This window comes from Ranitomeya variabilis, chromosome 4 (assembly GCF_051348905.1).
Source record: "Ranitomeya variabilis isolate aRanVar5 chromosome 4, aRanVar5.hap1, whole genome shotgun sequence".
NCBI classification, from domain to species: domain Eukaryota; kingdom Metazoa; phylum Chordata; class Amphibia; order Anura; family Dendrobatidae; genus Ranitomeya; species Ranitomeya variabilis.
The window spans coordinates 287,356,982-287,429,070 of NC_135235.1; the positions used below are offsets into that span (position 1 = coordinate 287,356,982).

Here is a 72,089-nt window from a genome sequence, read left to right on the forward strand (position 1 = left end):
AGAAAGAGGGTATAGTCAAAGATACATCAAGCACGGCTATCACCGTGCTAAACATACCCCACGTCAGCAATTGCTCTGCGGTTCGGGCGTTCAGACTGGCAAAGGTGATACCCAAGTTAGATTTATATCAACATTTAACTGTCAGTGGGACACCATGCGTCAGATTCTGAATAGACATTGGCCTGTTCTTCAGACCGACCCCATATTAAACAAAGAAATCTCTATAAGACCTCTTATCACTGCGAGAAGGAGCAAAAATCTGTAGGACCAATTGGTGAGAAGTCACTACGTGGCTCCACACAAGAGTTTTTTTGGAAATTCCAAACAGAGATGGGGCTGCTTCCCATGTGGGAACTGCATGGCATGTAATCTATCCAACATTGTGAGGGCTAAGACCTTTAAAAATGCTGCTGGGACACATGAATACAATATTGTCCATTATATATCCTGCACCACCTCATATGTTGTATACTTTGCACAGTGTCCCTGTTCCAAAATATACATTGGTCTAACAACTAGGGAACTGCGCATTAGAGTAAGAGAACACGTGAGGGACATCTTGGCTGCGAAAGAGGTGGAGGATGTGTCTATGCTAAAAACGTTGCCCAAACATTTTTTATCATATCATAATTCTGACCCCCGAGGCCTTAAGGTGAAAGGCATTGATAGGATTCATGGGGGGATTAGAGGGGGCAACTTGAAACAGTTACTGGCACAAACGGAAACGAGGTGGACTGTGGAACTCGGCACTATGTCCCCTGTAGGGCTTAATGAGAAACTGAGTTTTGCTCCATTTTTATAGATCTCTGCTTTTTAAATTTCTGTGTTTATGTCTTTAATTTATTTTTTCTCCCTTATGTTTTTTTTGTTTTAGTAATAAGTTTGGAAAATTGCTCAGTAATAAATGCTCTGGCTTAAAGCATCTGCCACTTCACAATACTATGATATCCGTATTGATTTAATGCTCTGCATTGGGAGAGAACACCACTGCATCTTTCGGTAATCTGGAGAAATACGCACAAATCATGATTTGGGGACATGGAGAGTTGGAATGAGGACTCTTTTTGAATATCTATATGTTTTGTCTTGTGATGATATGACAACATTGTTCTCCTGTCATGCGTGTTTTCTCATTACTTATGATGTGATTTTTCGATATAGGACGTTTTCCAAAGTATGTATATAATATTATGTCTCTCTTTATGGTGGTGGTGTTACCTCGTTCCTTTCTTTATACGATGCGGTTCTTACCGCTGGGGTCCGGGCTGTTACGCTAGCATGATCGGCTGGTTACTTTACCTGGTTGAAATCTGACTCTAACAAAATGGTGACGCGCATGCGCATCACGCCCGGGAACCACCATTTTGTTGAAGGCCTCTTTACCGTCGGCTGTGCGGATATGACGTCACGGAGGATTTCCTCCCCGCACGCCGATTGTGAGCGCCGGAAACAGCTATGCTTGGGACCCGGGGGCGGCGGTGCCATGCGTGACACAATGGTAGCAGGTGCAGTAATTAATGGACATTATAAATTGGGGGTTGTAATGGAGACAGGACACGCACAATTTCTCTCCCCTTGATAAAGCAAAGAACGCGAAACGCGCGTCGGGGCTCTCTTGTGAGGCTGAGGACAGACAGGCGGATTTTATGGGTATGTGTTTACAACTATGCTAGCTCTTTTTTGCACTGGCACTTTATATTCAGGCTAAGATGGCCAATTTTCATGTATGTTATTACGGAGGTAGTATACTATTGATATCTACCTCATCCCCATAGCCTGCAGCAATACTATCCTTCTACCTCATTCTTCTGGTTTTTGTGCACTTTACTCGGGTATTATCCTTCCTCTTACTGGTTTTTTTGTTGTTTTGTTTATTATTAATTGTTTTAGTATATGTGTATTTTCAATAAAAATTGTTACTCTTTTATACCATCTCCTGAGTGGTGTGTTCTGATACTTTGTATCCCATTGGGTCAATACCATACAGTGCCTAATTATAAGCAGCACAAATGGTGCCTAATATCAGCTCTGGTCAACAAATACTTCGATACAGTGGTCTAAATTGCAATGTTATACAGTGCCGTCACCACAATATAATATAGCGCACACGGTACCTTAGTAGCAGTGCCACACACAGCCTATATAAACACTGCCAGTGCAAGAATAGTATATGGACTCTCCGCAGCCCAAAAAGCTCATCCTAATGCACAAATCCATAAGTTTTGGAGGCGGTAGTGGCCTCCTTACCTCCTGGGCCGCTATGCGGCTGTTGCAATCATCATATATTATAAGATGTCATGGCACTGGAAGACAATCATTGGTAAGAAGAAGGTGGGATTGTGTTATATATACATGGTGGCCCACGATACTCATATGCTGTTTTGCGATAGTGGCCACACCTGCTCATTAACCCCTTAAGCCCCAAAGGTGGTTTGCACGTTAATGACCGGGCCAATTTTTACAATTCTGACCACTGTCCCTTTATGAGGTTATAACTCTGGAAAGCTTCAAAGGATCCTGATGATACTGACACTGTTTTCTCGTGACATATTGTACTTCATGATAGTGGTAAAATTTATTTGATATTACCTGAGTTTATTTATTGAAAAAATGGAAATTTGGCGAAAAGTTTGACAATTTTGCAATTTTCCAAATTTGAATTTTTATGCCCTTAAATCACAGAGATATGTCACACAAAATACTTAATAAGTAACATTTCCCACGTTTACTTTACATCAGCACAATTTTGGAACCAAATTTTTTTTGTTAGGGAATTATAAGGGTTAAAAGTTGACCAGCAATTTCTCATTTTTACAACACCATTTTTTTTTAGGGACCACATCACATTTGAAGTAACTTTGAGGGGTCTGTATGATAGAAAAAAACCAAGTGTGACACCATTCTAAAAACTGCACCCCTCAAGGTGCTCAAAACCACATTCAAGAAGTTTATTAACCCTTCAGATGTTTCACAGGAATTTTTGGAATGTTTAAAAAAAATGAGCATTGAACTTTTTATCACAAAAAATTTACTTCAGCTCCAATTTGTTTTATTTTACCAAGGGTAACAGGAGAAAATAGACCCCAAAAGTTGTTGTACAATTTGTCCTGAGTATGCTGATACCCCATATGTGGGGGTAAAAACACAGTTTGGGCGCATGGCAGAGCTCGGAAGGGAAGGAGCGCCGTTTGACTTTTCAATGCAAAATTGACTGGAATTGAGATGGGACGCCATGTTGCATTTGGAGAGCCCCTAATGTGCCTAAACATTGAAACCCCCACATGTGACACCATTTTGGAAAGTAGACCCGCTAAAGAACTTATCTAGATGTGTTGTGAGAGCTTTGAACCCCCAAGTGTTTCACTAAAGTTTATAACGCAGAGCCATTAAAATAAAAATTATTTTTTTTTCACAAAAATTATTTTTTAGCCCCCAGTTTTGTATTTTTCCAAGGGTAACAGGAGAAATTAGACCCCAAAAGTTGTTGTCCAATTTGTCATGAGTATGCTGATACCCCATATGTGGGGGGAACCACCGTTTGGGCGCATGGCAGAGCTCGGAAGGGAAGGAGTGCCGTTTAGAATGTAGACTTAGATGGAATGGTCTGCAGGCGTCACATTGCATCTGCAGTGCCCCTAATGTACCTAAACAGTAGAAACCCCCACAAGTGACCCCATATTGGAAACTAGACCACCCAAGGAACTTATCTAGATGTGGTGTGAGAACTTTGAACCCCCAAGTGTTTCACTACAGTTTATAACGCAGAGCTGCGAAAATAAAAAATATATTTTTTCCCACAAAAATGTTTTTTTTTTAGCCCCCCAATTTTTATTTTCCCAAGGATAACAAGAGAAATTGGACCCCAAAAGTTGTTGTCCAATTTGTCCTGAGTACGCTGATACCCCATATGTTGGGGTAAACCCCTGTTTGGGCGCACGGGAGAGCTCAGAAGGGAAGGAGCACTGTTTTACTTTTTCAACGCAGAATTGGCTGGAATTGAGATGGGACGCCATGTCGCGTTTGGAGAGCTCTTGATGTGCCTAAACATTGGAAACCCCCAATTCTAACTGAAACCCTAACCTAAACACACTCCTAACCCTAATCCCAACTCTAACCATAGCCCTAACCACACCCCTAACCCGAACATGCCCCTAACCCTAATCCCAACCACAACCCTAATCCCAACCACACCCCTAACCCCAACACACCCCTAACCCCAACACACACCAAGAACACCAAAAGCGGAAGTCAATGTCATGTTATTCTATAAACGGGTAAACTTTATTAAATATTTAAAAAAAACCAAACGATTAAAAATGTATTTCTAACAGTGGAGACAACATATGCAAGTACACCGCAAAATACCTATTAATGTAGCACATGTAATATAAAAGTATACAACAAGTTATTAGGTGCATGGATCATCTATTTAGATAATATCTATCCCTTATAGTATTACTGGAGTTCTAAATATAGGGATAAATTGCTAATTCATATAGAGTTGTCCCAACAGTGGACCGCAATAAATAACCCTATGGGGATGTTGTGGTGGTGCATACAACCTAATAAAGTGCATAGTGCATTGTGCTCAGCTATTACCACCGCATAGCCCCCATACCGACAGCGCAGCTGCCCTTAGTGGAAACCCCTTACTTGCCAGTAATCCTATAGATCCCATACACCTGTACTACATACATAAATATAAGATATAAAGTAAATTGTGCTACATAATCTGTATGTGCGGTCCTGAGCCCCAACGCGCGTTTCGCGTTAGCTTCGTCCGGGGGAATGTACACCCCTAACCCCAACACACCCCTAACCCTAATCCCTACCCTAACCACAGCCCTAACTCCAACACACCCCTAACCCTAATCCCAATTGTAACCCTAACCACACCCCTAACCCTGACACACCCCTAACCCTAATCCCAACCGTAAATGTAATCCAAACCCTAACTTTAGCCCCAACTCTAACCCTAACTTTAGCCCCAACCCTAACTTTAGCCCCAACCCTAACTGTAGCCCTAACCCCAACCCTAACCCTAACCTAAGCCATAGCCTCAACCCTAACCCTAAACCTAGCTCTAACCCTAGCCCTAATCCTAGCCCCAACCCTAACCTTAGCCCCAACCCTAACCCTAGCCCCGACCCTAACCCTAGCCCCAACCCTAACTCTAACCCTAGCCCCAACCCTAACCCTAGCCCCAACCCTAACTCTAACCCTAGCCCCAACCCTAACCCTAGCCCCAACCCTGGCCCTAACCCTAGCCCCAACCCTAACTCTAACCCTAGCCCCAACCTTAACCCTAGCCCCAACCCTGGCCCTAACCCTAGCTCCAACCCGAACCCTAATGGGAAAATGGAAATAAATACATTTTTTTTAATTTTATCATTTTTCCCTAACTAAGGGGGTGATGAAGGGGGTTTGATTTACTTTTATAGCAGGTTTTTTAGCGGATTTTTATGATTGACAGCTGTCACACACTAAAAGACGCATTTTTATTGCAAAAAATACTTTTTGTGTCTCCACATTTTGAGAGCTATACTTTTTCTATATTTTGGTCCAAAGAGTCATGTGAGGTCTTGTTTTTTGTGGGACGAGTTGATGTTTTTATTGGTACCAATTTCGGGCACGTGACATTTTTTGATCGCTTTTTATTCCGAGGCAGAATGACCAAAAACCAGCTATTCATGAATTTCTTTTTTTTTTTTTTTTGGGGGGGGGGCGTTTATACCGTTTCACGTTTGGTAAAATTGATAAAGCAGTTTTATTCTTCGGGTCAGAACGATTACAGCTATACCTCATTTATGTATTTTTTTATGTTTTGGCGCTTTTATACGATAAAAACTATTTTATAGAAAAAATAATTAATTTTGCATTGCTTTATTCTGAGGACTATAACTTTTTTATTTATTCGCTGATTATGCTGTATGGTGGCTCTTTTTTTTGCGGGACAAGATGACGTTTTCAGCGGTACCATGGTTATTTATATCCGTATTTTTGATCGCGTGTTATTCCACTTTTTGTTTAGCAGTATGATAATAAAGCGTTGTTTTTTGCCTCTTTTTTTTTACGGTGTTCACTGAAGGGGTTAACTAGCGGGACAGTTTTACAGGTCGGGTCGTTATGGACGCGGCAATACTAAATATGTGTACTTTTATTGTTTTGTTTTTTTCTTTATTTAGGATTTTTTTTTTTTTACATATGTGAATATTTTTTTTTTTTTACTTTACAACATTGCCCCGGGGGGGGGCATCATGTTATAGGGTCAGATCGCTGATCTGACACTTTGCACTGCTCAGCGATCTGACAGGCACTGCTGGAGGCTTGTAGGCGCCTGCTCTGAGCAGGTGCTTGCAAGCCACCTCCCTGCAGGACCCGGAAGCGGCCCCGCGGCCATATTGGATCCGGGGCCTGCAGGGAGGAGGTAGGAGACCCTCGGAGCAACATGATCACATCGCGTTGCTCTGAGGGTCTCAGGGAAGCACGCAGGGAGCCCCCTACCTGCGCGATGCTTCCCTGTACTGCTTGAACACTGCGATCATCTTTGATCACAGTGTGCCGGGGGTTAATGTGCCAGGAGCGGTCCGTGAGCGCGGCCGATCCACTATGACGTACTATCCCGACACTGGGAATTAAGTCCCAGGTCACCTCGACGGGATAGTACGTTATATGGGATTAAGGGGTTAAAGCCCCTTTCACACATCAGTTTTTTTACATCAGTCACAATCTGTCGAATTTTGAAAAAAACGGATCTGGCGACTGATGCTGCCGGATCCGTTTTTTTCTCATAGACTTGTATTAGCGATGGATTGCCTCATGTCTCTTCCATCGTTTGCCAGATCCGTCGAAAATTGTTTGTCTGGCGCTGGAGACAATGGATAAAGTATATTTTTTTGTGTCCGTCAAAAAAACGGACAGCGACGGATCCAGTGCCATTCGTTGTTTTCTAGAATGGAAAGCCTTTGGACCTGGATCTGTCAAATGATGGAATACGGTGACGGATTCCGTTTCTTTTTAACTGAGCATGCTCCGATCCAATTAGCCAGATCCGCTAGTCGTATCCGTCCAAAAAACGGATCCGTCGCATCAGTTTTTCACAATCTGTGATGGATCCGTCGAGCCAACGGATTGTGACTGACAGCAAAAAACTGATGTGTGTCTGTTGCTCAATTTCCAGGTCCTCTCGCTCCAGCAAAAAGCAGGATACATGGTTGGTGTGGAAATAACGTAACACAAGATCCAAGGCTAATGCAAAAAAAAAACAAATAAAAATGCATTTTCATTGTTATTCTCCAAAGGGTTTTTTTTTTTTATGGCTCACCTTGTATAAAAACATTGAAAAGATTCTGCTGGGATCCAACGTTCTCTTGGAAGCCGTTTCTGTATCATCAGAGTCTGATATTATTATAAAGAAGCGCAATCTCAAGCATCATCGTTGCCCTATTTTACTTTTTTTTTTTTTTTTTGCAGGGTAAATCTGGAAATCTATCTGAAGTGTCCAAGGACAAAAAAATAAAAGGTCCATGTCAAAATAAAATATTCAGGAGCGTCCTAATGCCTGTTCTTATATAGAGCGCTCATCTGCTTATACGTTCTAAGAGATTTCAGGACGATGTTCTAATTATATACATTTCTTACTGGAAAAAAAAGGTAAAAAAATTGTTTCCAGCACCGTAACAGCGGTGTTATCTTTCACTGTAATTCTAGTCCGTGAACAAAAAAAGATGACAATTGTTTAGCCTCCGGGTGCTTACAACAAAGAAAGATTCCGTCCGAGGAAAAATAACAAAATAATTTAAAAAAAATCGCTGTATGCCCAATTTGATCTGATAATCGGATCGCACTCAGCCATGGAACTCAATGCATCAAACTGCACTCAGATAACATCTAAGTGCAGTCCAATTTCCATGCACTGACGGAATGGAGAAGATGGAGAACATTTTTCCACCATCTTCTCCTCATCCTAAAGAACCGGATCACTCTCTGATCAGATGATCATTTGCGTAATCGATCCGATTCTATTGGATGGCAGAAAACATGGTTGTCTGCAGATGCCCTAATCTCACTTGAAAATAGCCCAGCTGCAGTACCAGACACAGTCTATGGACATGAGAGGCGCTGTTTTTTTTTTAAAAAAAAGCAGACTTTTTTTTCTACAATTCCAGACAACCCTTTCCATTTTGAATCCTCATCCACATCAGTGGAACTTTATTACCGTATATATTCCCCCTACACTAGTGGTTAACAATTAAGCTGTCAGACCCACAACATGTTGATAACTGGTCCCTGACCTTGTTTGCGGCACAGTACTTTTCCACTTTGGACTCGTGATTTACATGAGACGTCTTCACATTCTATTTAATTGCTTTCATTACGGGGCATATGTTGCACTTAATGTTGGTCCTGAGGAAACAGATTGTTGTTTTATCTAAATCTCAACACTTAGCAATGTGCAGTTAGTATTTAGCGACTGCCCATAAATGTAAGGAAAAGTACTGAACACTGGAATTGTTCTATAAAAAGGAAGTGGTTTTATATGAAAATAAAATAATAAATATTTGTCCCTGACTAAACGAAGGAATGAACGTGGCGATGAGATTTTCTATAATATTTATAATAAGAATATTGCACTTTAATAAACCTCTGTGTATTGATTTTTATTTTGGACCTGATCTCACATTGTCTTGCAGCCAGGGGCGGGGGATCCCAACAATTTTGCCAAATTTGAAGAAACTAGTCCTCCTTCATACGTCCATGTTTCCGGTACATGTGTCACCCGTATTCCAGATCCCACACATACCTATTGTATCCCGTGGGGCTGCTCAGGTGTCCATAAAAACCACGCAGAAACTCGTCCGTTTTTTTTCCCGCAGCACAGATGGGTCTGTGAAAAACACATACAGCATACGGATGGGATCCATGTACCATCAGTGTGAAATCCATGTACAATCTTTGTGCCATCCAAGTACCACTGTGTGCCATCCATGTATCATCCGTGTACCATCCATGTGCCATTCATGTACCATCATGTCATCCGTATGCCATCCAAGTACCACTGTATGCCATCCATGTACCATCTTCTGCTATTCATGTGCCATTCGTGTGCAATCCATGTACCATTCGTGTACCATGTACTATCCGTGTGCAATCCATGTACCATCCATGTGCCATTCATGTACCAGTGTGCCATCCATGTACCATTATGTGCCATCCATGTACCATCCATGTGCCATCCGTGTACCATCCATGTATCATCTGTGTGTCATCTGTGTACCATCAGTGTGTCATCCATGTAGCATCATGTGCCCTCATGTACCATCTTTATGCCATCCATGTACCATTGTGTGCTATTCATGTACCAGTGTGTGCCATCTATGTACCATAGTGTGCCATCCATGTACCATCCGTGTGCCAACCGTGTACCATCTTTATGCCATCCATGTATCATCTGTGTGCCATCCATGTAGCACCATGTACCCTCATGTACCATCTTTATGCCATCTATGTACCATAGTGTGCCATCCATGTACCATCTGTGTGCCATCCATGTACCATCCGTGTGCCATCCATGTACCAGCTGTGTGCTATCCATGTACCATCCGTGTGCCATCCATGTACCATCTGTGTGCCATCCATGTACCATCTGTGTGCCATCCATGTACCATCCGTGTGCCATCCATGTACCAGCCGTGTGCCATCCATGTACCATTCGTGTGCCATCCATGTACCATCCGTGTGCCATCCATGTACCATCCGTGTGCCATCCATGTACCATCCGTGTGCCATCTGTGTGTTGTCCGTGTTTAACATTGCACAGTATGAGACATGCTTTGTCATTTCTTTCTTTATCCAAACCAGAAAACCCCTGTTGGTAACATTGGACACACGGACCATATACTGATGACTCACTGATGACACCGGTGCCGTGTTTTAGGCGGACATGTAAAGGAGGCCTTAGGAGGAGGCCGCTTGGTATACTCACCATGAATGAGGAGCAACCAAGTTCATGCAGTTGTCCTATGGTGTAAAGAGAACGTTTTTGAGAAAGTGCTCTAAAACTGAAAATCACACACTCAAATTTGACCACTGACCAGTGTTTGGTAGGCAAACAAAGGTGCAAATTAACTTTCCAAAGCAACTTGCCGGTTCTGGCAAGTTTTCAGTCTTGTGTCTCAGAGATTATGGGCCAAGGGGTGTCATCTGGATCCTTGGCCAAAGTAGACTGTAAGGAAACCAATGTGGGATGTGTGGACACATAGTGGATCGGATTTGGCTAAGGTTCACATCACGTTAGGGCATTCCGTTAAACGGATGCGCTAACGATGTGTCCCAAATTGTCTTCCTTTCTGCGATCGCTCTAACGCATGCGTTAACGCAAAGCTGCATTCATTTTACTCACTTATCTAGCACCAGTGTATTCCGCAGCGCTTTACATACCTCATCATCGCTGTCCCCATTGGGGCTCACATTCTAGATTCCCTATCAGTATGTCTTTGGAATGTGGGAGGAAACCGGAGAACCTGGAGAAAACCCACCCAAATACGGAGGAACATACAAACTCCTTGAAATGTTGTCCTTGGTGGGATTTGAACCCAGGTCGCTAGGGCTGCAAAATTATAGTTCTAACCACTGAGTCACCTGCCAAGGTATATGCAACAAATACTTTTTTTTATTTTTTTTTTACTATGGGCCTAAGAACTAATCGCCATAAGCTGTCGCCAGGTTAGCAACTACCTGCCTGGTATTTCTTAGGCCCATAGTGAAAAAATAAATAAACTAGTCCTGGACAACCCCTTTAAGTCTGTTCTTGCATCCTATTAATTTCTATAGGATTCAATTTGATTGCAAAGAGCAAGTCCCATCATTAATTTTATTGGTGCATTATTGTATATTTTCAGTGGTATTTTTGGCTCCTAGTGAGCGTTCCTCCTGCCAACTGTCCCTGAACCTCCTCAAGTGTCACAGCCGTCAGCAGAATATCTTTCGCCCACATGTTATTGGTGTAATGACGGCTCCTATTACTTTTCCTTTGCCAGGATATTAGGACGCCGGCCTGGCTACGGCAGGGTTACATAGAAAAATTATTCCTGTTGCTTGCCACATGCTTGAATAGTTGCAAAATTTTAGGTAGGAGAAGTTGGGAGCCAAACTGCATCAAGTGAAGAAAACCAAGCTATGAAAGAAAAAAAAAGTGACTTAAAAGCCATGGACGTGTCGATGAAGCTTGCAGCTAGAGTAGATGCCATCAGGGCAGTTTTATGACAAGGAAGCTGAGATACAGCGTATACGAACGATCACTACAGATATATGATTTGCGTATAAGGTGGAATAAGTTTGGACGTTCATCTTGATGAGTTCCAACCTGCATTCAGCCTGGAGCGGCATTCCCATTTCTGGGAATTTTGCAGCAAGTCACTGCAAGGATCCGTTTTCCCCACAGATGGGCTAGTTTCCTCTTACTGTAAATTTATTCTGAAAAAAAAAAAAATGTTTTCTCAAAATGGTGCCGGCCACGCCTGCGAAGTAGCATCTATCAGCAATCCAATAGATGCTACTGTACAGGCGCCGCCGACGCCATTTTGCTAGAGGAAAAAAAATAGTCTCCACCAAGTTGGCGCCGGTGCCATTTTGAGAAATATATATATATATTTTTTTTTAATAAATTTATATCACTAAAAAAAATAATTAAATGGATATTATAGATGCAATCATGCAACAGTGCAGGCATCGCCGCCGCCGTCTGCCTGCTGAATGTGATTTTTTTTTCCAAAAAATATATATATTATATTCAGTATGTAAAATATAGGGCAGGTCAGTGACGGATCAGTTTAGGAGAAACACCGTATGCCCTACTGGGGTAGGTGCTCAAGTAGGATCCCACACAATATATAGATAAAGTAAACTTGGCACTCAACTTGTGATCAGCTTTTTGTAGGTTAATGCAGTCAAAAGATAAACAACAGTCAAATGAAGTTTACTTTACTTTATCTGAGGGATCAGTGACCTGTCATGAGGCCATAAACATGCATGTAATCAGAGCACCACATAAAGCCCCACCCACAGGCCCACCCACAGCTCTGCCCCTAAAAATAAAGATTAAACAACAACCACAAGACAGATTTCATCACTAGGTATCATTTTAATCAGTATAACGGTGCCAACCTGACAGTGACTGTAGTTTACACAGCACAATCCTGCTGACAGGTACACTTTAAGCAAGTTGAATATGAAATGATCTCTAAAAGGCCTAACGTTAAAGATGACACATTTAATTTGTATTTCAAGCCAGAAAATATATATTTTTTCATCTTTTACAATTTAAAAATTACAAAAAGGAAAATGAGCTGATGCTAAAGTTTCGCCACCCTGCACGGTTAGTTCCACCTTTTGCAAGTATCACAGCTTTTCTTTGTTTTGTTTTTAGCCACACAAGAGTCTTTCAATTCTTGTTTGAGGGATTTTCATTCATTGTTCCTTGGAAAATTCTCCCAGTTCTGTGAGATTCCTGGGTCGTCTTCCATCCTCTGCTATTTTGAAGTCTAGCCACAGATTTTCAATGATGTTCAGATCAGGGGACTGTGAGGGCCATTGTAAAACCTTCAGCATGCGCCTTTTGAGGTCATCTTTTGTGGATTTGGACGTGTGTTTAGGATCATTATCCATGTCTCTGTTATGCTTGCGGTTCACTTCAAAAGTGGGGGCCATGTCGAGTAACATGTTGAAAAGGACCTAGGAACCAGCTGGCAGCCCATGTCCCTTGCGGCCCAGCACACACATGGTCAAACATCAACCAGGTAATTGATATGAACCATCTGCTTATATCTTTTGTCCTACCACTATTGCATTTGCATATCTGACCATTGTATATGTATGACCATTGTGTATATAGTGTATTGTCTAGTGTGCTCTTAAGACGATTAAATACATAATTTAACCTTGGGCTGCTCTTTTACCTCGATTCACATGTCCCTTTCTCGGCTTAACTTTCCATGCTACCGGGGCTGGTTTTTGGCCCGATATAATCCTGTTACTGGACCAGACTTATATCTAGCAAAGAACTGGTGACAGTCCTACCGGGATGACCAGGCGCTGTTTCACTAGTGCAAGTGAAAGGGCCTCTCAGGGTTGTGAGCGAGTGTGGTGCCACGTCAGTGACTGCGTGGGTTACATCCTCTTGCTCCCCGTGCCTCCCTCCTGGGCTTGTGTGGACAAGGGATGTCTGTGAAAAACTGTACCAAGCTGACCTTACATGCCCCCAGGGGGTGCAGAACGTCACTTTGGTGATAGTGGGGAGACCGCATTACGGGATCCTTTGATGTAGTAGTGATGTCAGGCGAGGTGGCGAGGTGCGGGTTCATCATATGTAGTGACAGCGGTGGGACTCCGGGTGATGTCATTGGTGCCATCCTTCACAAGGCCTTTTAGAGATCATTTCAGCTTCAACTTACTTAACTGTTCACAATAAGGCTGCCGTCACACTAGCAGTATTTGGTCAGTATTTTCCATCAGTATTTGTAAGCCAAAACCAGGAGTGGGTGATAAATGCAGAAGTGGTGCATATGTTTCTATTATACTTTTCCTCTATTTGTTCCACTCCTGGTTTTGGCTTACAAATACTGATGTAAAATACTGACCAAATACTGCTAGTGTGACGGCAGCCTAGCAGTAATTTTGATCAGGGGTGCCCAAACTTTTACATGCCGCTGTATGAGGATTCTAAATGGAGGACACCCGGTATATCTGGAATTCCTTATTAAAGTATTCAGAAAGGAGTTTTCTTAAGCAGTTAACATGTTTAACATTACATGAAGTTTTTCAAAGCAGGGCTTCACTTTAATTGTACACATGGTCCCTGTACGGGACTGTTTTTCACAGAATTTTGGTTTTATCTTTGTAAAAAGTAAAGGTGACAAATACAAGGTAATACATGAGCAATTGCTACTGCACCAGGCATCAAGTCAGAGTCTAATCTCCACTGGCTTCTAATTAACAGAGAAGGGATTGACTGTTGCTGTTTTCCAAAGGAAACTGATCAACTTTGCAAATACCGCACAGGAAATCAATATTGACAGAGTAACAGGCGTTGTAATAAATCCAGTAATTGTTTTTGCTTTTACCATAAATGTGAAATTAATAAATCTAATGCTTTTACCCTACTGTTTTGGGCAGTTTTATGCAACCTCTAACATGATGCCATCTATTACTCTTCGGGTATGTGCACACGGTGCCTCTTAGAGGCGGGGCACCTGATGAGTTTTCCAAACCAAAGACTCTTTTAGTATTTTTCCTAAAGTGTCTTCGTTGGCGTTTTTTCACAGTCGTTTTTGCGGCTCCACGGACGGTAACTTTCTTTGTCATTTATATGAATAGAGAGCAAGAACCGCCCAAAGAGAGAACATGCCATTTCTTTTAACGAGAACCTGTCACGGGATTTTCTCCATATGAAGTACGGACACCACCATTCGGGCCTTTTTTACACCATACTGGAATGCTGTAAAAAAGTTCTCAATCCCCTCTGCAGATCCCAAAAAAGACCTTTGATTATACTCACAGACGGTGCTCTTCGGTTCCATGGGCGTCTCTGGTCTTGATCTGGCGCTTCCTCTCCCATCCTCCTTCTTGCTTCATGTGGATGACGCGTCCTATGTCATCCACACAGTATCCCCAACATGCTCCTGCGCAGGCGCACTTCTCTGTCCTGTCGAAAGTAGAGCAAAGTACTGTAGTGCGCATGTGCCGGGAAAGCCCAAAGAGCACCAAGAGAGGTTGTAGAAGTTAATCGATGCCATGTTTTTAATGAAACCCAATTGCAAAATTATTTTTAGCCCCAATTACAAAAATTTAAGTAAAAAAAAAGAAAAGAAAAAATCTTTTCAAAAGGTGGACAACCACATTAAGGCATTTATGGACCAAGTATGGATCGTGATGTTCGGGACGGCCGTAAATCTCCTAACCCAAACGAAATAGCCTTGTAGGCATATATGAAGCTGTTGAGTTCTGGTCAAGAGATTCACAGCCAGTTGATCTGTCCAAACTAGTCCAAGGTCACCATGGGCATGTTACATATACATGGTGTTTTTCAATGTTTTATCTGCAATGGGTGACAGAAAATTAGGTACTTTCGAGAGTATTCACACGAAATACTTGTTAACATTGGTTAAGAGAAACCTTAGAGAAAGAGTTAAGAAAAATTTTCACAAGTTTTGTAAATCTAAAAATATTTTTTCATTGCAGAGATTTATAAAAAAAAAACTAAAAAAGTTACTAATCTATTAAAAAAATAATCTCTACTACTTAAGATATGCTTTACTGAGGGAAAGGCTACGAGGGTTCAAGTTTTAAGCAACAAAGATGCCTCCAAAGCTCCAAGTAACAAAACAGGTTTGGCCAATACAAACAAGTTTCTTTGTCTTCTAATCTAATTTTCCATTACACATGAGAGTAAAATGTCCACAATTCAAACCGTACACAATAGGTAGGAACCCAACAATGCAGAAACACAGAAGCGGGGCGAGAAGTTTCAGGACAAACTGAGAGGCAGGAGTGTAGAGAAACATCTCATGTCCATACAATTGTGACCTCTTGGTACATTTAAATTCCTTAGAGAGGGTCAACATTGAGCATATTTACACGCCAACAGAAAATCTACAAATCCTTTTAACGCTAAACGCAACTATCAATTTCCCTATAGTGAAGGTTTGTAGATGTGAAGATCTGAACATTCGGACACCAAGGTATTAAGGATCTGGAAGGTTAGGTTCCTACGATGAATTAGGTTAGGTTAGTTTCACACTAGCGTTTATCCGGGCTGCGGAGGGATGCGGACTTCCTCCGTGAAGCCCCGCCCACTGTCGCACCTCTTTGTTCAGCTCCACCTACGGCTGCATGAGGCATGCGCATCCTATCTTTAACATTGGGTACGCAGGCTATGCCGCTGTATGCGGATGCCGCCGCATGTATCGTTTTGACGGTGCGACGACCTGCGCCGAACGCAACATGTTGCATTTTCGTGCATATGCCGCACCGTCAAAACGACCTTGGTGTGGCCAAACATTTAAGTGCACCTTCCCACTTCTTTTACATCTATTTCCACCTTCTCTAGCTCTATAAAGCCAGAGCTGTCAGTCAAAGAAGAAGGTGGGTGGCGATAGAGGGAAAACAAGTAGGTGGGAAGGTGCACTTAAATGTTTGGCTACACCCAGGGTGCACCAAGCGCTTATAATTTGTCGGCACAGAATGACTATTCAAACCGAGTCCCTTTAATTTCCGGATCCAAAAAAATTGGGAAGAGGGCTAAAGTAAGAACTCCACACACAGTCCTCGGTGTGTTAAAGAGCCATTAGACCTGATTAGGCTCCATGGCCCCTCTGCACACAGTTTGCATTAAAGGGGTTGAGCACCTTTTGGGACAATTTTTTTCTTCAAATATATTTATCTTAAGCTAAACATAATTTTTGGCAATCATGTTTCATGAAAAAATTCACACACCGTTTGCCTTCTCTAGTCTCTGTGCTGCACTGACTGTTCCTGGCTGCAGAATTAAGAGTTAACAGAGAGTCCGTCAGTCAGCTTGCTATGACGGTCTGATGGGAAAGTTTGTAACTCTCTAAAAGCATGTTTTCCTTGATTTTTCTTGTGTTTTTTCTCTGCGTTTTTTTATGCATTTTTTGCAGCTGTTTTAGCATGCTAGATTTGCATGCTGATAAAGCTTCGCATTGGAACAAAAAAAGTCCTGTTCCATAGAATGAGGTTTTAGCACAAAAAAACGCTGCAAAAAAAGATACCTGCATTTTTTTCAGTGTTTTTTCACCACCCATTCAAGTCAATCGGTGAAAAACGCTGAAAAAAATGCTGAAAGAAGTGACATGCTCCATGTCAAAACAAAACATGCAAAGCACAAACTACTGATGACAAAAAAATCAAGGTGTGTGCATGAGATTTCTGAAATCTCATAGACTTTGCTGGTACTGTGAAAAAAAAACAACTGAAAATTAGCATTAAAAAACGCATTAAAAATGCAGCAAAAACGCCTAGTGTGAACTTAGCCTTTTCGGTCTTTTTCTGAGCTCCTCTCTGATTTATGACCACGTACCACACGAAGGTTGAATCAGCAGAGAAACTGTCATAATGAGGTCCAGTTGCAGAAAATGTGTGTGTGTGTGTGTGTGTGTGTGTGTGTGTGTGTGTGTGTGTGTGTGTGTGTGTGTGTGTGTGTGTGTGTGTGTGTGTGTGTGTGTGTGTGTAGGGGGGGGTTTAGCACTAAAAAAAGTCCTCAAACTTGGACAGCCCCTAGACCTAGACCCAGGAGCCCACAGTTAAGCCTCGGCATGCAATCTGTGACATTGTGAATCCTATGTATGAAATCATCTGTTTATATCTTTCTTTAGAATGTAAAATATCTCGTCTTACCCAGTGCCGTGCATTCCGGAAGCCGAGCATCCGAAAACACAAAATCCTATAAAAACATACCGTAACAAGAACATTGAAAGGTGAAAATGGCAAAAAAAAAAGACCCAGAATGTATTTTATAGACTACTTAATGCATTAATTAACATAACCTTCCCCACCACAAGACAATGAGGCCAATTATGTCTGTACACTTGTTAAGTCACCTGCTCGACCAGTCCGCACAGTAATACTTGGCGGATATAAGAACCACAGATACTAAATGATTGTAAAGAGGCTCCTGACATTTGTAAATAATTATTAACTCGATGATCACTGTGGGTCCAACCGCAGGGACTCCAGCAATGCTGAGATCTGCCCCATCTTATGTGGCTTCTGCTCCACTCATTGTCTATAGAACTAGACTGTGCTCTGCAGTTCCCTAGGAAAATGAATGGAGTCAATGCCGCGCACATGAACCTGTGCTTCATTCAAGATGGGGCTGTAGTGTCCTGCTCTGGGGGGTTCTAAAGCCCCAAACTATAGATTGCTGGGGGGCCACGTGGTCAGACCCCAGCCATGAGATAGGGGATAACTTGCTCTTTTTGGAATAACTCTTTAAATATATATTTTAGTATCATAAAATGTGACTATAAGATTGTCCCCTAATATTCAGTGGTGACATCACAAAGAAAGGAATTACATTGCATCTTATCGACAGCCAGTATGGAGCCTACAGTTTTGGAAAACCCTGCTCCCTGGCATAGCATGTATGGAACAGACTTGAATTACATATGGTGGTGGGGAGCGCTGCAGTGGAGGAACAAGGTGGACTGAATCTTGGTCCCATTTATTCTTCTGATCAACAGTTGTCTCTAAGGACAGGCTACCGCTGACCTTTCTATTCAGAGAATTAATGGTGCAAATCAGATTAATATCATTTTTTGGTGGAAGAAATCCTGTTAAAGTCACTTTCTAATTATAATAATAACAATCAGGGTAATTAGTGCTTGATGTGTGTTTTAACAAAAATGTGCATTACTCATAAAATACAAACTCTTCTTTTCATAGACAATTGCGCCATTTTTCTTATATTCCCCTCAGAAATGTATGACTAATTTATCATATCAGGAAGACACAAGCCAATTTTCACTATGTTTGTGTCACAGGTTTACCGCAACAGAGAGGATCCAGAAGATCGCAGCATCGGATTTCTCCTACTGCACTGAATAGAAGCATTTCACCTTCATATTAAAGTTTCTTTAAGCAGTGCAAGGTTAATCTGCACAGTTGAGAGCTCCTGGAAGCTTTCCTGCATTAATGTGGGTCCTGGCTAGCACTCATTGTCAGAGCAAGCTTATGCTGCATGGCTGTAGGTTGTTGGTGGTTATTATTGGAGAAAGGCATTTGGTGGATTTAACGGTGACTGTTACTAGGTTTTGTGTGTGTGATAATTCCCCTTCTTCTACTTTCGTTTAACCCTGTCATGAAATACAATGACCCAATGGGGGGTCGGTAAGCGGATGGCACAACAAACACACAACGGGATGGAAAAGGGGAGAGGTAGGCCCTACCGATATGGAATCGAGGGATGGACACCCACTGAGCTCAAACCTGAGCCTGTCCGTGCACTCTCCTAATGCCCTAAGTGGGTCCTTCCCCCCACTGCCATCAGGAACCTCGTCCCTCGCTATCACCTCACACTGCCCTGGCTAGTGCACTGGCCAGCAAAGGTGCTATCCTCACCACTGCAGATGGTACAAACACAGGGGACAGTGACAAACACAAGAGGGACAAGGAATAAACACAGCACTTAGCTTCCAGACTCCGCTGCCAAGCTCCACACCGCAGAAGACACAGAAACAGGACTCCAAACACCAGAAGTAGCTAACACTAGAGAGCTGCAACTGCATGGCTGGTCTCCATAGAGAAACTCTATCACCAACAGTCAGCTGATGCATCAGGTGACCGTTTAAAGAATGGTGGGAGTGGTCATCACCCACATCAGCTGACCTAGCCACTCTGCAGTTGCAGCAGGCTTCCAACATAGGAAACTAACATTATCCCCCGCTGGTCCTGAAAGGAAAAAAAGCTGTATTTAAAACATAGTGGAACCAGAGCTGCCACGCATCCAAAATTGGATCGTGACAAACCCCATCCTCCACTCCCCAATTCATTTCTCTGTTGTTTGTGTGAGTATATTTGTATGATTGGTATTTTTCATTATCCGTGTTTGTATTACCTGGTTAGTCTGGTTGATGTGTTATGGTACACTACTACTCCCCTCTTCCCTGGGTGGGGGAATGGTACAGACTCCGTATATGGCCCTGGCGTCTTCACCATCAGAAGTAATCCGGGGAACAGGGTGAGCTAGGGAGCCCCTAGCGTTAGGGACATTGAAGAAGGAGCCCCTGCCCTAGTCCTGGGACACCCAGTAAGAGAGTCATGACAGTTTGACTTTGAATTAGATTTCATTAGATTTCTCATACATTACTAAATGGATCTATTGGACTTGATATGGATGTTGTACTAACTTTGAAAATCCACATAAGAATGGTCACATAATTCTTTCTGATGAGATTTGTGAAGATTTTCTCTGGGGGGGAGGAGAGGTGGAGGGGGCTATTCGATTTGCATATAATAAATTTGGTGAGAATCAAATATGCTGGGAAGGGGTTAAAAGAAAATACATTTTTATGCTCACGTTTCCTTGACCCTGCCCATACCTGTTCCACAATTCCACTATTGCATGGAGCCTACTCAGCAAAAGCGTCACCCAATGGAGGACACAGAGGAAGAAGAAAAAGCGGGGGACCATCAGAAGACCAGTCAGGGATCAGCAGCTGTAGGACAGGTATGGGAAAGGCTGAGAATTTGTTTTTCAACCCCTTCCTCCCATCAGAATCCAGCAAATTGGCAGCCTTCCTTCATGAATCCACTAGCATGAAATTCTAGAATAATTCAATCCACATACAATCAATTCACTCATAAAGTGGTCCCAATATCAAACGTCAACCACCATCTTCAACCACTTACCCTGATTGACAGCTCCTCAGTGTCCCTCCTCCCTGATGCTGCTGAAATCTCACGCTGCTGCGTACAAGCTGCAGCTGTCAGTCAGACAGGATGGATGGGCGGAAACTAAATTCACTTGGAACCATGAGTTCTCTACATCTGCTCAGCTTAATATCAGGATTATACCGTACATCCATTCTAACATTGATTTTCAAAGCAAGTACACCATCCTCATCAGGTACAAGAGATCAATTTATTTATTTTTTTAATATATAGATTGCATTTTTAAATTTGGGGATAGACCTGTTTTAACACTCTTACAAATATAGGTATTGCATATTTAAGAAATATTAATTTGCTACACTGTACTGCATGACTAATGTGTGACCATGGGACTAATACCAGGCAGTAATCTCATTAGTAACGGTGCAGCGCTTTGTCTGCTGGTGAACTCAGGGTTCTGATCGATTGTATGCAGCCGTGAGCCCTGCAGATAACTGTAGAGATAGGATTTGGCGGAAGGAGGGGGAAGCAGTTCATGATTGTTTGACCTGAATCAAGTGTCACTTTCAAGCACTTGTGTCATCAACAGTGACTGGGATAGGATTGCTAGTCCTGATAGCAGGAGCGCCTTGCTTTGTCAGCACAGAACAGCACTTTAGCTGTCAATACTCATTAAATACTGTAGTTGGCAACTCTGATTCCTATATTAAAATGGATATTTGGCCTAGGGGCCTTTTACATTTAAATTTTCTGTCCAAAATGAGCGTCGATCGATGATATAGCAAGACGATCAGCGCTCGTTTATCTCCATTTCCATGTCCCAATGTCACATGACATATTGATGAGTTTATTCTTGTTGCATTATCAGCATTTTTTTTAGTATTTAAAAAAAATACATGAGAAAATATTTAAAAAATAGTGTAATGCGCGTTACTCACTCACGGGAATAAGAAAGCCTGAAACACAGAGAAGCTGCACCCACACGTCACTGGTCCCTGTGCAGATTAGATAATCCCTAACCGCACAAAAAACACCACCTCCAACCTGGCTCTCTAAAAGGTCATCGAGGGGTTCATTGTACCTACTGAGGAAGCAGAGGGGAGACAGCTGGGCACAGCTAACCAGGAGAGGGAAAGTGTGCAGAGGGATTTGAGGACCCAGTGTGAGGAAACATAAAGCATGTGCACTAAGGGGAAATAAGAAGAAATGAGGAGAATAATAAATGAAACAAGGAAAATATCCGGCGCTAACTGAGGAGAAAGGAAAGGTGCTGGGAAGGCAGACAGATACACAGAACAAATATGCACAGTGTTTGCCTAGCAGGGAAAATCCCTTAGCTGAAGGGCTGGAACTCCTTAGTACTTATCCACTTAGAAGTATAGCCAGCAAGGAAGTGTAGTGAAGGAAGAATATATACACTGCTCAAAAAAATAAAGGGAACACTTAAACAACAGAATATAACTCCAAGTAACTCAAACTTCTGTGAAATCAAACTGTCCACTTAGGAAGCAGCGCTGATTGACAATCAATTTCACATGATGTTGTGCAAATGAATAGACAACAGATGGAAATTATTGGCAATTATCAAGACACACTCAATAAAGGAGTGGTTCTGCAGGTGGGGACCACAGACCACATCTCAGTACCAATGCTTTCTGGCTGTTTGGGTCACTTTTGAATGTTGGTTGTGCTTTCACACTTGTGGTAGCATGAGACGGACTCTACAACCCATTCGCCGCCTCATCAGGAGCATGCCCAGGCATTGTAGGGAGGTCATACAGGCACGTGGAGGCCACACACACTACTCAGCATCATTTCCTTGTCTTGAGGTATTTCCAATGAAGATGGATCAGCCTGTAACTTCATTTTTGCACTTTGATTTTGAGCATCATTCCAACTCCAGATCTCCGTGGGATATTAGTTGTGATTTGCGTTGATGATTTTTAGGTTTTATTGTTCTCAATAAATTCCACTATGTAATGAATAAAGATTTACAACTGAAATATTTCATTCAGTAATATCTAGGATGTGGGATTTTAGTGTTCCCTTTATTTTTTTGATCAGTGTATATAGCCCAACCCAGAATATGATAGGGGAACCAAAACGGGACAATGGGAAACACCCAAAGAGGAGCAAACCCAAAGAGGAAAAGGCAATAGTTCAGAAGATGGGAAATCTGAACATGGAGCTAGAGGTCACCAGATTGAATCTTCAAACTAAGCAATGACAACTAGTTTATTACTTTTCCATAAAAAAACAGTAAAAAAAGGGAACACAGACTTATTACACTTATGCAAGTAAATTAAATGTTTAATCTACAAGACTGACAAAAAAAATGTACATTCTTTCAGAAATCTGGTGAACTTTGTATGTATTTTACACTTTATTTCCTCTCTTCTGTGCTCAATTTTTAATTGTCTCCTCAATGGAACCATTATCACTTCCGACTCTTAATATAACTTACAAAAGGACATTTTTGCCCCAAATTCCCAATTATTTGGTACAATAATAAAAAAAAAAACATAGATATGGGTTGCGACATTAGGGTATGTAGACATTGAGCATTTTTTCTTTTAGGAGTTTTTGGAGCAGAAACTGTACTAATCCTCCTCAAAAGTTTGGCGTTTCTGCTCAGTCTCTTCTCTGAAAAGACTTCATGCGAACATAGGCCATTTGGGGATATGCTCTAAAGGTACCTTCACACGAAACGGCATTATAATAAGATTATGCTTTTGCTTTATTTGCTCCCCAAATCCCTGGTTTACAGGGGAACAAATAATATTTTTTTTAATGGCGACAATTGGGGTGTTTGGTGGACCCATCAGATTTGTAGGGTGCTGGTGGAGTATTAATGGTGATTATGGATCTGAACATATGATGGAAATGTGTGTTCCTCTCTGGGATAGCTACCATCTATGGTAACTTATTTGTCCCTACTCCTTTTTTGACATCCATAAGTCCAGTCATCAGCATTTTTGTTGGTAGTTTAATGTTGTCATTTTTCTGGACAAAATCTTTTAGTTATCATAATTAGCAAAATAATGCAGCAGCAGTCAGTGAGGAAACGTTCACATGAACTTAAGCAATACAAACTTTGTAGTGGAAAAATCTTCTCACTTCCTTGTGTTATATTAATCTCATTCTTGTGAATCAGGGTTGGAATTTTTACACCACAACATTATATAACACATGACTGAGATGACTCATTCCTAAACTTGTACATTTCAGAAGCTTGAACGTATGAACTGCAAAGTCATTTTGCAATAGAAATAAATAGGGAGAGTTTTTTTGTGCATTTTTTTTCTCGCAATTTTGTCAGAGCAGACCCACTTCAAAGGACTCCTCAAAAAACTCTGTGAGCACATAACCTTAGAACAAACAGCTTTAATAACTTCTGTAAGGAGTCATGTACCTGTAGGTCCATGATGTGTCCAGGACAAATTTTTTTTCCCCATTGGTTTAAACTTTAAAATTTCTTATTAAATAACAGCAAGCAGGAATTTTGAAGACCAAAAAGGAATGTAAACAATATTATATTGGAAAATAGAATAACTTTTCAGGAAGATGAGGTTTAATGTTGATAAATGTAGAGTAGTGCACCATGGCCGTAGTAATCATATTGCTGAATATACATTACACGTAAATGTACTCAGGATTTAAGAACATGAGAAGGACTTGGGTATTCTGGTTACAATTACAAATAAGCTGACAGCAGTGCTCAATGTCAGGCAGCAGCCGCAAAAGCAAACAAGATTTTAGGGTGTGTAGTAAGAGATTAAATCCTGTGATCCCAAGGTAATTTTCCCCCACTCTAAAATCATCTGTAAGGCCACATCTAGGAGTATAATTTCCAGTTTTTGCTCCATATTTTAAAAACAGAGGGACCTAGCACAAGAACATAAATCACCTCTGTTTTCTCTTCTCTGAAAACCAATCTGCTCCTGCAGACGCAAAGAATCAGTGGAATCTGTCTGCTGTACATTTATAATGGCGAAGGAGAGGAACCAAAGTCAACGTTCTCCCAAAGAAACATTATGGTCTGGCAGATTGATGGAAACTAATGGCAATAGCATTGGTTGTCGCACTTTCAGAAATATCTGAATAGATTTTTTTTATCAACTAGGGAGAAGTGAAAATGAGCTGCTACTTTTGGTTTACATTGTTTGCATGGTAGTTGGGTGAAGACCTTGGTTTGGAGAGTAGAAGCAGAATTTCTAAGACCTGATTCCTGAGGAGGCCAAAGGCTCTTCTGCCACATAAAGAGAGAAGAATTATAAAGGACATGTGAAGAATTTTGCATAGGAGCCCGAAATTTTCACGTTAGCCATCTGGTATAAAAAATGTTGTTTATGTCATAATAGAAATGGAAAATCTGTGTTTGACCGATTCATTTTTGAGTGTTTGTTTCAGAACTGAGGGTGGATTGGAGAGTCACAAGAGTGTCAGATGGGAAATCACAGAGCTGGATGTGCAGAATGGGCAGGAGTCGGGCATGTAGTTGCAATTTTGTGGCTCGAGATTGAAGAAAGAGCTGACTCAAGAAATGGTTTTGAGGTGGAAGTAGGTCTTAAAAGGTCTTTTATGTCCGGGTTGAAAAACAGGGCAAAATCAATATTTATCAAGTGCCAACAGACTTGAAACCATTACGGTGATTGACAACTCTACTGGGTCGGTGAGTGAAATGGGGAAAGATAAATTTTTTCCATGTTGAGTTTTAGATAGCAGAAGATGGATATGTCTGGTAAAGACTCTAGAATTCTGGAGAGTGGAGAGGTGACATCTACCCAGCCACAGGAGAAATGGAGAATCTCTGCCATACAGCAATTATATGCCAACATATACCTCATGGTTCATTATTACAAAAACTAAAAAATAATAATAATTCCTTATACATTCCAAAAGCAAAACTGTCACTTTCACATTTCCTGTTGCTCAGCTTTGTTGTACAGTTTGGGACAGAATATTCTGAGTCATCATCACTAGTTCATTAGTGGTTGGTTGCCCCCTACTTTATAAAACATTATTAATGTGCCCAGAGTGGTGAAAGAATATAAAAAAAACCCTGATATTCAACCACTGGACCAGCGATGTAGCAGGGGGGAGTCAGATGACCGCTGCAGCCAATCATTGTCCACTGAACAAAGAAATTATTTCTGATCAAAGGACTTAAATGTAGATTATACTAAAATATACTGACAATTTAGTTTTAGGGGAGTGGAAAAAATGTCATCCTACCATATTTTGTGAGTTTGCTAACCATCCACTGTGTTTTCTTACATATTGATTACAGGTCAGACTTTATTCTAGTGAAGGGTTCATCGATTTATGGGGATTCACTACAAGCGCATTGGCTGGTCCCTACTGTCCACATCCGTGTTGTAAGGAGGCTAGTGGCCGCGTAATCAATGGGAGGTATGTGTCACAATGGTGGCTGCTCCCTGTGATGTAACCCAGAGTATTTTTCTTTAGCGCACGTAAGCACTAAGATGTCGTTTAGTGCACCTGGGTCCGTGTTGTGGGTAGCTATCAGAGATGGGCGGGTCTGGCTACCCACACACCTCACCTGTGGGTGTGGTTACAGCCTACATAATGGAGGCTGTTAATAAAAAACCCAGAATAAAATGAGTTAAATCTGTAAAATCACCACTGTTTAAAACAGGCAACAGGTATACTCCAAAATATAGCTATTTACAAAAAAACAGAAGGAGTACAAAACATCCATATAAAATGTCTCAAATATTTTATTAAATTACTCGTATAAACTACCAACTACCATATACACAATATTATTATTATTATTATTAAAAAAAAAAAATTATGGACAAAAATTGTCACAGTGAAGGATACAAATAGAAAAGTTCCGAGACTATTACATATGTATAAGGATCGGTAGTTCAGAGACCATAGAAATCCCCATAATGCAATAATACTATAGAAATGTATTAACATTGCAGCACTGTCACAGTACTAGAAAGTTGATATAACATTGTGGGTGTAACTAGGGTAGGTTGAAACCTATTGCCATCATAGCTGTAACCCCATATACACCCAGAACATGAATAGTCCAAATCTAGTACATAGAAAAACGTTTCACCCAAATAGGTCCTTGTAAACGGTCAGACCACGCAGCCCCAACGCGTGTTTTGCGTGGGCTTCCTCAGGGGGCTGTGTTCACGATGATAATTTTTGTCCATAATTTTTTTTTTTAATAATATTGTGTATATGGTAGTTTATACGAGTAAGTAATAAAATATTTGAGACATTTTATATGGGTATTTTGTACTCCTTCTGTTTTTTTTTGTATATAAATAATGGAGGCTGTTGTTTGGCACATGGTCTGTGTCTGTGGAGGGCTTTTCCCTCCCCAGACACAGACCATGTGCCAAATATCAGCCTCCTGTCATGATAATATCAAAATGCCATATTGTGAGTTTAGTCCTAGAAGGTTCCATGGCAGACACACGCTGTGGGCCATTCAGACCCCCCCTCTTCTCACTCTGCCTGCTGCCTGTGTGTGTAATTCAAAACCTCTCAGTTTCCCTCCTCCCACAAGAATTTATGTAGTTTTACGTTGCAAATACCAGACTCTGTGAACACTACTCATCCCCCCTCCCACCTGGTACTGGTTGAAACTGGTGTAGAAACCATGAGCTTCTATTGTTCTATTAAAGTGATATAAAGGAGCACCGATCCGGGCTAGAGATATAAGAGTTATATATTCCGGATGCCCATCGATAGATCTATAACTTACTGAAACCGCTAGCAGCTAACTGCAACGAGTGCAAAGAGTGGATTTCTCCATAAGCGGGTTATGTAATTACTCCATGTTTACACTTAAAAGAATCCCCATGATGTGGGGCACATCCTGATCATTGTGTATTTAATATATGAGATTCATACAACGAGCTAGGCATAAAAAAGTTTTCATAATTCTAAGTAAAGGGGAGGTTTCAACCTTTAAGTGAGGTCACCACAGGGGGAGTGCTTGGGTTTTGGGTTGTGAGATAACTTAGTGAGACAGCAGTCTTGCAGTGTCTTTTGTCCGGGGTCTAGCTGCTGTACAGATATGTGATGCATCTAGATGTAGCTCCTCCTACTCAGCACACGGCCTGCCATGATGATGCAATGACTTAACGACCTGTAAGAGTTCTTTTCAATTTTAATCCTTTTTTTATTTGCAATTGTATTGTACATATGATTTGTCTCCTTTATAATATCTTTTTATACCTCTGTAAACACTGCCTACCTTTTTTGGAGTAAAATATAAAATTACTAGCTTGTGTCTCCTTGCTCTAAAACGAACTGTCGGGTCCTCTGAAGTGAATTACGCTACTGATTTGGGTTGGCTCCGGACCCATTAATAATTACGAAATCGGAGCTGGTGGCTGCGGATTTGTCCTGTGCGTTGGGAGGCTTTGTTGATAATTATTATTCCCGCCTGAGTGGGAGTAGTTACATCGCCCTCGCTGTAGCGTGCCCAATAGCCAGTACATAGCAGGCAGCCTTTCTGGCGACTAATTACCCTAGGTGCAGTAGCCTAACTGACCTGAGGGTAAGGGGGGTGCCATAGAGCTGCAAATTTCAAACTGAAACTGGGAAGTGGGATATAGATACATCCCCTTCAGAAAGAACCAGGGGCAACCAAGCAACAAATTGATGTGAGTGGTGGGGATGATAAAGGTATCCTCCCCGTGACCCGTGACATATTGATGCGATCCCTGACATACCCAGTGGGATTCCTGACACCTCCATTATGTAGGCTGTAACCACACCCACAGGTGAGGTATGTGGGTAACCAGACCCACTCATCTCTCATAGCTACCCGCAACCTGGACCCAGGTGCACTAAACAACATCTTAGTGCTTACGTGCGCTAAAGAAAAATACATCACAGGGAGCAGCCACCCCTGTGGCACATACCTCCCATTGATTACGCAGCCTTTAGCCTCCTTACAGTGTGTAAAACGCATCAGAGAACATTCCCCAGACATAAATCCTTTCCAGGCCAAGTCATTCGAAGTGCTGTGCACTGCTGCTAAGCCCAGTAAATGCAGCTTTGGCATGTAACTAAACTTGCACTTGACCTAAATTCTGGAAATCCAAGCATATCATGGAAGGGAAAGCTACATGTTGATAAAGGTGTTTTTTTGGTTTTGGCCAATAACTGAGCTCATTTGCTGCAGACCTGTCGATATGATGTCAGCGCTGCGGACAATACCAGACACCAGGATCAGCAGCCGAGGTCAGCGCTGGACACTGGGAAGGTTAGTAAAGCTTGTTCAGTTTTATTTTTTTAAAGCAAACTGCAATCAAGGGACAGGGGTTTTCCAAAGCTGGAGAATCCCTTTAATTCTACCTTATCTATAAGCTGGTTCCTAATATTTCCTTATGTGTGTTTTTGCTGGAAAAAGTAGCTGGCTATTCTGCAGGAATAGTTTTTTTTAACTCCTAATTCCACAGTGGTCCTTGGTCTTTCTTGGGTAATTTTAACTGGAAATGACATTGACCCCTTAAGACTAATTTAGCCTTAATTATCAATATTTTTTATTTAATCGGCTCAGCCTGTTAATATTATATCAACAAACAGCCTATTAGACTCTAATGGGTCGCCACTGACCAAAACCTATTAGCACCCCGCCATTATGCCGTGAGAGCAGGGGCGTACTGAAATAGGTGCAGGGGTTGCAATTGCACCTGGGCCCTGAAGCGTCGAGGGCCCAAAAGGTCCCTGTGGCCCATATGAAAAGACCATTGCTATTAAAGACTTGCAATAATTGATGGATCCATTGGCGCTTTTGCATTGGGGCCCACAAGCTTCAAGTTACGCCGCTGAGTGGGAGGGATGATAGATCGTCTGTTCTTCCTCTGTCAAACTCCTCAAATAATAAAGTAATTATTGATCCCAGCATGTTAAGAGTTAAACTGTTGGGATTTGAAAATAGTGTGGAAAATAGTCCATGAGCACTAGCACATAAGCTAAGTTTCCATAACCCAGCGGGACTGACACATGCAGCTTATACTGAGCAGGGTGAGAACTCAACAGGGAGGAGGAGCAGTGAGGCTAGTTGGGTGTAGATTGAAAGCAATTCTCCTTGTCTTGAGCTTGTTTATAAATGAAAAGCAATTCACTGAAAAGAACATGAAATCCAAAGAAAATCTAGATGGGAAGAAGTTGATCTTGCCTTTTTGAGAAAGGATTATACAGCCATTGTGACATGGATTTTCACAGCATGTATCCCAGTATCATCCGGTCTAAAATTTATTTAATAGTGGATGCTGTTTTTTGTTATAAAATCTAGTGACAGATCCGCTGTAATGATCACACAATTGTTCACGGCTTAATAAATCCAAACCTACCGTGTAAATTCCTGGACACTTCAATTAATTGTTTTCCTACACAAGAAATGACCCCATTACATATCATCATGTTACTCGTTTTATCATAATATTTACAATAATCCCTCTTTATGTTTCATACACATCCATCTTAGTTATTGTTTTGCCTATTAGTTCTGACACTTTTAGGTAATTATTTCTGCCTGCTGAATTTGCCAAACCAAACAGACTACACACAGATAACAATGACATAACTGAAGGTGCGAGGGTGGAACTGGTTTCTTAAAGTAGCACTCCCATTATTATTTATTAGCTAAATCTGTATGTAGTGTAGTGTAACTGCAGTAATATACGCACAGATCGTCGTCTTCCCCAGTTTTCAGCGCAGCTCTGGTCCTCTTCTCACCTAATTTTTATTACGATTTGCCGGATCACATTGGGGTTTATGTGTGACCCAGAAGTCACTTTTACAATTTAAGGACAAGGTTCCTTTGACTTCCGTGGTAAAAGCATCTTTCCACTCACACATAGACCCTAGAGTGATCCAACAAGTTGGAATAGGAGTCACGCGAGTGAGAAGAGGACCGGAATTGCGCTGGAAACTGGAGAAGATGGCAATATGTGCATATATTACCGCATTTACACTATACTACATATTATTTTACACAGGTATGGCTAACAAAAGAAAAAATTAAGGGAGTGCTTCTTTAAAAGACGAGACACGTATGCTTTGAATACCGGTCATAAATAATTTTACAAAAAAAGATGCTTACAGAAACAAAGAAATAGTATTATGGGCACCACATAGTCCTCCATACAGTATTATGGGCACCACATAGTCCTTCATACAGTATTATGAGCACCATATAGTCCTTCATACAGTATTATGAGCACCACATAGTCCTCCATACAGTATTATGGGAACCACATAGTCCTCCATACAGTATTATGGGAACCACATAGTCCTCCATACAGTATTATGAGCACCATATAGTCCTCCATACCGTATTATGGGAACCACATAGTCCTCCATACAGTATTATGGGCACTACATATTGATCCATACAGTATTATGGACACCACAGTCTTCCATACAGTATTATGGGCACCACATAGTCCTCCATACAGTATTATGGGCACCACATAGTCCTCCAATCAGAATTATGAGCACCACATAGTCTTCCAAACAGTATTATAGGCACCACACCGCTTTCCAAACAGTGTTATGGGCACCACATAGTCCTCCATACAGTATTATGGGCACTATACTGTATATTGCTCCAGAGTATAATGCCCCTTATACTGCTCCATAGAGTATAATGCCCGCATATATTGCTCCATACAGTATATAATGGCCCCTTATATTGTTCCATAAAGTATAATGCCCGCATATATTGCTCCATACAGTATGTAATGGCCCCATATATTGCTCCACAGAGTATAATGAGCCTCATATATTGTTTCATACAGTATAATAGGCCTCATATATTACTCCATACAGTGTAATGGGCCCCATATAATGCTCCATACCGTATAATGGCCCCATATATTACTCCATACAGTATAATGTACACTGTGTAGATAGGGCTTCAATGGCTAGAAAAAAAACAGCTGATCGTTGGGTGTGAAAGGTGTCAGACCCCCACTGATCGGATACTGATGACTAATAATACAGATAGGTCATCAATTTCTATGAGAGCGACTCTTACTCATAGCATTATAGGTAATTATATAAAGCTATGAATAAGAGCGGCAAAGCTGATAGCATGTAATCCAGGAGTGATGCCCAGTAAAATTATGATGAGGATGAAATAAAAATGTTTTAATATGTGATGCTAGTCAGTATTTTGTTATAACTATATTAACAGTATGCTTCCATATTACAGTCTAGTTACAACATACACTAAAACTGCAGTACATAAATCACATTTCACATGACACCACATATATAGATAAAACGCATAGTCACATTACGCGATTGTTGTCTTCAGGGACAGTAACAGGGCAAGATAGTCCACACCCTGACACTTCCACGCATGTGCTCTGCTAGGGTACACCGAGATACGTGGAAAAAATAAACTACAGCAAATTATATTCACATGTACACAGTTATACCACATTGTAGAAGGAATAATTAATACCGCCACACCATAACCATCCGCTACCGCTATACGAGTCCCCTTCAGAGAGATTTTACGTAAGGCTGAATTTTTTTGACCAAATTTTGCAACATTTTAGCAGAACGTGTGACTTTTTTGCACAAGAGTGGCAAAACAGACGTAAATAAAGAGAATTTTTTCAAAAAATGTTGGGCAAAATTCATGAACCTCATGCATCATTTTGAATAATTTGGCACAAAAAAACCATCAACAAACAGCACTAGTAAAGGAAAAATAGTCCTTCTTTATTCTCTGGGTTAATTTTTGATTAATGGTTGTGGAAGCTGAGCAACAAGTGGTAAGCCAAAAAAAAAATGTAGACTCGGTATTGTCAGGTCACGTTATTCACAGTGAACATAAACTTGGTTCATTGGCAGAGCATAAAGTCCAAAGGAAGTGAATGATTTTCTCCAGCAAGAAGCAAACGGTACAAGACCTCACCTCAGGCCACGATCACCACGCACCTACCATCCAAAAATCTACGTCCTGATACCTAATCTGAATGCAGGATATTGTAGAGACAGAGACCCCGATTCCAGCAATGTGTCACTTACTGGGCTGCTTGCTGTAGATGTTTATAAAATCCTAGCTTTATCAGCAGGATATGATCACTGGAGGACTAATTGGCCAGCTGCCAAGTAGTCCAGCCACGCCCACACCATTGATTTACATTTTCAACTCCACCCTAGAGATATGTAAGCTGAAATGTGATTGGACACTGATATATATAATCCGTTATATATAATATAGAGCATAGAGAAAGTAGAGCAGTTGCCCCCAGCAACCAATGGCATCAAGCAACCAATCAGATCTCTGTTAACATTGCCCCCATTAACCAATCCGACCTATGTTTACATTGCCCCCAGCAACCAATCAGATCTGTTTACATTTTAGAAGAATGTAAGCTGCGATGTGACTGGCTGAGCCGCGCGCTTCTTTCCCAGAGCTCTGCGCTGCACGCTGGAGTAGTAGAGGCCGGGAGGAGCCGGCGGAGCGGCGGGGCAGGGCTCGGAGGATGGGCGGGTGTGAGGCTATAAACCTCGGTGATGTCAGCGGCTTCTCCAGACTCGGGATTAGCGCGCGTCGTTGTGTGTGAGCGGTTGGAGCTGTGCCGTTAATCCCCCATCTAATAAGTGTTCCAGTGGTGGACGCCATGGCGGTGTGTGGAGGTTACACGTCGGGGAGGCTGCTGCTGCTGCTGCTCGGCTGCCTGCACGTCACGGTAACGTCTCCCCTCTTCTCGGGGCTTCTTTGTTCTCTTGACACGGGGGGCCCAGCACGGTGTGAGCCTCCTCCTCCGGCCGCGGCCCTCTATAGCGAGGGACTGACTAGCAGGGCCTGTCTGCAAGAGGTTCCGCAGCAGCTGCCACTTCGGATTCTCTTTTATCATTTTTTTTTTTACATTTTCTTCAGCCTCTTCCAGGCCGGATCCCATCCCTTGTGACCTCCTCTGTGCTGCATGGCAGATTATCCCCCTGCTCACATTCATGGTCGGGATTACAGGGGTGATGGCTTTATTTAGTTTATTTATTTTGGGCTTTTCTGGTTGGACCCTTCTAGATTAGTTGCATCGCATTATTCTAGATCTGTAATATTTGCCAGATTATCCTGCTGCTTTTTTTTTTTAATTCTCTTACTGTCATAACTCAGTTATTGTTGGGTTTGAGATTAAGGATTATTCCCAAAATATTAAATTGTCTCCTATCTTTTGGGATAGGTGATAACTTGGTGGTCTGACCACTGAGATCACGGCTCCGAAACCTTTGGATCGGACCCTGCAGAGCCCCGCTATGAATGGTGCAGAGGTCCACTCCATTCACTGTCTGTGGGACTGATGGAAAAAGATCAGTGTCGTTTCTGGGTTCCACAGCCTCAATTTTTAGGATCATGGGCCCTTGAGGGAACAGCCCTCCTCATTATGAATTTGTATGGACTGTTCTAGATTCCATATGAATTTGTATGGACTGTTCTAGATTCCATATGAATTTGTATGGACTGTTCTAGATTCCATATGAATTTGTATGGACTGTTCTAGATTCCATATGAATTTGTATGGACTGTTCTAGATTCCATATGAATTTGTATGGACTGTTCTAGATTCCATATGAATTTGTATGGACTGTTCTAGATCTTTATTCCCAAAACATTAAGTCATCCTTAAAATGGGAGATAATTTGCTGATCGCTTGGGGGGAGAAGGGGGGTTCTGACTGCTGGGACCCTCCCGAAATCGTTGTTTTGGAATGGAAATCCACATGCTCAAACTACGCCCCCATTGGTTGACTATCGGAGAAACCAAAACACGGCGCATCATAAACCGGATTCTTAGGTTCCAGAGCCTCAATCTCAAAAGTGGACAGCCCTCCCCCCGAGCAGTCAGTAATTTATACTTTTTAATATATTGGGAATAATCCTTTAACTATGAATTTGTAATGTTTTCTAGATTATCAGTATAAGGCCCAGTTCAGATTATTTTTCTCTTACACAAAAACTGACTTTTTCATGATTTTTTATTTTTTTTAAATTTTCATCCGCGTCTGGTTTCACTATCAGGTTTTTCTTGTATGTGCCCCCCAAAAAAAGTTTACGGTTTTATCAATGAAAAATGTGAGCAAGCATGGATGGCATCCAAATGCTGCTGCTTTTTTTTTTTTAACACTGACTCATAGACTTGCATTGGTGAGTTTGATTCGTGACTCTGATCAGTGTCAGCCGTGTCTCCATGATTTGGTGCAGACCACTTGGTCCATAAAGAAAGATGGACATGTGAACCAGCCTCATAGACTCGGTGTCTCACCTTGTACGTGATAAACGTGTGAATGAGCCCTAAACTGGATATAAATGGATTTTAGTCCAAATTGGTGGTTACTTCTAGATAGTATTTTTTGCCCCAATGGTTACTGTTGATTTATAAAGTGATTTTCTTTATGGATTATTGCTCTAAATCGAGGTCAGCTGGATTATAGGTGATTTTTATGTGTATTTGTTAACTTAATGGGATTTTACGCGTATATGTATAATCTCCAGGGATCTGTAGTCTGGACTAGCCGCTCTGTAGGTGCCTGGGTGAATTATGATTTCCTGGCAGCGCTGCATTATGTCATGGGTCGGCTATGTCTCTAGGTTCACTGTTTATTTTTACAGGATTATGAGAACATCCAGGCGCTACGTGACATTCACCTCCTCTAATAAACTTTTTTTTCTTCTTTTTGCAGATTACTTTGTGTTTGGCAGATGATGATGATGGCCTTGAGAACGGCCACAGCCATGATTGTGTCGGGTGAGTGTTTGTATTTTTATTTACTTATTTTTTGTTTTATGTTTTCTTGAATCATTAATTTATTTGTTTATTTTTAACGTTTGTATATCTTATTTTTCTTTCAGCGATTGTTCTCAAGGCACAAACTGGGTCAACCTCTGGTATGTGTGGTGAGTATCAAGCCTTTTTTATGATTTTTTATTTATTTTTTTTTTCCTTTTTGATGATCCGTTTTATAGTTAATCTAGGACTAACTCTTCTGTACGCTGCCTATAAAAGTGACTCCTGTACAAATTATGTAACACATTGGCATCCCAATGTTTTCTGAACTAAAGTGTGAATGCGGCATGCAGACTTTTTTTTACAGGACTTTGGTGTTTGCCCCTTTTTCTAGTATCAAATGGCTGATAACGGAGCAGTATCTTGAGTTAAACTCGGCATCAAACATGGAAGGTGTAGAATATAGAATTTAGCCTTGCGTTCCTCCCTCCCTTCCCCCTACTTAATGAATGGACTGGCGGTGTTAATTTTATATAAAACCTGCGCTGTTTGCTTAGCAGCTTTTTCCGGGTATTCGTAGTAATTGCACTTTTTGTGCCATCTGTTAGTCGCTGAAAGCGGCTTCTCTTCGCTGCGGTGAAATTGAGGACGACGTTTGTTTTCTGACCCCACTGGCATTGAAAGCTAGTACAAAAATAGACGTCACCATGTGTCCTGAGAGCTTGGGCAGCGGATCATATGAGAATAATGACCCTCGTGTGCATCGTGTGATGGTCCCAGTGATTTTTGACTTGTGATGGTTGCAATGAATCCTTTATTTATTTATTTTTTTAAACTTCACTTGGATTGTATTCAGTCTTTGATGGAGTAGGGTTTCTCTTTATTACCCCCCTCGATCACTGATGGACACAGATGGAAAAGGGCACCTGTGCAAAAACAATATATGGCTCAAGAGGTCATCATTATGCATAATTCCACCTGCTTTGCAATATATGGCTGCACCTATGTCTTCCCCTGCCCTCTGTATTAAGTACCAAAAAGTTCCCCAAAACTCTGCTGCTCCGTGTAAAGGCACAGATTCTATTCCTGGATCTGCTGTCTAATCTGATGACCGGATCTCTTCTGACTACTTTTAGAGGCAAAATGTGCCGAAACCTTGGGTTAGGCTACTTTCACACTAGCGTCGTTCGATGCACGTCGCAATGCGTCGTTTTGGAGAAAAAACATCCTGCAAAGTTGCCCGCAGGGTGCGTTTTTTCTCCATAGACTTTCATTAGCGACGGATTGCCACATGTCGCATCCGTCATGCGACGGATGCATCGTGTTTTGGCGGACCGTCGGCACAAAAAAAGTTACATGTAACGTTTTTTGGTTCATCGTGTCCGCCATTTTCTACCGCGCATGCGTGGCCGAAACTCCGCCCCCTCCCCGCAACTCACAATGGGGCAGCGGATGCGTTGAAAAACTGCATCCGCTGCCCCGTTGTGATTTTATTTCACAGGATGCGTCAGTACGTCGGCCTGACACACTGCGACGGGTCCGTACCGACGCTAGTGTGAAAGTACCGTAAGACGTCGTTTCCACCTGTTCAGCAATCCGTCAGGACGGGAAACTGATGCAAGAACTGGTCCCAAGGATTGGACTCTTCAAAGAGCTGGATCAGGAAACTCTACGCATTACATTTTTTTTTTTTTTTTTTCACCTTGTTCATCAGTTTTGTAGTATAAAAGGGGGAAAAAACAGATGCCAACTGATGGGTTTTTTTTTTTTTTGACCGTTGAGGCCCAAGAAAAGTGGCAGAGATAAATAGTAACCTGGCCGTGTGCTATATTTATCGTGTTTAGTGTTGTAAACTGGGAAAACTCCGCTCTAGACATGAGCCGATGAGGCTAGCAGATACTGTCTTTTTGGCCTCCAGTATAAACAGTGGAATAGTTTAGTAACTATGCTGTACAAGAGTACAGTAAAAAGTAGCAATTATTATTTTTAATTTGGGCAGCACGGTGGCGCAGTGGTTAGCACAGCAGCCTTGCAGCGCTGGAGTCCTGGGTTCAATTCCCACCTTGGACAACATCTGCAAGGAGTTTGTATGTTCTCCCCGTGTTTGCGTGGGTTTCCTCCGGGTACTCTGGTTTCCTCCCACATTCCAAAGACATACTGATAGAGAATTTAGATTGTGAGCTCCAACCGGGACAGCAATGATAGGCTACTTTCACACTAGCGTCGGGCTTGGCCCGTCGCAGTGCGTCGGGCCGAGGTTACCGACGCTAGTGTTGTATACGCCACACAATGGGGGCAGCGGATGCTTTTTTCCAGCGCATCCGCTGCCCCATGGGGAAGTGCGGGGAGGTGGGGGCGGAGTTCCGGCCGCGCATGCGCAGTCGGAAAAAGCGGACCGTCGGTGGCAAACGTTACATGTAGCTTTTTTTGTGCCGACGGTCCGCCACAACACGGCGCAACCGTCGCACGACGGTTGCGACGTGTCAATCCGTCGCAATACGTCGCTTAATGTTAGTCTATGGGGGAAAAACGCATCCTGCAAGCACTTTTGCAGGATGCGTTTTTTCGGCCAAACGACGCATTGCGACGGATTGCAAAAAACGCTAGTGTGAAAGTAGCCATAATGTGTGCAACCTGTAAAGTGCTGCGGAATATGTTAGCGCTATATAAATATAAAGATTATTATTAAAGATTATTATTATTATTATTTGTAAACATTGGTGTCTAGCATGCATATTTTTCTTTTTTTTACACTTCATGAAGGTTTTGAAAACCATTTCTAGAAAAGGGAGTGTGTAAAATCTCAGATTAATGCCAAGTTACTGCCTATTTGCCCCAAAAGTATAAAGCCAGTCAAGAGGAAACGTGTCCGGTAAAATGCACCAAACATCCATTTGTAGCAAATTTTGGCCAAATTATTGGCAGCTATCTCGTGTGTGAATTTAATTAAATAAGTAAATCATGACCAAATATTTCCCATTTTTTTTGGTAAATCTTCTCATACACCAATCTGACCAACCATCATAATCTGTGCTATCTATGGTTGTCTGTGCAACGAGGTATATAATTGCCAAAACCTTTTCAAAATTACCTATTCATTTAAACAACTTTTGTTTTTGACATGTATTTTTATTACTTTAAAAAATTTTTTTTATCACAATCTTTTTTAAAAAAAATTAGTCCTGCAATTTTCACTGTCCACTGGGGCTTTTTAGGTTCAACTTCTTGTCTTTTAAAGGGTTTTCAGCAGTCTTGCTATCAGCAGAGGCAGGATTTATAAGGACATGTAACACCCCTACACAGCTAATAGAATAGGATCCCCCAATTCCAGTACATGTCACAGCTCCCCTGCTCCTCCTCTCTTCAGTGATGTTTTCACATGCTTATTAGATGCTTCAGCACAATAGATTGAGTCACTGGTCATTGCTACTAGTGTATGTGTGCATTTCCTGACACAGTAAGTTGGAGTCATAAAGAAAAGTGTGAAAATGGCAACATTGTATTTATTTGTTGTTAATTGTAACTTTTTTTTCTTTTTTTATTATTGCATAATGAATGATGACTACTGCTTCCTGTTAGGTGCACAGACATTAGCAGCGATGGACTGACTCAGTGTTTAGGGCACAAGCTGTCATCAGGGCAAAGGTTACTTTGCGGGGGGGGGGGAGGAGGTGAGCTGTGACATCTATTATGAATGGTTTGTGTGATCAGCTGTGTAGGTGTGTTGTCTATCATTGTACAGGAGGTGGAGTAGGTGAGCTGTGACATCTCCTATTATGAACTCACCCTGTGTGATCAGCTGTGTAGAGGTCTTGTCCATCATTGTAATCCAGTCTGTAATGGCAATAACTTTGCAATTTATTCCCCTCATTCAGTACAAATTGATGAAGTATCCATTGGGCCTCCCTGACAATATCACTTTGTTGGGGGGCATCTATAAGTAATGATCTGGGAGCCTGTTTTTGGGTTTACACAGCAGCCCCCCAGATTGTGCAGTAGAGGATGATCATTTGTGGGGGGATCTCAGTCATTATGTGGCTTTATATTGAGGTTTTGCTATGTTTGCAGCTGTTGCTGGTAATTGTCCCAGGGAAAACAAAGCTGACTGTAAAGGGCTATTTCAAGTAACTGTAAGATTAAAGCTATGGGGGGTGATGGTGTTCTTGAGTGACCCTAATGAGGAAGTTATCCATCTGGATGCTGAACTCTGACCAAGGCTGACTGCAGTTGTCAGGGGGCTTTGTTCTGTCCCCGCAGATATTGACCATAGGAAATCCCTGCTGCTTAGTTCATGAAACCTCTCATTTATCGCAGCGGCATGTGGAGGAAATGGTGGAAATCGCATTCTGTATTGACTTGTTCTATAGAACTAAATATAGTAGAGGCTTAAAGGCAATTTCTACCATTTTTTTTTTCTTCTTTTAGTGACTCTTAACTTTTTATATTTTTGAGGCACTAAAAAATAAAAAAATAAATAAGCAACTTTGCATATAGTCTTTAAGATGTTCTGCAGGACTTTGATCTATAGACAGCTATCGATATCAGATCGGTGGGTGTCTTAACGCGCTGTGCCCCCACCAATCAGCCGACTGAGTGCAGACATCATGTCCTCATCATTGCTTTCTGGGCACAGCGCTGTACATTTTGAAGTTCCTGGTTCTGCAGCTCCATTCCTTTTACTTGCGTTAAATGGAGCAGCACAGATGTATTTTCGGGGCTGCTGCAAAATGTAAACCATGAAGGGGACATGCCTCTTACTGGAGCGCTGTGGCTTCTTCATCCAGATGCCAAGAGTCGGGCCTCCCATGATCTGATACTGATGGCCTGTCCTAGGACTAATCCCACTGTTGTGGGTTTTTTCCTTTAACATATGTGGACCACAACAGTCCTTTATTAGGAGGTTTGCTAACAATTGGAATCTGAAATCACTACAGGTTAGTTAGTCATATCTCCAATACTATCTACTACCCTAAAGCCTAAAAATAAAGGGAACAGTAATATTATAGCATTCAAGTAAATCCTGGAACTTTTTTATTGGTTTTCTGATGTCCTGTAACTGGAAGTTTGCATTTGTTTATTTTTTTTCCTTTGGTGCCAAGTATGAATTAGGACTGGTCCACTGACTTTTCATTATGCTTTTGTATCTGGTGCCTTTTGCAAAGCCTTTAATTATCAGCCGAGGCGGAGGGAAGCATTTTTTCTGTCTGTGTTTATGTAGACTCAAGCCTCTTTCTTTCTCTCTTCCCCAGGCTGATTCTGGTCACCATATTTCTGCTCTTGCTGTGCGGGACCACTGCCAGCTGCATCAAGTTCTGCTGTAAGAAGAAGAAACCGCCCGTGCAGACCCTGCCAAATCATCCCTACGAAGTGACCGTGATCGCCATAGATAACGACAGCACCATCCACAGCACGGTGACTTGTAAGTAGACAATGAGCACAAGGTCATACGACTGCTGAGTACATAAGAGAATATTCTGCATAAAGCTGCTGACGTCCCTGCAGGTTTTATGCTCTTACAGGCATGATATGTGGCACCATAAGCAAATGCCTCACATGGACAGTTAATGGTGTATGGCTTGACTTGGGTAATTCGTGATCCCTCTTCACAAGCCTCACAAACCCACCCCCTTCCTTTACCATTAAGAGCCTTAAGGTACCTTCACACTCAGCAACTTTGCAAAGAGAACGACAACAATCCGTGACGTTGCAGCGTCCTGGATAGCGATCTCGTTGTGTTTGACACGCAGCAGCGTTCTGGATCCCGCTGTGCCATCGCTGGTCGGAGCTAGAAGTCCAGAACTTTATTTAGTCGCCAGGTCGGCGTGTATCGTCATGTTTGACAGCAAAAGCAACGACGCCAGCAACGAGCATAGGGGGCGTCGCAGCCTCTCCTTCTAGCCAGTCGGTACACTCCGGCTGTTTGACATGGAGCTAACAACCAGCGAGAACGAGAAGTGAGTCGCCGTTACGTCACTGGATCGCTCCTGCATCGTTCTGGAGCTGCTGTGTTTGACGTCTCTACAGCGACCTAAACAGCGACGCTCCAGCGATCTAGTTTAGGTCGGCTCGTTGTCTATATCGCTGCAGCGTCGCTGAGGGTGACTGTACCTTAAATCCAACTTACTAATTAAGTCTGATTGTGCAAAAAGTAGTTGTGATGGGCCCCAGGGGTCGTTTTCACCTGCCAACCACACTAAACTTGTTTGCTCATCAGCAGTAGTTTAATATCCTGTTTCCACAGGCTGAGCATGCTGCAAATTCACTCTGAACTATCTGTAAAAGATAGTGTTAAATACACCCAGGCTGTCCTGTCAATATGCTTCTGAGAATTTTCTTTTTTTTTTTTTTTTTTGTGCAAATGAAAAGATTTCACCCACCGAACAGGCCCGTTCATCAGGTGATCAGCAGCCGGTTTACAATGCCCGATTATCATGACAAGAACGTTCACAATCATGCAGTATAAATGAACCTTTAAAATAACTTGCACTGCCATCCTCTGCAGTTGTTAATTACTGAGACTAGTCTGGCAGGACATCACTTTACACATATTCAGCCTTAGCTGTGATGGTCACGTCCTTCTCACTTGCCAAATCATCTCTGTAGCTTGATTGAGGAGGACCTTGACCATGCCCGGGGGGTGGCTGATTACAGCAACTGGGGGTGAAGCGATGCTCTACTGGACTAGTCTGAGGTCACTAAGAAATGTCAAGGACTGCAATAAAAATGGGGCACATAGGATCTACTATCTGGGCTATCGGATAGTTGATTTTGATTCAGGATTAGGGCTCTGAATTGTAATATTGTCAATTTGGGGGATTTGAGTTTCCTTTTTTACACCTAGCTGGGTGTACCAACCGATTACTGCCAGTCTAAGGTTACCAGTGCCAATCTTTAATATTTAGCACTGTCCAATGCAAGCTGTGTAGCCATACTGTCCTGCCCCCTCGGACTGAACGCTGAACAGTACAATTACTGAAGCGACTGGGTGTACCGCACCCTTGCGTGAGACCCCCTGGACTTGGGGGGGCCCCTTGTAGATTTACTCCATGTTCAATTTCTGGGGAGAAGACTATAACTTTGCAGCAGATATTGCATTTTTCTCACTGTACATAGTGGCGATTACCACGGCTTAGTCCGGTGGCCTGTAACGGTGTTCTCATTTAACACTTGCCTTTCTGTCTCTTCGCAGCATACAGCTCGGTGCAGTACCCTCACATGTTTGCTTTTGGCGACCCTGAGAGAAGTGCCCTGTCGCCCCCAGCTTATAGCCTATATGCTCTGGAGCTCCCACCAGCCTATGAAGAGGCCATCAAGATGGCTAAACCCAGCAATGAGGTTGGCGCCTCTACAACTGGCCCAAAACTAGAGGACATTACCGAGCACGAGGGACCTGAAGAGGAGCCAGATCAGCAACCGGAGCAGCAAGCCGTATCCAATGTCGTGGACTCACCGCCTCAGTATGAAGAGACTGAAGTTACAAGTCCTATCCAGTGACGGCTAACTATAGATCAGGAACCCTCTCTTTACTCTGCTTGGCTTGGAATCTTAAAGGATCGTGTTCTGTTACAGTTGCCAGGGGATAAGATCCACCTCCCTGCCCCTAATCTGTTGGCAGCGCTGTGACCTACATATAAGGCTTGAACTTTCTAGATGAAGCCTTCAGGTCCTTTGCGCTCTCATATCATGTGGACAGGGTATTTATACTCCGTGACTGTCCTGTAAATGCCTGACGTCTCTTCTCTCTGCAAATGGAAGTTGTAACAGACCGTTCTGCAAAAACAGCGTCGGCCTCAGCTTCTATTTGGCTTTTCTTTACAATTTCCCCTTACATTCACAAGGGAATATAGGAAAGCTTATATGGGGTGCAAGCAAATTGCTAAAATTGGAAGTTTCCAAATCGATATAGTATTGCTTGCTTTAAAAACGAAAAAAAAAAAAATAAATTACTTGTAAATAGAAGTTCCTGAGCTCAAGCTATGCAGTAATACTGGATTTGTGAATGTATCCGTACAGATTTGCCTTGAAGATCTCCAGATAAGTCGGGCAGGAATGGAATGGTGGTCGGACAGGTTGTCGCCTGTCGTGCTTTAAAAATGCCACCCAGGAATGGGCATCGCATCCACAACTGCACTGCTTTAATTCTTTCATGTGCCCCTTCCCCTGTATAAATAGGTTTGCAGTCCTTGTAGTGTTGCATTAGCCCTAATCTTGCTGGATGGCCCACATAAAGGAGTGACTATGCACAGTACATGTAGCATGACTTACCTCTTCACCAGTTTGTGCCAACTCTCCTGAACATTCCACATCTCGGGATCGAGGTTCCTATCAATCGTTTGTCCTCCTTCTTGCAGAAGGATCCATTTTATCTAGCAAATTGCTGGCATGAGAACTCGTTGCTACGTAACGGAATTTACTTCTGTAAATATCCAGATCTTTCTGTTATGAAGTACTCAAAGTATGTCCATTTTATTTTTTTCTTTTCCTATTTTGACGTGTATAGCAATATAGATTTACAGTATGTTTTAACGTATAACTCGGAATATGTATGTAACAGTTTATCATTTTTATTTTTTTTTTAACTATTGTTCATTGTAAAATGCCAATAAAACTCTTAAGTGCTCATTCATGTGTATTTATATATTACAATTTATATTTATTTTTAGGATCAATGTGTGGAAAGGTTATCGGTCTGTGTCCTTGTACACTAAAGCACCCATTGACTCAACATTATCACTGAAGATTGGTCCTATAAATGGCTTTGTGCTTATGGTGAGAACACTGGTTCTCTGCCATCTAATTTTGTTCAATCCTCCAGGTTCTATATCTAACCTGGTAACACAAATATTTTTCCTTTTTTTTTATATTGGCAATAACTGCCTGTTACAGTACCTGCAGGTCCTGCATCCCATCACCAATCCTAAAAGGGACGTGCAGCTGTTTATTACTGCTTTGAGAGGTGCTGCTGCTGCATGCGGTGGGGCAGTTGCTCAGGCATCTACCTGTTACATATTTTATTTTATTTTTTTTAACTTCGTTTATTGAAAATATACATAAGAACAAACACATTTCCCATGTCCATAAACAGGAGCACACTATCGGCTATGTGCACACGTTGCGGATTTTGCTGCGGATCTGCAGCTGTCTTCCATGCGTTGTACAGTACAATGTAAACCTATGGAAAACAAAATCTGCAAAGCACATGCTGCGGAAAAAAACATGCGGAAACGCAGCGTTTTTCCGCACCATGTCAATTCCTTGTGCGGATTTCGCAGCGGTTTACACCTGCTCCTCAATAGGAATCTGCAGGTGGAATCCGCACAAAAACCGCGGGTAATCCGCAGTGAGGTTTACCTGCGGATTTTGCAAAAACAGTGCAGAAAAATCCGCACACCAATCCGCAACGTGTGCACATAGCCTTATTATACTGGTTAACAAAATTAAAAGCAACAATGTATGACTTAGTAGTGTTCATTCCCATGTCTGGTCATTAATCGTCCAGCAATGTTAGGGTGGTTATATATTTCACATACACCTAATCACACATTCGAACTTTAAATCTCGGTAAACATTTACTGGATCGCATATAACGTCGACCTCGAAACTTGAAGAGTGATACCCAATAACTATTTACATAATAACTAAAAATTAACATTTCTGCTGGAAAAACAGACGCACCTCTAAGTCTGGTTTGGGCACATCCCACTCCACGTCAATATTCTTAGGCACTTGTTAGTGATGGGTGTCAAGTTCCAGAAGTACCATATTTTATAAAATTTCCCAGGGCACCCTTTATTTTGATAGACTGTGTTTTCGTATGGAATCACTGAATTGTCAAGTTCTACCCAGGATCTCAATGTTGGGTGTAAACTACCCATCCATCTCGGAGCAATTAATTTCCTGGCCAAAAATAACGTCTGAGAAATATTTCAATATAATGGTCCCAATTATCTTCCACGTTTCCAAACAGGCACACCAAGGGATCCAGGGGAAATGGTATTGCTCTTAGGGATGACAAGAAGGTGGTAACCTCCTGCCAGAATGTATGTATTACTGGACACCACCACATCGTGTGTATGAAGTTAGCCTCCAACTCATGACACCTCGGGCATTCCAAGATCTGAGTGACCCATTATTGCTAATTTAGCTGGTGTAAGACATGCTTGATGGATTATATATAATTAGATAATTTTGTTAGCTGAGGGGGAAGCCTTGATTGAGGACTCAAGCATCTCCTCCCAGTCCTCCTCCTGAATGTTAGGAATCAAGAGCTGCCATTTTCCCTTAACCACTAAAGGAGGAGTCTGTTTGCTGATAGTAGATGGGTGGAGAAAAGACCTTTTGGTCCCTGTGATAGAAGTATGCTGATAAGCGGGAGAGACAATATCTGCGTGCCTGTACCTATGTGGAATTGGATCGCTGACCTAAGTTGTAGTAACCTGAAGATTTGGGCTCTTGGAACTGCGTACTGAGTCGGTGTCTGTTTAAAAGACAAGAATATTTTGATAAAAAGTCTTTTACTTTCAATACATTTCTGGAGCTCCAGAAAGCAGCGGAGGGATGTACTTGTAGAGATGGGATGTATGTGTTGTGCCACAATCTGCCACAACCTCCGTGAAATAAACTACTCTTTTAGCTTGTCTCCAGATTGTGCGGGCAAGCTTAAGGAGAGTCCACATCCTAGGAATGTTTGGTTTATCTGTCTCCAGAAATCCCAATAAACAGTTCGTCCCCGCCGCTTGTGCCAAGTGATTCTCTGAGTTAGGCAGGGGAGTATCAGGCATCCACCAGTCAGTTGCCCTAAGCTGTCCCACTAGGTAGTATAAAAAGTAGACTGGAACCGCCGCCCCACCTTGCTTTTTGGGCCTTTGTAGGGTAGACCGTTTAAGTCTAGGCTTAGAGTTTCCCCAGATAAATCCAGTGATTAATGAGCTAAGAGTTGAAAAGAAGGACTTGGGTATGGGTACCCCACTGTGTTGAATCTACCTGTGATCTTGCATGATGCCTGTTGGGCTTATCTGACCCATCTGCTGTTCGGCAGCATCCGCCTGATGCTTAATCAAGAAGTGCTGCAGAACCTCCTTTAATCTGTCAAATGGAGAGATTAATCCTGTGTTCTTAAGGGTACCGTTACACTAAACGACTTACCAACGATCACGACCAGCTATGCGATCGTTGGTAAGTCGTTGTGTGGTCGCTGGGGAGCTGTCACAGACAGCTCTCTCCAGCGACCAACGATCAGGGGAAAGACTTCGGCATCGTTGAAACTGTCTTTAACGATGCTGAAGTCCCCCTGCAGCACCCGGGTAACCAGGGTAAACATCGGGTATCCAGTCTCCTCTTAAATTTAGGTAATGAATCACTCATTACAACATCATGCGGCAGAGAGTTCCATAGTCTCACTGCTGTTACAGTAAAGAACCTGCCTCTGTTATTATGCTTAAACCTTCTTTCCTCCAGACTAGAGGATGCCCCCTTGTCCCTGTCTCAGGTCTATGATTAAAAAGATCATCAGAAAGGTCTTTGTACTGTCCCCTGATATATTTATACATTAAAATAAGATCACCCCTTAGCCTTCGTTTTTCCAAACTAAATAGCCCCAAGTGTAATAACCTATCTTGGTATTGCAGACCCCCCAGTCCTCTAATAACCTTGGTCGCTCTTCTCTGCACCTGCTCCAGTTCAGCTATGTCTTTCTTATACACCGGAGACCAGAACTGTGCACAGTATTCTAAGTGTGGTCGCACTAGTGACTTGTATAGAGGTAAAATTATGTTCTCCTCATGAGCATCTATGCCTCTTTTAATGCATCCCATTATTTTATTTGCCTTTGTAGCAGCTGCTTGACACTGGCCACTAAAGTGAGTTTGTCGTCCACCCATACACCCAGGTCTTTTTCATTGACGGTTTTGCCCAGAGTTTTAGAATTAAGCACATAGTTACTGTATTCACCTTATTACTTCTACCCAAGTGCATGACCTTACATTTATCCCCATTAAAGCTCATTTGCAATTTATCAGCCCAAGCTTCTAGTTTACATAAATCATCCTGTAATATAAAATTGTCCTTCTCTGTATTGATTACCCTGCAGAGTTTAGTGTCATCTGCAAATATTGAAATTCCACTCTGTATGCCCCCTACAAGGTCATTAATAAATATGTTAAAAAGAAGAGGGCCCAATACTGACCCCTGTGGTACCCCACTGCTAACCGCGACCCAGTCAGTGTGCTCCATTAATAACCACCCTTTGTTTCCTATCCCTGAGCCAGTGCTCTTCTGAAGAACAAAAACCTAGTGGCCCAAAATCAAATATCACTAGTTGGCAGACCTCTGCACTCAGCCAATTCCTCCATAAAGGAAAGTTATACTGGATATAGTAGTTTTCATAAACTATGGGTAAAATCCTCTCCTTGTAAAGCCTCATGGCCTGCGAAGCATACGAGAAGTCATCCAAAATAGAATATAAAAACAAATTCACTTTAGATATGTTGTCTTGCCAATATTACTGTTTAAAGGGAATGTCATAAGAAAATCACCTATTGCTTAAATTGACTTTTTTATCTTAAAGAAAACCCGTCCTGTCGTTTCAAGCATCTAAAGTGTCCCCAGTGCGTTGCAAGGCTACTTTCACATTAGTCCGTCGGTACAGGCCGTCGGCCCGACGTACCGACGGACAGTGTGTTAAACGTGGGCAGCAGATGCAGTTTTACGACGCTTCCGCTGCCCATTGTGAGGTCCGGGGAGGAGGGGGCGGAGTTTCGGCCACGCATGCGTGGTCGAAAATGGCGGACTCGACGCACAAAAAAACATTACATGGAACGATTTTTTGTGCCAACGGTCCGCCAAAACACGACGCATCCGTCGCACGACGGATGGGACGTGTGAAAATCCGTTGCAATGCGTCGCTAATGTAAGTCTATGGAGAAAAAAACGACGCATTGCGACGTGCATCGAACGACGCTAGTGTGAAAGTAGCCTTAGTGATGCAATGTGCATCACTAGCACTTTTTGTCTGTTTTTTTTTTTTTCTTCACATCGTGCTGTAATGTCAGAAAATCACTTTATATAGTTCTATCGTGCTCATTTAGTCACAGGGGTGTGCTTAATTTTCTGTTCATTCTAGGGCATCGCCGCACATGCAATTTGATTTGACTGGTTCCGGCGAAGTCACACACTGCGCAAACGCAGCTCCAAGCACCCCTACTGCGCAAGCACGGCTGCAAGCACCCCACTGCGCAAGCGCGGCTCCAAGCACCCCCACTGCGCAAGCGCGGCTCCAAGGATCCCCACTGTGCAAGCGCGGCTCCAAGCACCCCCACTGCGCAAGTGCGGCTCCAAGCACCCCCACTGCGCAAACGCGGCTCCAACCCCCCGCACTGCGCAAGCGCGGCTCCAAGCACCCCCACTGCGCAAGCGTGGCTCCAATGACCCCCACTGCGCAAGTGCGGCTCCAAGCACCACCACTACGCAAGTGCGGCTCCAAGCACCCCCACTGCGCAAGCGCGGCTCCAAGCACCCCCACTGCGCAAGCACGGCTCCAAGCACCCCCACTGCGCAAGCGCGGCTCCAAGCACCCCCACTGCGCAAGCGCGGCTCCAAGCACCCCCACTGCGCAAGCGTGGCTCCAAGCACCCCTACTGCGCAAGCGCAGCTCCAAGCACCCCTACTGCACAAGCGCGGCTCCAAGCACCCCACTGGCAAGCGTGGCTCCAAGCACCCCTACTGCGCAACCGCAGCATTCCAGTGATGTCACCAGAACCAGTGAAATCAAATTGCGTGGGTGGCGATGCCTAAGACTGAATAGAAAATGAAGCACACCCCTGTGACTTAATGAGCAGGTACGTTTGAACTATATAAAGTGCTTTCTTTCACAGGATTACAGCACCGTTTTTAATGATAAAAAGATGTTAGTGATGCACTTTGCACTGGGGACAGTTTAGATGCAATGAGTGGAACAGGCTGACATGAGAGGTGGCGAGGTCTCCTTCAATGGAAGTCTTCAAACAGAGGTTGGACAGACATCTGTCTGAGATGATTTAGTGAATTCTGCTTTGAGCAGGGTGTTGGACATGATGACCTAGGAGGTCCCTTCCAACTCTACCATTCTATGCTTGAAATGACAGGACGGGTTCCCTTTGACTTTATTTTTTTTTAGCTTTACATAACATTACCTATATAAAATTAAAAATCTTGTAACTTTCAGACTTTGACCTATGTCTAGACTTCATAATTCCTGCTCCGTACATAAGACTTTCAGTTTAAGCGGACTCATTATCATCACTGACATGTAACACCTCTATTACAGTAGATAACACAGGATTCACCATTTACAATAAGTGATATCACAGCTCACCTTCTCCTGTACAATGACTAATATCGCAGGATCAACCATTCAGAATAGGTGATTCACAGCTCACCTCCTCTTTCTGTACAATGACTGATAACACCTCTATATACAGTAGATAACACAGGATCCACCATTCACAATAGGTGATGTCACAGCTCACCTCCTCCTCCTCCTGTACAATGACTGATAACACCTCTATATACAGTAAATAACAAAGGATCCACCATTCACAATAGGTGATGTCACAGCTCACCTCCTCCTCCTGTACAATGACTGATAACACCTCTATATACAGTAGATAACACAGGATCCACCATTCACAATAGGTGATGTCACAGCTCACCTCCTCCTCCTGTACAATGACTGATAGCACCTCTATATACAGTAGATAACACAGGATTCACCATTCACAATAGGTGATGTCACAGCTCACCTCCTCCTCCTGTACAATGACTGATAACACCTCTATATACAGTAGATAACACAGGATCCACCATTCACAATAGGTGATGTCACAGCTCACCTCCTCCTCCTGTACAATGACTGATAGCACCTCTATATACAGTAGATAACACAGGATTCACCATTCACAATAGGTGATGTCACAGCTCACCTCCTCCTCCTGTACAATGACTGATAAAACCTCTATATACAGTAGATAACAAAGGATCCACCATTCACAATAGGTGATGTCACAGCTCACCTCCTCCTCCCGTACAATGACTGATAACACCTCTATATACAGTAGATAACACAGGATCCATCATTCACAATAGGTGATGGCACAGCTCACCTCCTCCTGTACAATGACTGATAACACCTCTATATACAGTGGATAACACAGGATCCACCATTCACAATAGGTGATATCACAGCTCACCTCCTCCTCCTGTACAATGACTGATAACACCTCTATATACAGTAGATAACACCGGATCCACCATTCACAATAGGTGATGTCACAGCTCACCTCCTCCTCCTGTACAATGACTGCTAACATCTCTATATACAGTAGATAACACAGGATCTACCATTCACAATAGGTGATGTCACAGCTCACCTCCTCCTCCTGTATAATGACTGATAACACCTCTATATACAGTAGATAACACAGGATCTACCATTCACAATAGGTGATGTCACAGCTCACCTCCTCCTGTACAATGACTGATAACACCTCTGTATACAGTGGATAACACAGGATCCACCATTCACAATAGGTGATGTCACAGCTCACCTCCTCCTCCTGTACAATGACTGATAACACCTCTATATACAGTAGATAACACCGGATCCACCATTCACAATAGGTGATGTCACAGCTCACCTCCTCCTCCTGTACAATGACTGATAATTCCTCTATATACAGTAGATAACACAGGATCTACCATTCACAATAGGTGATATCACAGCTCACCTCCTCCTCCTGTATAATGACTGATAACACCTCTATATACAGTAGATAACACAGGATCCATCATTCACAATAAGTGATGTCACAGCTCACCTCTTCCCCCTCTCTTCACATTACAGCATGCTCAGACCCTTCTATAGAAACATTTATTATTGCTGCCAATTTCCATGTGAAGACCATGATGCAGTAGTCGAGGATTAGGCTTTGTGGCCAATGTGTAAATTGCAAGATTTGTCTTACATTCTTATATGAAAAGGAAAAAAAAATCACAAAGTTTTAAGAATATACTTTACCATAAAAAAACCCAAAATGTCATCTACAAAATAGCTTGTATTTTCGATATTGCGCTGACTTGTAAAGCTGCAGCATTTTTTGCCTGCACTGTCTATAGCAGACTTATCTTAGAAGCGCTTTACATAAAAAGGTTCTTTAGCGCCATCTTGTGAAATACTTTGATATTGTCATTTTTATCACTGTTATTTTTCAGGCAGTAAATAAAGTACATACATGAACATATTAACTGTGATTCTAGTGTTATTAATTCACTCTTCATTTTGCACTACTTGATCACATTTAAAGGGATGTTCTGGGATTTTAAGACGTTGTCTTGAAGACCTGTATAGCGGAGAAATTTATTGCTGAATTGTTGTGCAAATCACATGTAAAGCGCCATGGAATAAATAGCGCTATAAAAATGTATAATAATAATAATAATACATGAGCCACCATTGCAGCGCCCAAGATCTAGTGCACGAGCTGTCATTCTCCGAGGCGTTGCATGCACAGTAAGGTCCTGATAGGTGACCTGCAGGTGGTTGTGTCATTCATACACATGCCGTAATACAGCGTGTGAACGCAGCCTGACGCGAGCAGGATGCAGAAACTACTGACAGATGGAAATCGGGAACAGCTGTGTGACCTGTAGAAATAGGCAAGCTATTATAAGGGTTTTCCAACTTTGGGGATATTTTTACTTTACTGCTTTTGCAGGCTGTTTTCCTGTACATTCATCTTTGATGTGGTCTGTGCTCAAAACTTAGCTGGAAGAATCCCAGAAAATGCCCCGATTCAGATGGCCACATTAAAAGAAAAACCTAGCCAGATGCTTCAACAAATTGCGGACATGACTGGCTCCATGTGCAGCTTGTGTTGTGAACAGGTGCCAGAGCTGCCATTATAATACATGCATTAATCTGATCCATAAAAAGGACCAATCTAGTGCATGTTGTGAGGTTTCTTTTTCCACCCTCGGTCAAGGTGGAAAATCAGCAATGTGCTCTCTTAGGCCGGTTTCACACGTCAGTGGCTCCGGTACGTGAGGTGACAGTTTCCTCACGTACCGGAGACACTGACACACGTAGACCCATAAAAATCAATACATCTGTTCAGATGTCATTGATTTTTTGCGGACCGTGTCTCCGTGTGCCAAACACGGAGACATGTCAGTGTTCGTGGGAGCGCACGTTTTACACGGACCCAATAGAGTCAATGGGTCCGCGTAAAACACGGACCTCACACGGACATTCTCCGTCTGGGGTCCGTGTGCGTGCAGGAGACAGCGCTACAGTAAGCGCTGTCCCCCCCACATGGTGCTGAAGCCGGTATTCATATCTTCCCTGTAGCAGCGTTTGCTGTAGAGAAAATATGAAGAATAGTGTTAAAAATAAAGATCCATGTGTCCGCCGCCCCCCCACCCCCTGTGCGCCCCCCCGCTGGTCAGAAAATACTCACCCGCTCCCTCGCTCCTTCCTGGTCTGGCCGCGCCTCCTACTGTATGCGGTCACGTGGGGCCGATCATTTACAATCATGAATAGTCGGCTCCGCCCCTATGGGAGGTGGAGCCACATATTCATGACTGTAAATGATCGGGCCCACGTGACCGCATGCAGGAGAAGCCGCGGCCAGACCAGGAAGCAGCGAGGGAGCGGGTAAGTATTTTCTGACCAGCGGGGGGGCGCACAGGGGGTGGGGGGGGGGCGGCGGACACATGGATCTTTATTTTAAACACTATTCTTCATATTTTCTCTACAGCAAACGTTGCTGCAGGGAAGATATGAATCGCAGCTTCAGCACCATGCAGAGTGGGTACCACACGCTCCGTGTGGTACCCACTCGCCATACGGGCGGCACACGTTTGCCGCACGTATGGCCTCCGTGAGTTCCCAGGCACACGGACACGGATAACTCCGGTACCGATTTATTCCGGTACCGGAATTATCTGGACGTGTGGGACAGCCCTTAGGGCACATGCACCTCTGCAAGAAAAAGATTAAAAAAAATCAGATTGCACCCGGACCAATGTTAATTTAAGAGTCCCTGCTCATCTGCAATTTTTTTCTGAGCCGATATCGTACTGAGAAAAAAATGGCACCATGCTGCAATTGTCCTCATATATTGGACAAGTTTCATCAATAAAAGTCAATGGGCATGATAAAAAATTACACGACCATGTGAGTGCCGTCCAGTGGGGTCCTCTGACATTTTATTAACCAGCATAGGGAAAGTGGACGGCAGAGGGCAGATGTTTATAGCCTGGGAAGGGGGTAATACCCATGGAGCTTCCCAGGTTATTAATATCAGCTTACAGTTGTATACTTAGCCTTTTTTGGTTATTAAAATGGGGGAACACCCCCAAAAAATGACCTGGGGTCCCCCTATAATTAATAACCAGCAAAGGCCAGGCAGACAGCTACAGGTTGATATTAATAGCTTAGGAAGGGGCCATGGATATTGTCCCCACCTAGACTAAAAACATCAGCTCACCATTGCTAACCCCATAATCAAATTGTTAAATAGAATAACACCAAGGATAAAATTCTCTATTTGAAATAATGGCACGGACTTCTTTACTGATTCTAAATTTTACAAAATACGCATGCTGCCCGCAACACCCGATCCACTGAAGCCAATATCTCCTGTAAAAGAATTAAAATAATAAACAACCATATTCCTCACATGTCCACCAAGAAGATAATCCAATTGTCCAGCGACGCGTCAAGCTCTGCTACATCTAGATGGCAGGCTGCATTGTTGCATCATGTGACTATACAGCCTACTATCCAGCGTGCTTGCTCAGCGCCTCACGGTGAACTCCTTTCACCTCACTTCTGTCACTGCGAGTGTGAGAAAGTTCTCACGCTCACAGTGCCGTCAGAAAGGTTATCGGAGTTCAGGTGAAGTCCTTTCACCTCAATTACGTCAGCGCGAGCGCAATGGAAAAAGTTCTAACGGCGCTCGCGCTGATGTCATTGAATTGATCCGAGTCCATTGGCTCTGAACTCTGATGACCTTTCTGACCTTACATTGAGCGTGAGAACTTTTCCATGCTCGTGGTGCCGTCAGTGAGGTGAAAGGAGTTCATTGGACATGAACCCCGCTCAACTATACCACTTCACTGAGAGGCACTGAGCTGACAAGCACGCGCAGTTCTGTGTCTCTGCTGGATGGCAGGCTGTATAGTCGCATCATGCAAAAATGCAGTCTGGCATCTAGATGCAGCAGAGCTAGACGTGTCGCTGGACAATTGGATTATCTTCTTGGCAGACAGATGAGGAATATGGTTATTTATTAATTTAATTATTTTACAGGGCACATTGGCTTCACTGGATTAGGCATTGCGGTGAGTATACATGTTCTTGGTAAATTTAGGTTCATTAAAGCAGTCTGCGTCATTATTTCAAATAAAGAACTTTATACTGGGTGTTACTTTTTTAAACAATTTTACTATGGGGTTATTAATGGTGGGTCTTATAGACGCCTCAACATTACTAACCACTGCCCCCAGCTGTCCGCTGTCCCTCTGCTGGTTAATAAAATTTTGGGGGATCCCACTCCATTTTTTACAAAAAGAATTTATTTACTAAAAAAAATATACAGTAAACTACATACACAAAGCTCTGATTATATAGCTCACTCACATATTTATATCTAACTTTTTGTATCTCTCTCTCTCTCGCTATATATACAGTACAGACCAAAAGTTTGGACACACCTCATTTAAAGATTTTTCTGTATTTTCATGACTATGATAATTGTACATTCACACTGAAGGCATCAAAACTATGAATTAACACATGTGGAATTATATACTTAACAAAAAAGTGTGAAACAACTGAAATTATGTCTTATATTCTAGATTCTTCAAAGTAGCCACCTTTTGCTTTCATGACTGCTTTGCACACTCTTGGCATTCTCTTGATGAGCTTCAAGAGGTAGTCACCTGGAATGGTCTTCCAACAATCTTGAAGGAGTTCCCAGAGATGCTTAGCACTTGTTGGCCCTTTTGCCTTCACTCTGCGGTCCAGCTCACCCCAAACCATCTCGATTGGGTTCAGGTCTGGTGACTGTGGAGGCCAGGTCATCTGGCGTAGCACCCCATCACTCTCCTTCTTGGTCAAATAGCCCTTACACAGCCTTGAGGTGTGTTTGGGGGCATTGTCCTGTTGAAAAATAAATGATGGTCCAACTAAACGCAAACCGGATGGAATAGCATGCCGCTGCAAGATGCTGTGGTAGCCATGCTGGTTCAGTATGCTTTCAATTTTAAATAAATCCCCAACAGTGTCACCAGCAAAACACCCCCACACCATCACACCTCCTCCTCCATGCTTCACGGTGGGAACCAGGCATGTAGAGTCCATCCGTTCACCTTTTCTGCATCGCACAAAGACACGGTGGTTGGAACCAAAGATACAGTCATATGAAAAAGTTTGGGAACCCCTATTAATCTTAAGCTTAATGTTTTATAAAAATTGGTTTTTTTGCAACAGCTATTTCAGTTTCATATATCTAATAACTGTTGGACACAGTAATGTTTCTGCCTTGAAATGATGTTTATTGTACTAACAGAAAATGTGCAATCTGCATTCAAACAAAATTTGACAGGTGCATAAGTATGGGCACCCTTATCATTTTCTTGTATTAAATACTCCTACCTACTTTTTACTGACTTACTAAAGCACTTTTTTTGGTTTTGTAACCTCATTGAGCTTTGAACTTCATAGCTAGGTGTATGCAATCATGAGAAAAGCTACTTAAAGTGGCCACTTGCAAGTTGTTCTCCTGTTTGAATCTCCTCTGAAGAGTGGCATCATGGGCTCCTCAAAACAACTGTCAAATGATCTGAAAACAAAGATTATTCAACATAGTTGTTCAGGGGAAGGATACAAAAAGCTGTCTCAGAGATTTAACCTGTCAATTTCCACTGTGAGGAACATAGTAAGGAAATGGAAGAACACAGGTACAGTTCTTGTTAAGGCCAGAAGTGGCAGGCCAAGAAAAACATCAGAAAGGCAGAGAAGAAGAATGGTGAGATCAGTCAAGGACAATCCTCAGACCACCTCCAGAGAGCTGCAGCATCAACTTGCTGCAGATGGTGTCACTGTGCATCGGTCAACTATACAACGCACTGTGTTTTTTTGCCGCCATGCATAACGCCTTTTTGTATTACCAAACAACTCAATCTTGGTTTCATGAGTCCACAGGACCTTCTTCTAAAAAGAAATTGGCTTCTCCAAATGTGCTTTTGCATAGCTCAGCCGACTCTGTTTGTGGCGTGCTTGCAGAAATGGCTTCTTTCACATCACTCTCCCATACAGCTTCTCCTTGTGCAAAGTGCGTTGTATAGTTGACCGATGCACAGTGACACCATCTGCAGCAAGTTGATGCTGCAGCTCTCTGGAGGTGGTCTGAGGACTGTCCTTGACTGATCTCACCATTCTTCTTCTCTGCCTTTCTGATGTTTTTCTTGGCCTGCCACTTCTGGCCTTAACAAGAACTGTACCTGTGTTCTTCCATTTCCTTACTATGTTCCTCACAGTGGAAATTGACAGGTTAAACCTCTGAGACAGCTTTTTGTATCATTCCCCTGAACAACTATGTTGAATAATCTTTGTTTTCAGATCATTTGACAGTTGTTTTGAGGAGCCCATGATGCCACTCTTCAGAGGAGATTCAAACAGGAGAACAACTTGCAAGTGGCCACATTAAGTAGCTTTTCTCATGATTGCATACACCTAGCTATGAAGTTCAAAGCTCAATGAGGTTACAAAACCAAAAAAAGTGCTTTAGTAAGTCAGTAAAAAGTAGGTAGGAGTATTTAAAACAAGAAAATGATAAGGGTGCCCATACTTATGCACCTGTCAAATTTTGTTTGAATGCAGATTGCACATTTTCTGTTAGTACAATAAACCTCATTTCAAGGCAGAAACATTACTGTGTCCAACAGTTATTAGATATATGAAACTGAAATAACTGTTGCAAAAAAAAACAATTTTTAGAAAACATTAAGCTTAAGATTAATAGGGGTGCCCAAACTTTTTCATATGACTGTATCAAATTTGGACTCATCAGACCAAAGCACAGATTTCCGCTGGTCTAATATCCATTCCTTGTGTTCTTTAGCCCAAACAAGTCTCTTCTGCTTGTTGCCTGTCCTTAGCAGTGGTTCCTAGCAGCTATTTTACCATGAAGGCCTGCTGCACATAGTCTCCTCTTAACAGTTGTTGTAGAGATGTGTCTGCTGCTAGAACTCTGTGTGGCATTGACCTGGTCTCTAATCTGAGCTGCTGTTAACCTGCGATTTCTGAGGCTGGTGACTCGGATAAACTTATCCTCAGAAGCAGAGGTGACTCTTGGTTTTCCTTTCCTGGGGCGGTCCTCATGTGAGCCAGTTTCTTTGTAGCGCTTGATGGTTTTTGCCACTGCACTTGGGGACACTTTCAAAGTTTTCCCAATTTTTCAGACTGACTGACCTTCATTTCTTAAAGTAATGATGGCCACTCGTTTTTCTTTACTTAGCTGCTTTTTTCTTGCCATAATACAAATTCTAACAGTCTATTCAGTAGGACTATCAGCTGTGTATCCACCAGACTTCTGCACAACGCAACTGATGGTCCCAACCCCATTTATAAGGCAAGAAATCCCACTTATTAAACCTGACAGGGCACACCTGTGAAGTGAAAACCATTCCCGGAGACTACCTCTTGAAGCTCATCAAGAGAATGCCAAGAGTGTGCAAAGCAGTCATCAAAGCAAAAGGTGGGTACTTTGAAGAACCTAGAATATAAGACATATTTTCAGTTGTTTCACACTTTTTTGTTAAGTATGTAATTCCACATGTGTTAATTCATAGTTTTGATGCCTTCAGTGTGAATGTACAATTTTCATAGCCATGAAAATACAGAAAAATCTTTAAATGAGAAGGTGTGTCCAAACTTTTGGTCTGTACTGTATATCTTGAAGAAGATTTTCTTGTAAAACGATGTGTAAATGACATACAGAATTGTTCTATGTAAAAGCTCATATTAAAAATCGGATTGCAATCGGATCGCATTTGCATGGAAATTGGATGTAAATTGAATGCTAGGTGTTAAAAATTGGATTGCACTTGCATGAAAATCGCATGACACTTTTCTGGATCGAAATCAGATTGTTTTTTTTAATGGTGATGGGTATGAGCCATTACACTGATATAATGGGTCTCTGTGCTCTACGTGGTGCACACTGATCGATTATACGCACAGTTGAACAATCTCAAAGACAGATATAAAAAAAGGTACAAACTCTCTGTAAGAACAAGCTCACTGACGGGTTCTCAGTTAACTCATTCTGCAGGTAAAAGAAACATTACAACACAGAGGCTATACAGGTAGATGGCAACATTTTAATGAAATCCAAAAGCAATAAGAGGTGGACTATCGCTTGGAGGAGATAAATGAAAAAAAAAAATATATATGCCTGGGACCGCCCTGAACCCATGTGTTGGTGAGGTTTGTGTAAACCTGCCCCTTTGTGGCATGGGACAAAGCAAATTTGCCAGGACTGTTTTACAAAAATCTAAAAAGTACAGGAAGATTCAGCACAGCTGGTATATATGATAATGATCTTTATACATTTTCCTCTATAAAATCATTGGTTTAGTTCACCACAAATTATATGTTTACTTATAAGTGAATTACTGAGCTCTCGCAATAATCCTGTATATGTTTCTGTATTTTTGGCGCCATCTGCTGGAAATATATGGTTCTGTTGTGTATAAGAAGAAGGCAGAAAAGCCCCTGTAATGTCACCCTGAGGCCACGTGCACACGTTGCGGAAAGTGGTGCCGATTTTTCCGGACTGATTTTGGTAAATCCGCAGGTAAACCGCACTGCGGATTACCTGCGGAATTACTGTGGATTTACCGCAATTTTTTTCCGCAGATTTTGTGCGGATTCCCCATGCGGTTTTGCACCTGTGGATTCCTATTATGGAGCAGGTGTAAACTGCTGCGGAATCCGCACAAAGAATTGACATGCTGCGGAATTAACAACACTATGTTTCCGCGCGTTTTTTTCTGCAGCATGTGCACTGCGGATTTTATTTTCCATAGGTTTTCATGGTACTGTAAACTCAGGGAAAACTGCTGCGAATTCGAAGCGGCCAATCCGCAACGTGTGCACATACCCTGAGGTTTTTGGGCGGGTTATTTCTGTATTGTAAAAAAAAATGATTTTTTTTTTTCTTTTTGCTCCAAAAATAAATATAGACCTTTCTTTTAAAAATGTAATCATTTCATTACATAACCGGATCTCCAAAAATGTCTCCTATGAATTAATTTTTTTTCTCCCCTTCTTCGTTCAGTGCCTAACATAGTCAATAATGCACATAAAGGGGATCGGGGACTAAATATAATAATACTTTCCAACACTTCCAATACTTTCTATAGCATGTTGGCAAATTGGCAAAACGTGACTCAAGTCTGCATGTATGATGTATGGGCCCTTGTAGCTTTCTAAATCCTATAAGAACATACGTATTGACCCCACTCTTCCACTATGTAGTCATGCCCCCCATCCCAGGCCCATTCTGGTATTTATGTCCCCCATCCTGGTATATATGTTCTCCATCATGGGCCCCTTCCTGGTATATAGGTCCCCCATTCTGGTATATATGTCCCCCATCCTGGTATATATGTCCCCCATCATGGGCCCCTTCCTGGTATATATGTCTCTCATCCTAATATATATGTTCCCAGTCCTAGTATATACATTCCCCATCATGGGCCCCTTCCTGGCACATAGGTCCCCCATCCTAATATATATGTTCCCTATCCTACGCCCATCCTGGTATATATGTCCCCCATCCTGGTATATACATTCCCCATCATGGGCCCCTTCCTGGTATATATGTCTCTCATCCTAATATATATGTTCCCAGTCCTAGTATATACATTCCCCATCATGGGCCCCTTCCTGGCACATAGGTCCCCCATCCTAATATATATGTTCCCTATCCTACGCCCATCCTGGTATATATGTCCCCCATCCTGGTATATACCTTCCCCATCATGGGACCCTTCCTGGTACATATGTCCCCCATCCTAATATATATGTTCCCTGTCCTACGCCCATCCTGGTATATATGTCCTGCATCCTAGTATATACGTTCCCCATCATGGTTCCCTTCCTTGTACATATGTCCCCATCCTAATATATATGTTCCCTATCCTACGCCCATCCAGGTATATATGTCCCCCATCCTGGTATATACCTTCCCCATCATGGGCCCCTTCCTTGTACATATGTCCCCCATCCTAATATATATGTTCCCTATCCTACGCCCATCCTGGTATATATGTCCCCCATCCTGGTATATACCTTCCCCATCATGGGCCACTTCCTGATATATATGTCCTCCATCCTGGTATATATGTCCCCCATTCTGGTATGTACCTTCCCCATCATGGGCCCCTTCCTGGTATATATGTTCCCCATCCTGGTATATATGTCCCCCATCCTGATATATACCTTCCCCATCATGGGCCCCTTCCTGGTACATATGTCCCCCATCCTAATATATATGTTCCCTATCCTACGCCCATTCTGATATATATGTCCCCCATCCTGTACCCCTAGGATTTAGGGCTCGTGCACACGACTGTAAAAATCGGACTAGTGCCATCTGTCAATTTGATAGCACTATTCAGTCCATATTATTCTCTGGGGCCCATGCACATGTCTCACTTTTTTCCTCTGACCACAGCATGCATGATTTGCCTCCGAGAATCGGATGACACTAGCCAATTCAACTCTATGGCTACGTGAAAAAAAAAAGGACCACATTCGGATGACATCCTAGCGCAGTCCAATTTTCACAGAATTACAATATAGAAATAAGGGGGGCACAATAGGTACAACATACTTTTCATTGCTTCTTTATGGGTAAAAAAATGCTGCAAAAACACTGACATGCTGCAGATTTTCGTGTACGGTACAGTCATCGCTATAATAAATAGGGGTTATACTGGACTCACACTTCCTGTTCTGTACAGGAGACTTTTCAGCAGTCTCATTATCATTACAGACAACATCTGAATTAAAGGTAACACATCTATTATCTGAAATGAACACAGGATTCATCACTGGAATGGCACCGATGCACGAGGTGCGCAGCTTGTTATTTTTATTTTACACTGGGGAATATATATTTTAAGAAATAATGGTTAATTTCTTCAATTACAACTCTTTGAGGTAATAAACTGGAAAAGAGGGGACATGAGAGAACATAGAGTAGAGTGTGGGGGATATTTGTAGGAACAGCGGACGTATTCATGTCCTTATCAAGTGTCGGAATGTAGAACAGAAATTCCTCTTGTCCACAGCTCTTCCTACAACTTCTAATCTTACAATGAACTTTGTAAACTTTGTATCACAACAGAACATCGTTCAATAATCAATAAGTCTAAACAATCAGAATAGCAAAAAATAAATAAATCACAAATTACCAGTAGATTTTCCACACTATAATATATCTGATACAAATGATTTCGGACGTAGAAAGGGACAAGATCCTCAAAGACTAAAGGAAACCTGAAAATAGGTATTTATAGAAATTCATGATCTTGTCTGGCCTATGGGGGGCGATATTGGGATAATAAAGTGTATTACTATTATTTTCTCAGGTTCCTAAAGGAAATATGAAATAATCAAATAATGACCTAGTGCTTAATGGGGACCTGTCGGGTCCGAAAACGCTATTAACCTGCAGATATAGGGTTAATCTGCAGGTTAATAGTATAGCATAGGTGCCAGATGTACTGAAAGGGCAACACCCAGAAAAAAAATTAACTGTATTCCTTAAGGCCGGTTTCACACGTCAGTGATTCCGGTACATGAGGTGTCAGTTTTCTCACGTACCGGAGACACTGACACACGTAGACACATTAAAATCAATGTGTCTCTGCACATGTCAGCGTGATTTCATGGACCGTGTGTCTGTTTGAAAAACACGGAGACATGTCAGTGTTCGTGGGAGCGCACGGATCACACGGACCCATTAAAGTCAATGGGTCCGTGTAAAACACGTACCGCACACTGATGCTGTCCGTGTGCCGTGCAGGAGACAGCGCTACAGTAAGCGCTGTCCCCCCCAGCGTGGTGCTGAAGCCGCCATTCATTTCTTCTCTCCAGCAGCGTTCGCTGGAGAGAAGAAATGAAAAATCATTGTATTTTGGGTTTTTTTTGCGGTAGAAATAAATATCTTTGTCTCCAACCCCCTCCCACCCCCTGTGCGCCCGACCGCTGGAAAGAAAATACTCACCCGGCTCCCTCGAAGCGTCCCCTCCGCGCCGCAGCTTCTCCTGTATGAGCGGTCACGTGGTGCCGCCCATTACAGTGATGAATATGCGGCTCCACCCCTATGGGAGGCGGAATTATCTGGACGTGTGGGACAGGCCTAAGGGAGCCGCCGGATTTCAGTCATGTAGGTGTGGCTGGAACAATTAAAGTCACCACTAACATAACTGAGAGCGATGGCTGTAAGCACGTCCCGGCACTGACTGACAGCTGGCTATGCAGTGCATCATGACTAACCACACGATCAGGGACATGGAGATAGGAAAAAAATGTCTGCCAGGTGTGGGATGCAATTATAAGAAAAGGATGTAGAGTTATTCTGCAATTTAAACACTTATGGAATTATAATGAAAAGCATGTAGGGTTTTTTTTAAGTTTAGTTAGTTGCTTTAAACAATCCCTACTTGTTAGCATGGGTTCAAACAAGGGTATTAATATTATTTATTATAGCGCCATTTATTCCATGGCGTTTTACATGTGAATATGGGTATACATAATAAAAGACAGGTGCAATAATCTTGAACAATACAAGTCAACCACTGGTACAGGAGGAGAGAGAACCCTGCCCGTGACGGCTCACAATCTACAAGGGATGGGTGAGGATACAGTAGGTGAGGGTAGATTTCACGGGCCAAATAAAAAATAGGAAAATAGCTATGGGTAAATCAACAATTAAGTTACTGGACAAGGTCTTCAAATCGAGAAACATTTCACTGGTGTTGAAGACACGGCTCGTACACAGTTTGGTCTTTTCTATATTAACATATGGATGCGAAACCTGGACAATAAAGAAACAAGATAGATGAAGAATCGATGCCTTTGAAATTTGGTGCCGAGAACGATGTTATCAATACTATGGATGGCAAGAAGAACAAACATATTTTGGAACAAATCAAGACAGACATGTCACTGGAAGCGAGGATCACCAAGCTACGACATGTCTACTTTGGAAACCTCATATGAAGGGAGCAATCACTGGAGAAGGACATCATGGTCGGAAGAGTAGAAGGAATAAGTGGAAGAGGAAGATCAGCAACCCGATGGCTTGATAGGTTCAAGATAACGGCAGAGAAGACCCTGGTGGACCTATCTAGGCTTACACAAGATCGATCTTCCTACAGAACACTCATCTATCAAGTCACCGTGATTCGAGATCAAGCCAAAGGAAGTTAACTAAATAAATACAGATCACAATGCCTTGATGGACCATGGATCTCCTGACCTGAAATTATAGCACCATAGATACATATGAAGTGCTAAAAAAAGCCAAATAGAATTAACATAATGCACAGCAATATAAAAATGATGAATAATAAGGAGAATCAAGAGTTTTTACGTATAAATAGTATATATTTTATTACATATAATATTAATAATTGTTCATCATTACAAATACAAAGACAATCTGTCAATATGGAAAAGTAGATGATCCGACTTGGTGATAGCGCAGCGTGATCGCTGAAAAACAGGGCTGACTCTGTGCTAAGATTCCTAGACAATTATCAACTACCAGGTGGGCGTATGTCAAGTGACCCTAAATAGTCCTGAATTGAATGAGTACGACAACACATAAAGTATAAAGGTACTGACCGCGCTGTTTCAATTAGCAGTGCTAGTCCAGTAAACCATAAATGTCGCACATAACATCCAAAACAAAGGGGAACCGCACATAAAAAGTAACAAAATATCAAGGTTATTTACCCATATTGTAGAAAAGTCAGACCTGGGAGCGATCACTCTCCCCGACGCGCGTTTCGCGAGAAGGATTCTCGCTTCCTCAAGGGATCGCCCCCTTGAGGAAGCGAGAATCCTTCTCGCGAAACGCGCGTTGTCGCCAGCAGAGCAGGGGACAATGGATGAAAGCCAGGGTCAGCACCACACGCAGGAGAACAGCGGCTTACAGTAGCGCTGCTTCCCCCGCGGCCGGCTGTACACACAGAGGACAGTGTACACTGTTCTCCCTGTGGCACGTTTGGCGGTCCGTGTGTCCGGGTAAAAACGGAAATGTCTGCGTGTTTTGCACATGGACACACGGTACGTCAAAACACACTGACATGTGCGTAGACCCATTCATTTGAATGGGTCTACGTGTGTCAGTGTCTCAAGTACGTGAGAAAACTGTCACTACACGTACCGGAGACACTGACATGTGAAACCGGCCTAAGGCAGCGCTCCAGCACACAATGCTTAATTATACTCGGTGAGTAAAGGCACCGTCACATTAAGCGACGCTGCAGCGATATCGACAACGATGCCGATCGCTGCAGCGTCGCTGTGTGGTCGCTGGAGAGCTGTCACACAGACAGCTCTCCAGCGACCAACAATGCCGAAGTCCCCGGGTAACCAGGGTAAACATCGGGTTACTAAGCGCAGGGCCGCGCTTAGTAACCCGATGTTTACCCTGGTTACCAGTGTAAATGTAAAAAAAACCAAACACTACATACTTACATTCCGGTGTCTGTCGGGTCCCCCGGCGTCCGCTTCCCTGCACTGTGTAAGCGCCGGCCCTAAAGCACAGCGGTGACGTCACCGCTGTGCTTTGCTTTACGGCCGGCACTGACACATTCAGTGCAGGAAGCTCTGAGCAGCAGCGCGGACGCCGGGGGACGTGACAGACATCAGAGGGTGAGTATGTAGTGTTTTTTTTTTTTACTTTTACAATGGTAACCAGGGTAAATATCGGGTTAGTAAGCGCGGCCCTGCGCTTAGTAACCCGATATTTACCCTGGTTACCATTGTAAAACATTGCTGGCATCGTTGCTTTTGCTGTCAAACACGACGATACACGCCGATCTGACGACCAAATAAAGTTCTGGACTTTCAGCAACAACCAGCGATATCACAGCGGGATCCAGATCGCTGCTGCGTGTCAAACACAACGATATCGCTATCCAGGACGCTGCAACGTCACGGATCGTTGTCGTTCTCGTTGCAAAGTCGTTTAGTGTGAAGGTACCTTTAAAGAGAGGGGGGTCTGGTCCCAGGCCAGGCCTCCCTCTTTGCTTCTGCTCACCGGGCCACATACAGCAGTAAGGGCAGTAATGCCCTGCTCTCCACTATTGTTAATTGCACACCATCATATTCTACTGCACTTTACACACATTATCATCACCTTCCCCATACTTGCAGATGTTGTCTGGTGGGTTTTAATCCCAGGACCCTAGCGCTGCAAAGCAACAGTGCTAATCACTGAGCCACCATACAGCACTGACCACTGAACCACCCTGCTACCCTATACATAGTACAGCACTAACCACTGAGCTATCATGATGCCCTATTCAAGTTACAGTGCTAACTCCTGAGCCACCCAGCTGTTCTATACATAGTACAGCACTAACCACTGAGCCACCATGCTGCCCTATACATAGTACAGTGCTAATCCCTGAGCCACCCAGCTGTCCTATACATAGTACAGTGCTATGAGCCATCATGATGCCCTATACATAGTACAGTGCTAACCATTCAGCCATCATGCTGCCTTATACATTGTACAGAGCTAACCACTGAGCCACCCAGCTACCCTATACATAGTACAGTGCTAACCACTGAGCCACCCTGCTGCCCTATACATAGTACAGCACTAACCACTGAGCCATCAGGCTGCCCTATACATAGCACCGCGCTAACCACTGAGCCACCCAGCTGTCCTATGCATAGTACAGCACTAACCACTGAGCCATCATAATGCCCTATACATAGTACAGCGCTAACCACTGAGTCATCATGCTGCCCTATACATAGTACAGTGCTAACCACTGAGCCATCATGGTGCCCTATACATAGTACAGCGCTAACCAGAGCCATCATGCTGCCCTATACATAGTACAGCGCTAACCACTGAGCCATCATAATGCCCTATACATAGTACAGCGCTAACCACTGAGCCACCATGCTGCCCTATACATAGTACAGTGCTAATCCCTGAGCCACCCAGCTGTCCTATACATAGTACAGTGCTATGAGCCATCATGATGCCCTATACATAGTACAGCGCTAACCACTGAGCCATCATAATGCCCTATACATAGTACAGCGCTAACCACTGAGCCACCATGCTGCCCTATACATAGTACAGTGCTAATCCCTGAGCCACCCAGCTGTCCTATACATAGTACAGTGCTATGAGCCATCATGATGCCCTATACATAGTACAGCGCTAACCACTGAGCCATCATGGTGCCCTATACATAGTACAGCGCTAACCACTGAGCCATCATTCTGCCCTATACATAGTACAGCGCTAACCACTGAGCCATCATAATGCCCTATACATAGTACAGCGCTAACCACTGAGCCATCATGCTGCCCTATACATAGTACAGCATTAACCGCTGAGCCACCCAGATGTCCTATACATAGTGCAGTACTAACCACTGAACCATCATAATGCCCTTTACATAGCAAAGCGCTAACCACTGAGCCATAATGCTGCCCTAAACATAGTACAGTGCTAACCACTGAGCCATCATGCTGCCCTATACATAGTACAGAGCTAACCACTGAGCCATCATAATGCCCTATACATAGTAGTGCTAACCACTGAGCCATCATGCTGCCCTATACATAGTACAGAGCTAAACACTGAGCCATCATAATGCCCTATACATAGTACAGTGCTAACCACTGAGCCATCATGCTGCCCTATACATAGTACAGAGCTAACCACTGAGCCATCATAATGCCCTATACATAGTACAGTGCTAACCACTGAGTCATCATGCTGCCCTATACATAGTACAGTGCTAACCACTGAGCCATCATGCTGCCCTATACATAGTAGTGCTAACCACTGAGCCATCATGCTGCCCTATACATAGTACAGTGCTAACCCCTGAGCCATCATGTTGCCCTATACATAGTACAGTGCTAACCACTGAGCCATCATGCTGCCCTATACATAGTACAGCGCTAACCACTGAGCCATCATGCTGCCCTACAAATATTATAATATATTGACGGTGCTGTCCTGTTTGTTTTTGTCTGATGATCTTGCAACACTTCCTTCCCAATTCCCCACATAGCTTAAGTGGCTGAAGTGAAGTCACACCACTGCTGGGAAATCAAGATCTCAATAAAATGCCCGGTTAACCATTTCACTGCCACAGCGGCTTTCTCCAATGTGCGCAAAAATCAAATTAACGGCTAGAAAAACATCACTCCCCAAACTGACAGATCGCACACAGGACAAGGTTCCCGTCACCAACCAGGGGCTTAAAATAATAGTTGGTGCTGACACGTAGCAGATAACACCGGATCACGGAGCATTTGCAGCGTTTCACACTCGGCACCCTTCATCATCCAGTGACCAACATACCAGTATATGCTCCACGGTACTAAACCCGCTCCATTATCACGTGCTTAGAAGATTTTCTTTTTGTTTTGCATTAGTAGAAAAACAGATGGCACACGGATGGTAAAAAAGGACAGGCGGAACAAAAATGGCTGAAAATTGTATATATTTCCATTGGTCCGATTGCGATCCATTGTGCTCACGAACTAAGTAAACCAGTGTGAACTGAGCCTAACATTGGTCACTGAACTGTCCTTGTGCAGTCCCTTGCACACACTGTCCGCGCACAGTGGAGCACACACACATTAAAAACGTACCTGATGTTCTAATCATGGACAATCAATTTCTAAATAGCAAAAATAAATCAGAAACATAAGGATTCTAGGTTTTAAATGAGCTGTATATAGAACAAAAGTTTATGTCCACGTGCCAAAACTTAGGATTAGGCTGCAGTTAGATGGCCGTATTACTTACGTGAGGATCGCATCGCAATCCTCGGACTGGCCGGTGGCTCTCCTGACTTGAGCGTGATGGCTACATAAAAATGCATGCTTTCACGCTCAGGTCAGGATAGCCGGCGGCCAGTCCGAGGATTGCTATGCGATCCTCGTGGGCGTAATATGACAGTCTGACTGTAACCTTAGTTGAGGTTTCCTAAGAAGGCCTGACAGCTTCACTCCACAACTAAAGCAGATGTGGCTAAAATTAGAGGCCTACATGCACAGTGATTTCCAGGATTTTCGGTTGACCATTTTTGGATGCCTTATATTTCTTAAAGGGGTATGCTCATGTTGTCCCTTAAGCAGTTCAGAGCTCTGCAATCTCCCTATTTTCCTTCTCTTAGTAGAACTATAAAGCCCAGCACAGGGTGTACTATAACTCATTCAACTATCAGCAGAGAAAAGAGACGTAATTAGGAGACCTGTTGTGAAAGCTGCAGGGCTGGTGATTTATAACCGCATCTCTTCAGAAGATGGGAGGGATGTGAGCATATGGCTCAGTGGTTTGCACTGCAGCGCTGGAGTTCTGGGTTCAAATCCCACCAATGACAACATCTGCAAGGAGTTTGTATGTTCTCTCCGTGTTTGCGTGGGTTTCCTCCGGGTTCTCCAGTTTCCTCCCACATTCCAAAGACATACCGATAGGGAATTTAGATTGTGAGCCCCATCAGGGACGGCGATGATAATGTCTGTAAAGTGCTGCAGAATATGTTGGCGCTATATAAAGAGATTATTATTACTGTATTACTAGATGGTGGCCCGATTCTAATGCATCGGGTATTCTAGAATATGTATGTAGTTTATTTATGAAGATATCAGAATAATGCAATGAATACACAGGATTCGGCCGGTCGGGCGCGACCAATTAGTGAAGCGTGGTTCAAATCCCGGGCCAATTCGCAGCCAGACTGCGTCTGTCGCTGATTGTTCGTGGCAGGCTGGGCGCGACCAATCAACGAAGCCAGAGCGAGCTCCAGGTTTTTGAGGGCCCCGGGCGAAAGAGTCTCACAGCCCATGTAGCATATAACACAGCCCACGTAGTATATAGCACAGCCACGTAGTATATAGCACAGCCACGTAGTTTATAGCACAGCCACGTAGTATATAGCACAGCTACGTAGTATATAACACAGGCACGTAGTATATAACACAGCCACGTAGCATATTGCACAGCCACGTAGTATATTGCACAGCCACGTAGTATATAGCACAGCCACGTAGTATATAGCACAGCCCACGCAGTAGATAACACAGCCCACGCAGTATATAACAAAGCCCACGCAGTATATAACACAGCCACGTAGTATGTAGCACAGCCACGTAGTATATTGCACAGCCACGTAGTATATTGCACAGCCACATAGTATATAGCACAGCCACGTAGTATATAGCACAGCCCACGCAGTATATAACACAGCCCACACAGAATATAACACAGCTCACGCAGTATATAACACAGCCACGTAGTATATAGCACAGCCACGTAGTATATTGCACAGCCACGTAGTATATTGCACAGCCACGTAGTATATAGCACAGCCCATGTAGTATATTTCACAGTCACGTAGTATATAGCACAGCCACGTAGTATATAGCACAGGCCATGTAGTATATTGCACAGTCACGTAGTATATAGCACAGCCACGTAGTATATAGCACATCCCACGCAGTATATAACACAGCCCACGTATATAGCACAACCCACATAGTGTATAGCACAGCGACGTAGTATATAACACAGCCCACACAGTATATAACACAGCCATGTAGTATATGGCACAGCCACGTAGTATATTGCACAGCCACATAGTATATTGCACAGCCACGCATTATATAGCACAGCCATGTAGTATATAGCACAGCCAACTTAGTATATAGCACAGCCACGTAGTATATTGCACAGCCCACATAGTACATAGCACAGCGACGTAGTATATAACACAGCCCACGCAGTATATAACACAGCCTACGCAGTATATAACACAGCCCACGTAGTATATAGCAATGTGGGCACCATATCCCTGTTAAAAAAAATAATTAAAATAAAAAATAGTTACCGTATATACTCGCCTTCCGGTAGCCCCCGGAACTAACCCAAGCATTTAGCGATGCTCGTCGCGACGCTCTGTTCCCAGTAATGCCTTGCGGCAATAACCCGTGATGATGTACCGGTCTCGCGAGACCGCTACGTCATCCTGGGTCATTGCCGCAATGCATTCTTGGGACCGGAGGGAAAGGCTGCCACGGACGCTGGAAGGTGAGAATATAATGATTTTTTTTTATTATTATTATTTTTAACATTATATATATTATGTTTTTACTATTGATGCTGCATACGCAGCATCAATAGTAAAAAGTTGGTCACACAGGGTTAATGGCAGCGTTAACGGACTGCGGTACACCGCGTTATGCCACGGTGTAACGCAGTCCGTTTAACAGACTGCTAAAACGCTATGTGGGCACTGACTGGAGGGGAGTATGGAGGGGGCACTGACATGAAGGGAGTAGGGAGGTGTTGTGAATTCTGCTCTTGGGTTCCCTCCGGTGGTTGTTGGTAGTAATGCAGTTGTCCCTGGGTTGCAGTCCTGGGCAGGTGTCCCTGCTGATTGCAGCTCTGACTGGGATATTTAGGTGTGCAGGATTCATTAGCCCTTGCCAGTTGTCCATTGTTCTTGGAGGTTTTGCATCTCTGTCTGGTTCCTCCTGCCCTGCTTCCAAATCAGCAAAGATAAGTGACTGGTTTTGTTTCTACAGCACACATGCTGTGTGCTTTACAATTCAGTACTATTCAATGTTTTTTCTTGTCCAGCTTAGACTGTGTTTGGATATTTCAGTCTAGATGGATTCTCAGGAGATGCAGATATACATTCCATGTCTTTAGTTAGATGGTGGAATTTTTGTATTATCTGCTGTGGATATTTTTAGGGTTTTAATACTGACCGCTTAGTATTCTGTCCTATCCTTTCCTATTTAGCTAGTGTGCCTCTTTTGCTAAATCCTGATTTCTGCCTGCGTGTGTCTTTCCTCTAATACTCACAGTCAATATTTGTGGGGGCTGCCTATCCTTTGGGGTTCTGCTCTGAGGCAAGATAGAATTCCCATTTCCATCTATAGGGGTATTTAGTCCTCCGGCTGTGTCGAGGTGTCTAGGATGTGTTAGGTACACCCCACGGCTACTTCTAGTTGCGGTGTCAGTTTAGGGTTTGCGGTCAGTACAGGTTCCACCTACTCCTGAGAAAGTCCATGCGGCTCCAAGGTCACCGGATCATAACAGGGAGGGTCCAATTCGCGGCCGGACTGTGCCTGTCGCTGATTGGTCGCGCCTAGCCGGCTGGGACCAATCAGCGACGTGGGATTTCCGTGACAGAGAAACAAACAGACAAACAGATGGAAGTGGACCTTAGACGGTTATATATATATAGATTATAATGTAACTGCTTTATAGAAATCAATGGGATTGAAAGAGCTTCCTAGGATGCTAAGAGTTAACTCCTCTTCGGGAAAGTAACTACTGTGCACTCTCCAGGCCAGGTTCCATGGAAACAAGCTGTACTGTATAAAAGATAAAATCTGTCATTGCAGGAGAATGACAGCAGAAAGAAAAATCAATTCTTGCTTATTTTCATGCTGTCTAACTAATTAAAGCAATTTTAAAACTTAAGAACACCCCTTTAAAGTACCAGGTATACTGCCTCAATAAGAGGGATTTTCCGCTAAAATGATATTGATGACCAATCTTATGCCTAGGTCATCAATATCAGATCATTC

The 72,089-nt window shown here is 42.8% G+C and overlaps 1 protein-coding gene and 1 long non-coding RNA gene across 3 annotated transcripts; one reads left to right on the top strand and one right to left on the bottom strand.

The window, feature by feature from the left end:
- Positions 1-8,481: 8,481 nt before the first annotated feature.
- On the bottom strand, positions 8,482-32,722 carry LOC143764500 (uncharacterized). 2 transcript variants are annotated; one of them, XR_013213215.1, is made up of 4 exons: positions 32,455-32,722; positions 14,555-14,701; positions 9,986-10,020; positions 8,482-8,887 (listed from the first exon to the last, which is right to left on the bottom strand). It is a non-coding gene; the product is annotated as an uncharacterized LOC143764500 (long non-coding RNA). The 2 variants fall into 2 exon arrangements; XR_013213214.1 differs by lacking the exon at positions 32,455-32,722 and having other exon boundaries at positions 14,555-15,629.
- Positions 32,723-32,827: 105 nt separating this feature from the next.
- On the top strand, positions 32,828-43,823 carry TMEM52 (transmembrane protein 52). The gene is made up of 5 exons (XM_077250115.1): positions 32,828-33,122; positions 35,115-35,179; positions 35,284-35,328; positions 40,408-40,577; positions 42,348-43,823. Exons 1-5 carry the CDS (start codon positions 33,054-33,056, stop codon positions 42,650-42,652), a joined length of 654 nt encoding a protein of 217 aa, XP_077106230.1. The 5' UTR covers positions 32,828-33,053; the 3' UTR covers positions 42,653-43,823.
- Positions 43,824-72,089: the final 28,266 nt, after the last annotated feature.

Excerpts from the sequence above, each read along its gene's own strand:
- TMEM52 (XM_077250115.1), top strand. The coding sequence starts at position 33,054 with ATGGCGGTGTGTGGAGGTTACACGTCGGGGAGGCTGCTGCTGCTGCTG. Across the intron at positions 33,123-35,114 it reads TCGGCTGCCTGCACGTCACG|ATTACTTTGTGTTTGGCAGA; the intron begins GTAACGTCTCCC and ends TTCTTTTTGCAG. Across the intron at positions 40,578-42,347 it reads CATCCACAGCACGGTGACTT|CATACAGCTCGGTGCAGTAC; the intron begins GTAAGTAGACAA and ends GTCTCTTCGCAG.